Genomic DNA, 72,089 nt, shown 5'->3' with positions numbered 1-72,089 from the left:
TTTTATAGCTTTTCCAATGCTATTTAAAAAAATGTATTGAAATCATATTCTGGCATATTTATTCATTTATTTCAGCTCACCTAAGAGATTTCAATTCTTAACACACCTCTACATTAAATTTGAATAAGACATTTCCCATTTCTTTTTACATTTCATTTTCTAACTTATTTAATCGAGTACTTCTAACGATCCTTTCTCATCCGTTATATTTTAAGCTGTTTGTTTTTTGCTAACAATTTTATTTAAAATTCATTATTAATTGATAATTTAAGCTGCAGATAGCTAACCATTTGGCAGCATTCGATGATGACTACTTTCATTTTAAACAATCAATATACATTTTTACTTCATGCTTTGATTTTTTTTATCTGTTATGTTACATATTTATGTACATCTCCCTGCTTTTGTCTCAGTACAAAATATTAAGCGGAAAGCAAATTTGTTATATACTTAATAAATTTGTACTTAAATAAAATGAGATATTATTTATCAATTATGTAGCAGTTCCTGCATAGCCAAGGCTTCTTCCTCACTTCATGAACTTACGTAAGACGAAAATAACAATCGTTGGGAACAAAATAAAATATTTAATTTGGCTATTTATTCAGTTCTTGTTGAACTATATCAATATAAAAACTTACCTTAGATCACTTTCATTGTATTTTACGTACTGAAATTCCAAAATGTTAAGCTCCCTTAATGCAGCATCCGAGATTTGAACACCTTGAAAGATTTACCATGCGTTTGACCTGAATCCATAAATAAATATGTTTTCCACCTGAGACTATCTTCATTCTTTAACACAACACGTGGTGCACGACTGAGATTTGAAGAAGAAGAAAAAAAGAAAACTCTTTCTTTTAAAGCCTTTTGGAAACGCGATTCGAACTGTCAGTAATTCAAAGATTTATACAAGTACAAAGTTGGGGAGAAAAACCTCTTCAAACTATAAAAGTGTTCACTATTGCTTTCTACCTGGATTTAAAAGAACAATCTAAGGTGCTTTACTTTCTTTGAATATCTTTTGCATTTCTATGAAATTTCAATTTCTCGGTTTTTTGCTGGATAGATTTATTTTAATTGTAAATATGAAAACAAATTTAACAGTAAAAATTTCTTACAGAGCCTTATATTTCACAAAATACTATTTAAAAAATAATAATTTTTTGAGCTAAAAGATCCATAAAATATAGTCATTTGTAAATAAAGCAGCACACTTTGATACATGGTTTGAAAAAAATAAAAATGAAAATTCTTTTTTATCAATCAGAATTGAAACGTTTTTACCGAATTATTTAAATTATTTACTATATTTTTAACCATTATGTTAGCTGTCTTTACTTAAGAAATTACATTTGAGACGCAGTTATTACAATGGCTATAGTCGCCAGTTTCATTGATTTGAAATGTCGTTGCCTGATAGGTACTCTTGTCTTCGTTGCACTTCATTCAATGTTTTCAAAACTGACATCAGTCGAAGTGTACACTCTTTATTATTAAATAGCAAAAGTCAAGGAAGGTAGATTTTCAATATCATATTATGTTAAGAGTAAGGAGACTGAATAAATAGCTTAAATTATACAGATGTCTCAAAAAGAATATTAATGGTACCGTGTATTGACTATTAATATAGAGTACAAGATATGATCTGCAATTGAGACAACATATACTTAATTTTGAGCAAAATGCATTGTTCCAAAGTGAGATGAAGGAAGAGAGAGATGCTTGCTGGCTGACATCAAGATTCGAACCAAGCACCCCTGGGTTCTTAGTTGGAAGCCCTAACCCCCATAATTGCACATACACGTCCAGGGAGTGTTAGTTAGCTATATTTAGTGGCCGCCATGATATATCATGAAATACATTCCATTCGTTTAAAAACTATGCAGCGAAATAAGCAACCCTTTCCACAATATAAAATGGAAATTAGTATGTCATATTGCTTCATTTGAGAGGACATTAAACAAAGTTTTCCTTCTCACTTCGAATTTGCTAAAACTAATTAAAATTTTTAAAATTAGAAAGGATATTAATAATAAAAAACAGATATTAATCATAAATTCTTTTTTAAGTTCGCATGTCACCACTTTTGATACTAATAACATTATTGTATTTCCTATCAAATATCTAATAATAATTACACTGGGGAACATTTCTTTCTTTTCTTTCCTTTTCTTTCATGAATATTTTTTTACAGATCTTAGATACTTTTGTATCCTTGATTTCAAACCTACAATCGAATCCTCTATCATATCTATATTTTTTTGATAGTTTGGTTGACATTTTTAATCCATTATTTTTTGAAATATACAAGTTGAAAACGTTATAAGTAGCAGGGAGTCTCATAAATGTTGTGACAAATTTCTATAAGAGTTAGGGCACGTCATCAGAATTATAACTGTATAGGAACCCATGACCAGGAATTCGCATTATGAACGTGGGTGCATAGGAAGTCATAAACAAGTCATAATAGGAAAGCGCATGATTTTATTCCCAGGTATGGATTCTTATGCAGTGGCCTAACTCCCTTGAAAGTTAGTCGCGACATTTATGAGACTCCTTGTTATATATAACGTTTTTAAACTTGTACATTACGTTAAAAACAGGCTAAAATTGTCATTTAAAGAAAAATCTGAAGCTTAAGGAGGAAAACTAACTTCTGATTTGAAATCCCCACACCCAAATCAGGCAAGATCAAGCATTTGTATAAATGCATCAGAAATTTGTTCTCTAGTGTTAGTTTCATATAGAATCAGTGAGGCAAAACAAATTTATTTATTTTTTTAAAATAAATAAATAAATAAATGAAATATAATAAATAAATAAGAAAGTGAAAAAAAATCTTTTTTTTTAAATATTTGGCAATTTTTACGTCACAGCAAATGTTTAAGCATGTACTAATAAATAATTTTGAATAAAATGACTTATTTAAATCATGCATACTATAATATATTTTTGTATGAGGAACATTCAAATTTCCAGTTTTGACTCCATTAAATTAATTAAGTTTTATTATTTAATAAACAATATGTTTTCATGCATAAATTGAAATGAAAACACTGTATAAAAATGACTTGTTAAAATTACTTCATGATCTCGTTCGTTTCTTCAATTTGAAATTTTACCATTCGTAAATACGCCGTCTCAAAATCTCATAAAATATGCAACTGTTTAATTTAATTTTTACCAAAGGAAGAATCTTTTCATGGCACACTGTATCGCTTATTTTAACAAAATAGGCGTGAAGTAATAGTTTACTACAAACAGATAGCAATGGTAATAAAAAATTTAAAGTCTTTGAGAAACAGCCAAAATTAAAATAATTATATTTTACTTCACTGCGGAACGCATTAAACAAAGCCTATTAGTTTTCATTCCAGTCCAAAAATATTTTATTTTCAGTTTAGCTGATTTTGGTTTCAAAACTTATCTCTTTTGTGTTAATAATCTATGCTGTTTATTTCATTTTCGACACTAGATTCACGTGACGCTGTTGCAGTGTTATTTCAAAACTCGTAATTAAAATTCTGCATTTAATATTTATCTCTTTCTTATCATAAACCTTTTCTAAATTGCAAACGAATTTTGAGGCAAGGTATATTAATATGCATAATAATTCAGAACAAATAAACATTTTGCAGTTTGAAATTAGAATTAAGTGATTCAAAATTTGTTCATGCATTACACTTTTGATGTTACATACACTTTTGATGTTTTAAAAATTTTGTATTTAACTGAAATTTGGGTTAAAGATATTATTCATTTTAAATCACTGTATATCGTTCTGAGATTATGAAATGTAAGCCAAAGATTCGTTATTAAATTGCTGTGCAAACAATACATAAACAATAAAATACGCTAGCGAAATATGAACACCAAAATATGTTAATTTTTAGAATAGGGGCATTTTATTTTCGCTTATATCAAGAACTTTGGTCTTGCATAATTAATTTAAAAATAATTAAAGCATAATTGTATTTTGATATTTAGCAAGAAAATTTTAATTGTATTTGCGGATGTCAAATTTAAGTAATTGTGTACCAGAACATATATAAAAGTCTTTGGTTTGCATAATTATTGTAAAATAAATTAAAACTTAATTTTGTTTTGATGTTTAGAAAGCAAAGATTATATTTATACACAGATGTCCAATTTCAATAATTTTGTAGAAACACTTGTTTAAAAGAAACTTTTTTGAACCTAAATAAATATACAGTTCAGTCACATTAATGTGACGGAAACGGCTAATTTTGTGAACTTTTATATGAACTAAATTTATGAACTTTTACCACGGCGGCATGCGAACAGCATGCCGCCGTGGTAAAAGTATACCATGCATAGCAAAATGGCACTATCCAAAATCAATGGCATGGCACATGTGGTGCACCACGGGCTATAGATAACAGAGGTGAACGAAGGCTAAGGAGATGCGCTCGGGAAAATAGACGTGCAACTGACCGCCCAGATGAACCAAGGGGCTTGTTGAGTACGGCAAGAAATATACCCTATTTCTTCCACTCCTATATTTTATTAAAACAAAAATTCTTAAAAGAAAATACAAAATTGCAACATATTTCTAAAACATAAACTCGAGTTCCAATGTATGAGTCAAAAGTTATTGGAGACAAAATAAAACGCTTTCACCTAACTCTCCATTATACAAAATCTATCCAATTCTTATTTCAAAACGTAACAATCCTCCCACCGTTTTGATTGGAGGTTTACTTTACTAATCAAAACTAATTATATTTCTATGAGTAAAATGAATGAAAATTATAATGTTAAAAATACTGTTCCGAAAGTCCAAGTCTTTCAGCTCAAAAATTTAATTGGCACTTTAATAAGTCTTCCACTTCTCGTTCTTACTGTTTTTCCAACTACCTGCAAGTCCTTCTCTGGTTTATTCTTGCATGCTTCATTATTTATTAGATTAGGTTCAGTGGGTGAGGAAATTTCGAGTGGGAAAATCTTCTGCGCAGGCCTGACGAGTTCACAGGATGAAGTTTTAAGGCGAACCACTCGTACTTGTCCATCTTTACCAGGAAAAACATCTATTATTCTAGCCATTGGCCATAAAGTTCTTTTTTTACCGTCAGTTTCGATTAATACAATGTCTCCTACTTTCAAAGGTTCAATCGGTTTACTCTTTGATGGTCGTTGTAATAATTGCCCAAGGTACTCACTTCTAAATCTTTCTCTTAAAGCATTGCGCAAATTTTGCTGGTACCTTAATCTTTTATTCAAATTTACTTGATCAAGTTGATCTAAATCTGGCACTCCGACATCATCTATTTCTTTCAAGAACATAGCTGGCGTCAATGGAATGAGTTCATCCCCTTGTTCTGAGACATAAGTGAGAGGTCTAGAATTTATTGTTGTCTCACAATCACAAAGGACGCTCGTCATTTCTTCATAATTTAAAGCTGATTGACCTAAAACCCTACGAAGAAGTTTTTTAACCATCTGCACCATTCTTTCCCAAAATCCTCCCCACCATGGGGAGGCAGGAGGATTAAAGTTCCATTGAATCCTATTCACAGATGCTTCAATTTCGATCATTTTCCAATCTAACGATTTAAATAGGTTGTTAGCTCCTGTAAAATTGGTGCCATTATCGCTATAAATAACTTTCGGTCTTCCTCGTCTGGCTATAAATCGTCGTAAACCAAGCAAAAAACTTTGTGTTGATTGAGAAGTTATCAATTCCAAATGGATGGCTCTGTAGACAGCACATGTAAATATAATTATCCATGCTTTACATTTTTCTCTAAGCATCAAAGGTCCCGCCAAATCTATTCCTGTTATTTCAAACACCAATGCATCTTTGACTCTGTTTTCAGGTAACACTCCTGGATTGCATTCGATCCTCGTAGTTTGGTGTCTTTTACATCTCACGCAACGAGCTAAAACTTTGCGAATAGTCTTACGAGATCTTATAATCCAGAATCGTTCTCTTAATTTAGACATCAATATCTGAATCCCCGCATGGCACATACTTTTGTGCATGTAAAAAATCATTAATTCCACAAGTTTATGTGTGCTTGGCAGCAGTATAGGACTGATAAAGCTTTCAAGATCTTTTCTTTCAGTTAACTTGGTGCTTACTCTTAAGATACCTTCTTCGTCTTTAAAGACGCATAAAGATTTTAACCTGGCGATATCTTCGTCATTAAATGACTTTTGCTGAATCTGCTTCATTAATACTTTTTCAGCCTCATTCAATTCGTACAATTTCAGCTCGCCAATCTCTCGTTCAGTTCTTGTTTTCTGAACATTTTTGAGGAATCTTAGAATCCATGCCGTCATTCTTAAGATTTTTAAGTAACTCGAAAAATATGCTAGCATCCATGAATTTTCAGTGTTTTCGCAGGTAAGAGTTGCCACAACGGCTTTTCTCTGCTCTAAGTATATTTCCTCTTCATTTTCTATTGGGGTTGAATTAGGCCACTCTTCTTTAGACTTGGACAACCAAAGTGGGCCCTCCCACCATTTAGTTTCCAGAAGCTTTGAAGCAGTGCATCCCCTAGATGGCAAGTCAGCAGGATTACTAATACCAGGAACATGTCTCCAATCCTTGGGATCACTACATTCACGTATTTTCTTCACTCTGTTACAAACGAATGTTCCCCAGGGTAGGTCATTCTTCTTAATCCAGAACAAGGCAGTTGTTGAATCCGTCCAATAATATGTTTCATTTATTTCCAGAGTTAAACTTTTCGTGACGAATTCAGATAACTTAGCGCCAATATAACAAGCTAATAATTCAAGTCTTGGAATCGTAATTTTTCGCAGTGGAGAAACTCTTGACTTCGCCTGTAAAAGTTGCACTTTTATTTCATCTTGCGATTCATTTCTAAGAAAAATGGCAGTTGCGTACGAATATTTTGAAGCGTCAGCAAAAACATGCAAACTACTGGAAATTCTATTAACTGCTGTTGCTTGGCGAGGAATTCTCACTGATGATAATAAAAGTAAATCCTCAAGCCAAACTAAGAATTCCTTTTTCAAATCTTCTGTTAATTCGGTATCCCAAATTAGTTTTTCTTGCCAACTTTTTTGCAGAATCAATTTTGGTATCAATGTGACTGGACAACTAAATCCAATTGGATCAAATATTCTTTGAGCCACAGATAACACTGTACGCCGTGTGATTGTCATATCTTTCATCTTCATTTTTGGTACATCACAAAACAAGGAATCTTCTCGTTTGTTCCACAGTAATCCAAGTACTTTAGTTACTTCCTCTTTTTCTTCATCTTCATCATTATGTATTTTCGTATGCTCCCAGCATCTTAAGTCAAATTTTCCTTTGCCCATTATTTCGGTCGATTTATTGATGAAGTTCCGCAATTCCTCTATAGTATTCACAGAAGTGACACAATTATCCACATAAAAAGAATATAATAACTTCTCGGCAATTTTAGAGTCAAACTGTCTCAAATGAAATTTGATAACTGCTCCAAGCAGAAACGGACTGCAGTTTACCCCGAACACTACACGACAATGTCTGAAAAGTTTTATTTCTGTTTTATTATCATCCTTCCACCACAAGAAACGTAAGTAGTCACGATCTTTATCATTTACTGAAATTTGAAGAAAGGCACCTTTTATATCGGAAATTACTCCGATGCTGTTTTCTCTAAATTTTAGAATTATCACGGGTATCAGTTCCAGCAAATTTGGCCCCTTGGCTAAGCAATCATTTAATGAAAAAGATCCTTTCTGTTTGGCAGATGCATCAAAAACGGGTCTCACCGGAGTTGTTAAGCTGTTTTTAAAAACTGCTCGGTGAGGAAGGTAATGTGCACTATTGCCTAAGTTGTTCAGGGACTTCTTCTATAACACCTTCCTTACACCAATTTTCAAAAATTGCATTGTAGTCGAAAAATTTATTAGCTTCGTTAAGTTTTGTTGTAGCAGATAGTAATCTTTTTTCGGCTACTTTTCTATTGTCAGGCAAGATGTTGGCTTCTTTGATCCATGGCAAATGAATTTCATACCGTCCTTCAGAATTCAATTTAACTGTTCTTTCGAAGTGCACTTGGACTGCGTCCTCTATTTCCTTTTGATCTTTTATTTCACATGCATCTGTTATACCTATTGCTTCAAGCTTCCAAAGGTTTTCTATGTCAGTGGTCTGAGTTAATAGAGAAATCAAAACATTCGAAAGATTGGCGTCAATTACTGAGGGTTTCATTTTTCCCATAATGACCCATCCTAAATAAGTCTCTACTGCAGTTAAACCACACGCCAAATTGCACACTTTTCCAGTGTAAAGTTTTCCTGCTTCATCGGCTCCAATTAATAACTCAATAGGCTGTCGATGATTCCCAATATCACTAAGTGAGATGCCCTTCAGTACCATTTCCTGCATCCAAGGTCCATCATGAAGTCGTGGAACAAAACTGCAAATTTTATGTTGATCCAAAACATGCATATTACAACTATAACTATTTTTCAAATCGGTAACTTTAATAGAAAAAAGATTATGAATTTCGCTGCTTGATTTTGACCCTCCAAATAAGCTATGAATCAATGTTTGAGTATCAATTTGGCGAAATTTCAGTTCCTCAACAGTGCTCTTCAGAATATATGAGCGTTGAGAGCCAGTGTCAATTAATGCTCTTATAGCACGTTTTCCTTCTTTACTCTCAATATTTACCATTAAAGTTTGAAGGAATATCTCTCCAGAACAGCAAGAATTCGCAAGTATTACATTTTGGCATTCACTCGAATCAATTACTTTTTCATCTTTTACTTCGTGCTTGTTTGGCGATAATTCTGCACACATGATCGACCAATGTCTCTTAGCACAAATTAGACATTTAACACTTGATTTGCAATATTTTGCTTTATGTCCAAACTTAAGACATATAAAGCAAGCTTTCTTATTCTTAATTAGTTCTTGCTTCTGATGGTAAGCCAATTTGGCTGCCGTAAAACAATCTTTACTCTCATGGTTTTTGTCGCAAAATACACACCTTTTATCTACCGCAGTCCTCGAGCTTTTACTTCCAGAAAATAACTCATTTGCTGTTGGTATAAATATATCAGCTTCAGTCTTCTTTTCTTTCTTAGTACCAGCAGCAATAAATTTGAACCCAGTTCTCACTAAAGAAATTCGTTGTTCTCCTTCCCCTTCGTTTCTCAGAAACAATAGCAGTTGCTTCAATTTTTCACAATACGTATTTTCTTGAACCTTTGTTGTTGAATAACTCCTTAACCAAACTCTTAAAATCTCTTCAGGAATGCACGATTCAACCAAAGGGAATAACATTGCTGCGTATTTGTCACTGGTCATACCTATTGACTCTAAAGAACGAAGGTAGGATTCCAATTTATCGTATAAATGAGTTACATTTATTATTCTCGGTTGTTCTGTGGCATTTTTAATAACTAGACTCAATAATTCTCTGACATAAAATTCAATTAATAATTCTTCACCACCAAATCTATTTTTTAAGCATTCAATAACCTTATCATAATTGACAGCAGTGGCGGGGAAACTCTCCACGATTTCTCTAGCTCTGGAACCAACTACGGTTGCTTGATATAAATAATGGAATTTATCTTCTTTTTCCATTTCTAGGTCATCGTGGATACGCTTAAACTGATTCCAGAATGTAAGCCAATCCTTAATGTCACCTCCGAATTGTTTCAATTCAATCTTGGGTAACTTTAATTTTCGTCTGCTTAGCTTTGGCGACGAACTAAAGGAAGCCAAGGAAGGTTCAACTTTTTTATTGAAATAGTCTGCAATTTTTACGCGAGCGAGATCCATTTTTTCATTATACTCTTCTGTACTTGTATGTTCCATTTCAAATTCTTCATCAGTTTCAAACTTTTTTTCTAGTACTTTTGAATCGAAATCATTTAATATTCCATAGAGTCGTTCTAACGTGGCACTTTTAAATTTTAATACTTCATCATCTGGTAACTCTTTACTTAATTCTTCAAATAAAGTATTAAACGTTTTGGTAAAGGAAGCTCTAGTAGCTCTGCGTTTTCTTAATATTGCATCCATTCCTTTATCACTACTCCGGGTCACCACAAATGTTGAGTACGGCAAGAAATATACCCTATTTCTTCCACTCCTATATTTTATTAAAACAAAAATTCTTAAAAGAAAATACAAAATTGCAACATATTTCTAAAACATAAACTCGAGTTCCAATGTATGAGTCAAAAGTTATTGGAGACAAAATAAAACGCTTTCACCTAACTCTCCATTATACAAAATCTATCCAATTCTTATTTCAAAACGTAACAGGGCTACCAAGAGTGCATTCTCAACAGCGGTTCAGCGAAAGGTGCTGTCCAAAAGTCTCCGTAACAGACGCCTTGTTAATGCTTTTGATATGCGGTCACATTAATGTGACTGGACAGTGTATGTTTAGACAAGTTAAAATTGCATTTTTATGAGTGTAGACAAATCTTAATTTGTTATTAATAATAATGGAATTACTTTAATGAGCTAGTGACAAGAGTCGACAGAACTTGATAAGATATATATTTAATATGAGAAAAATGGACTAAGTCTCCAAAAAAGGCAAAGTGGCTGTTTGGGATTTTTTCTCCTTTAATGCTGACACTTGTTGTAGCTTGAGAAAACTGTCTACACGATATTCGCTTCTACTTCTTGCAATTTTGATTAATTTTTGTTCGTATTTTTAAATTCGATTTATTGTTTCTTATGAAATAGTAATTAGATAAGAGACAAAAACTGTTTTCTCGCCTGTTTTGCTTCAAGAACATCTGTGAGATATTTAATGCCCCTGTTGTTGTACAGTTTTACTTTACCGGGATTATCTATCACCATAAAAGTGTGTTGATTGTTGACGAAATCTCATTCTTTTTTTAACTTCTATGAGCAACAGTCAGACATTGAACTGATCGTAATTCACGGGTTCCAATTGATCATTGAAGTCAAACATTACTGGCCGTGTTCAGTGAGTGCTCATGTATAATCACTTCGATTCCAAGAAGTGATCCCAAGGAACACTTTTTGTGAGCTTTGTAATCACCCCTCAAAGGAACTAAGTGTGCATGTTATTGAACCTCACAAAACTCTTCGATAAAAAAATCACCGGTAGAGGGGCTGCCAAAGTGGTTGATTAGAGGATCAAAGTTATTATGCCATGTCTTCGGATCATCCTCAGGGACGTTTGTAATTGACCATTGTTCAGCACATGTTTTAGAAAAACAAAAAAAGTACTACTATTCTATAAGCGACGGTTTCTGTTTTTAACAGTATAAAACAACAGTTTAGCAGTTTTTTATAGCAAAAAAACTACATAATAGTTTTGCTAAAATATCCAATGTGTATTATATGATCGTGTACTATATTTACATTCTGATTTTTAACAGTTTTGTACTAAAAGTAGTATATTTCTTCAGTATACCCGATGTCTAAGGGCAACAGGTCTGGGGCTCCCTAACTGGGCAAAGAGGACTCACCTTTTCATCCTTTCAGTCCCCTCTGCAGAGGATCAAAATTGTAATTGAATGCCTCCGGATCATCTTTAGGGATGCTTCCCAGACAGTCGCCAATAGCCCATTGTGCAGCTCTAGTGTGACGTAAATGAACTACAACTACAACATCCTTTCAGTGAGTTGATGAAATTACCAAGCAATTAAAAGGAATAAACCCAGAGGGTTCCACGTTCGGGAGATAAACCAAACAGAATATCTACTCCTGCACCTAAGAGATTAATGTCAAGAAAATTGGTTTAGACATATCATGTTCCTGTCCTCTATATTCTAGTGCACCACAGACTATTTTTTATTTATTTTTCAGTATGCATTTTCATATATATTCCAATAATTTGGTAAAATGCTAGAAATACAAACATGAACAGCACTTCAATTTAATCGCAAGCTAAAGTTCCTGTTTTTGAATAATAATAGTAAACGAGATAAAATTATTTTTCATACATATATGATGCTAATTTAATGAAAACAAAGTTATCCTATAACCTTACAGTTCAGTACCTTTTCACATTAAAAAAAATGTGAAAGTCTTTAGTTTCTTTATTGCTATAAAAATACAGAACATTGCTTTTTTAAGCGAAAGATTTCCTTTCTTATGTTTATTTGCTCTCTTGACTTTAATTAATTCCTTTGTTTTTGTTCTGTGGAAAATATTAATTAAACTTAAAAGACTTTTGTGCTTAATTATAACCAAAACAAAAGGAGAAACAACAAGAATTAAAATTAAAAAATCTCTGATATTATAATCCTAAACAACTTCCTGAAAGACATTTCTCTTTACTTTTGCTTAAAGGAAACTCTCCAAACACTAAAAAATTCTAGAAAAGATATTGTTGAACTCTAATAAAGAAGCACTGTTAGACAACTTTTTTAAAAAGAATCGTGAAAATAAATATCATTTTTCAGTTTACTTTGTTGTTCACTTATTTAATGTATACAGATTTTAAACTTTATTAAAAAAATAAGAACAAAAATGTTTTTATTCCTTAGCTGCCTTCATCCTGTTTCCATTAAGAAGTTTGTCTTCTACATGTCAATGCGAATTTTACGATCCTGAAACCTCAAACCAATCATTTATTCGCTATTTTACTATAACACCTCATAACATCGTTTATTGGTTTTCAGCCAAAAAAAAAAAGCTAAAACTCAAAAGAAAAAGAAAGCTAAACCATGCCAAGCACTTATTTGATAGATATGATTTATATTGGACCTATCTAACACGTGGCTCTCCTACCACATAAAGTCAGGCACTTTGATAAGTTGGACTTAGAATCTGAATTTATTTATATTTCTCTTTACTTTTTGTCGTCATACAGAAAGTATTAAATACATAAGAGTTTAGAATAACGATTAAAAGTTCAATTTAATTTAGTAATACAAAAACCACATTAAAAATGCAATATTAATTGTGCCATGTAAAAAATATTTACATTACATCCAAAAAATATTCCTACTTAAAGTATTTTTTCATACTAATTTCAAACGTTTTCATATTAAATATGTGTGTGAAGCATTGTAAATTTACTAAGATGAAATTCACTAAGTATTTCATTAACTAATTGAAAATTAGAAACAATGGTTAATTATTAATGGTCAATTATTTTATTAATTAAAATTTATTGTATTAGAAACATAGTAAAATGACAAAATTGTCTTTTTATCATAAAATTTAATAGCATACATTGTTTTTTTTAAAAAAACACGCCTGCCAAAAATGAGGTTCACTCAGGCTTCAAAATAAGCAGGCATTAGTCGTTATTTGCACCTAAAAATTTAAATTTGAAACCTAGAAAATTACACCAAGTCGTCACTTTTGACTCTCAACTTTTAAAATATATTTGCTTCCACGATTCCACTCCTGGCCAAGGTATACAACAGACGGAAATTTACGAGTATGACGTCGTTATACGCTACGAGTACTGCTGCCCAGATTGGAAGTTACGACATTCAAATTTGAGTTATCTCTTTTTTGAAGTGTTCTATCCGTGACCATTCCTTTGTAATTTAACGCCACTTGATAAAAGTTTTTTCTGAAGTTATTTATCATTTTTTGCCTCTTTCCCATGATTTATAAAAATTTTACTTTTTTTTAATTCGATATTATTACGACGTTTGAATTTAAGCTTTAACGCGTCACGTTTTGACAAGTTCAATTCGAGACGATTGTATCATACCGTTGAAAGACAGCTTCTTTCGGTTTTTATTTATCCTTTTACAGCCCTTTTAGCATGGACTTTTAAAATCCAATTTATTTAATTCCTTATTACAACACACGAGTTTTGAATTTGATATATGACTTTTAATCGCGTTTGACCCGCAAGGACTCCGTCATAAATCCGAATTGTTTTTCGACCATTGTTTCGACCATTTACATTCGGTTTTTATTATTCTTATCGAATGCTATTACGACAAGCTTGCTTGTCGAATTTAAAGAGTCACACTTTTGCATTAGCAAATCGTTAATCCAAGTCGCTTATGAATCGTTTTTTCGGCAGCTGTCTGTCGTTTCTCGGAGATCCCAGGGTGTTTTTCTTATTTCTATTCCGATATTTTTAATACGATGTTATAGCCAGCTATGATGCTATTCGATTTGTATATGCCAATATCTTAGTTATCTTTTAATTACGTGCTCAATTCACGACCATTCAATCATAAATCTACTTTAATTTCCAATTACTTTTTCAACGGCTATTACAGTCACTTTTCATTTTTCAGCTATTTCGATAGTGTTTTTGAAATTCCGATATTTTAAATGCATCATAACCATTAGCAACATTTTAAAATTCGAGAATTACCCTCATTTTGAAGCCGACTGTGTGAATTTAACTGAAGAATTGCTTTTAGAATAAATATTTCTCATTGAATACCTATTTTTTTAATGATAATATTAAGAATTTTGTATATCTTGAATTTCTTAAAACAATGCATATCGTTGTGAATTGCAATTCCTTTTTTTGGGATGACTGTCTTTTTTGAGGGGGATTTAGTACCCTTTTATTTTTTATCACCCTTTTAAGATCTGGATCGAATCCGCAAAATCAAATTTTAAACGTTTTTCCTCCTGAAATTTTCTATTTTGCCATGCAAAATTACGAATTTCAAAATGATGTAAAAATTGTATACCCCACAATTAAAAAAATTTTCGATCATTTCTAAATTAAATACTAATATATATTTACTGAAAAATATGAAAGAACACCGAATCCGTTGAAAAAAAGATAGGTTCACTCATAGAAAATTCGTTTTTGTCCCTGATTTCTTGAATTGAAATATCGCCTGTACTAATTAACAACCATATTTGATGTTAACCCCTCAAAACATTAAGACTAAGTCCTACAACGAAATCATCCGATCAATAGATCAAAAACTATTTAGGGTGATAGGCCGTAATTTTTTTTACGCATTATTCATCTCAATAATGAATTTGACTTCACACAAAGAGAAAAAATTTGTTTTATGAACACTTAAATTCCTTCATTAACTCTTTTAAAAATTGATTATTTTGTCAAATCATAAAAATATAACAATTGGCTAAAAATTTTAATTTATTTTAAAAAATAACTTTAAATTATTTAATTGTATCTATCAATTAGGAAGTTGCAAACATTTCTCACATGACAATGCAAGGTGCTAATAGCTCTGAAATACTCTTACTTCGATTTTAATTTTTCAGACTTAATTAATCTTTTGCAATCATTCAATTCCTGTAAATATTACATTTAAAAGTACATGTACTCAGGGTGTTAGTACATGTACTTAGTTGATTGTAAAAAATACGGGCACGCAAAATACCGGTACTTTTTACAGTAAAATAAATTTTACCGGAACATGTTACGGGGCCAAAAATTTGATATACCGTCACTTGTACAATAATAATTATATTGAAATCACTTAATCTCTTTAATTAAATATTACTGTAAAAATAACTGTGTAATATTTTATAGTAAATTGAATTTTACGGATGATGCCAACAAATTGCCGATGCTTTATACCGTAATTCTATCTGTAATTGTTCGCAGTGTGTTTACTGAATCGATGAAATTCCGTAAATATTACTGTAAAAATCATGTAATAAAATTTTGAGCGAATTCACCCTAAGGGTCCTGAGTGTCGAGTGATTCACCCTGAGTGTTCGTAATTATTCAGGAATTAATTGCAATGCACTTTCTGTAATTATTATTTATTTACCATTAAATACTTTTTATCCTTAAACTATACTAACTGTTTTAAGAATTGAATATAATTTAAAAGAAAAGTTGACAATATATCTTTGATGATCCCCAAAGGAAAAAAAATAATCCTTGAGATATTTCCAAATCTAAAAGTTCTTAAAGTGTTCCTTGCGATATTTCCTTTTTAATAATGTCTTTGAAGTTCGCAGTCTCTTTGAGAAAAATTTTGGGTCAATTGATTTTATCGAGAACCAAAAAATATACTGACTTATCAAGTTCTGTCAAAGAAAAGAAAAAGTGCTTATTTGTCAGATAAAATCATTTGACTTTCTCTCTTTCCCGAAGAATTGTAGAGCAAATACTTCCAACTAAATTAAAGGATATATTCTCAGAGTTCTTTAAAGTTCTTTTTTCACAATAGATCTTGTTCTAAAATGACTTGACTAGTTTTGAACTATGTCATTATATTTAAAATTTAACTGCATATCATTATTTTTTAATCATTATTAAAATATACTAAAGTTAACGTTAACCTTTGACACAGAATTTTGTATAACATATTTTTCATACTTTTTTCATTTCTTTTTTTGTATTAGTTTGAGTCAAAATAAGTGAAAAATAGTATAATGAGGGTTTCAGTAACTTAAGCGTACAAAACACAGCATCAAACATTAAATCTTACGAACGCTGCTCGCTTCCAATAAATAATGTTTTTTGCACTTTTTTTCGGCTATGTAGAGCAAAGCAAAACATTTACTTATCCTTGAAATTTTTTTAATTTACGATATCAGTTATTACATATGAATGGAAAATATTCAAAAAATTTTTCTTCTGAGTTTTGGACTTTTTTAAATTGCGATAATCTAACAAATCTTTTTAGTCATTGGATTATTTTTAATAATTGAAATATAGCAAAATAGATTTTTGCTTGTAAGTAGAGAGAAAGAAAAAAACATTTATAAACGAGACACTGGGGTCCCATCTGGGTAAAAAGGTTAATTATAAATATTTTTGCCTTATTACCCTGGTGAAAGTTATGTTAAATTTGGTTTTTTTTTCTTCTAAATTTTATAACTAGTGCTGCTAAGCACGAAAATATAACACCAAAATATATATTGGTGTAAAGTTATTTTTTTAAATATTGATCTCTAATGAAAAAATCTGGAAAATATTTGGAAAATGACATTGTTTTAAAACCTTCAATATTAGATTTTATTGGTATTCTTCGAAAAATGTCTCTGGTGTAAAACATAACCTTCAATACAGTTCCTAAAATTTTTGCGGCGTTAATTCAAAATTTCTAGAGCTGAAATAATTTCCAAAAACCATTATATAAAAAGTTTCTGGAATATATAGTTGAATTCTTCAACTTAAATAATCCTGGGTTTCTTAGTCGAAATAAAAAATTATTTTTCTCTTAAAAAATTAATCTTTACACTGCTTAAAAATTATAAGATTAAATTTCATAACTATCAGAATATTAAAATACATAATCGTTTAATTTTAATTTATATTCTAGATTTATTTTTAGAAATATTTTCGAGAGATTTTTATCTTCCCTATGAGACAGTTTATCTTTTTAAATAATCTAAAATAAATGCAATTGTCCAAACAAAGCTTGCTTCTATATAGCGAATTAATTTTACAGACTTTGTCGTAAACTTGCAAGGTTCAAAGTAGCATGTAAAGTAAATTACAGAGAAATAATTCAATTTACATTATACCAAATGCATATGGTTATTGCCTAACAATAACTTCAGAATTAAATTAAACCGTAAAGCTGTAAAGCCTTTCTGTTAAACCATGCAAATCATTTACCTTTACCAGATGAAAATTGGGCTCTTCAACTAATAGTTGTGTGTTCGCGTTTGTCTAGTTTGCGCAAAATGTGAAACAAATCCTAGGTTTAGATGCTCCAAGACATTGCCTAAATTAGGAATTGTTCTAGAAATTCTGTTTGTTCCGTAAATTACGTGAAAACTGTTTATTTAAGACATCTAAATGAGACGGTCTTGAATTCATTAAATTAATTTCAGAAATTTTGCAAGTAGAGTGTTTTCATTAAATACTAAGTTATTTGATTAACACGTTCTTAATTCAGTGTTATCTGAATGATATACCATGACATTTTAGTATAATATATTTTATGTAGAAAAATTTACTTAAAAAAATTATGTAATCGTTACTTATTAATTATGTAATGTAATTATGTAATCGTTTTTCCAAATAATTTCAGCCATAAAAATGCTGTATTCATTATCTTTTTCAGGAGAAGGATTTTTAGCTCTCAGATAAGACTCAAACATTTAAATTCTTTGTAGGCAATGCAATCCAGACAATATGCGTTACCGAAAAACATTTTAACTAAAAGAATCTTTCATTAAATTTGTGCCATTTTTTATTTCCATCGTTTTTTAAGCTCAAGAATCGATGTAGAAATATTTAAGCAGAAATGTTAGCATTTTTCTCAATGCCTGAATTGCATTTTAGTCAATTTGATATGATCTGTTAGTGAGAAAAGGACAGTGTAAGATCGATCATTTTAGTTACCCTGGAATAATGATGCCCAATTAAAGAAAATAAAATTATTTATAAACTTTTCTTAAAAGAATTTTTCTAATCGTCATTATAGATAATATTAATATAAATAAAAGAAAAATTACGAGGTACTGACATTTGCAACAATCATGCCAAGAGCAATATTTTTGCAACAATTTTACGTAGAGAAAAAAAATTCTGGTACGATTACCGTATGTATCGTAATGGTATTTCTGATAGAAAAATATCAAATTTTGATTAATAAAAACAAAAGTTATGCTATATTTATCAATTATTTGGTACTTTTACTGTTCATATGGTAACTCTTTCCGATAAATTCAGATCTTCAAAATTATACTTCTTATTACCATACATTTAGCAGAAAATAAAAACTGAAAAGTATATTTAACCAAACAAATGGTTTTATTCCATGCTCTAAAGTATCCTGATGAAAGTATCAAATTTTACGTTTACCAATATTTTTCACGTCTTATAAAACCATAATTTTAAAAAGAAACAAGGTAGTTTGGAAAAACTTAAGGAACATTTTGGTGTAACTGTGGATCTAGAAACATGGTAAATTTTACCTTATTCTGTTGGTGTTGAACATACTTTTTTCTTATTGTACTGACATTACAATTGACACCTTTGATACTCAAAGAGCTCCAAAATGCAACTAGAAAACTGCATCTTTCCGCTCAAAAGTTTACACTACTAGTAACTCCAGTACAAATTTGTAGCATTACTAAATGTATATAGCATTTCCTAATTGCTTTAACTACTTCTTAAGTTTAATTTCCCGTAGATATCGAATAAAAAATATTACTTAAAAATAAATTAATTTATTAGACAGCACAAAAATATCACTTAACATTTTTATGCAACGATCTTTTAAGGCTTTGAGATATGCATGAATGTTTTAAGAAGAGAGCAACTCATAAAAATGTTAATAATGTAATTAAACTTTTAGTATCTCGGGTCTTTGAACTTAATAAAGAGAACAAACATAAATAAGTTTTTTAACTATATTTAAAGTTTGAGTCCTTCGCCTTAAAGCTAGAATGGGTTTAAGAATTTTTAAAAGTGGAAATGTTTACCCAGAAAATCTCATAAATTTGAATCGTAATTTCAAAAGGGTAGGTTTTTTTACTGAGTGACTGGAAATTTAATAAAGCCATTTTGATAGGTACGTAGTACTCAGAAATGAGATATTGAAAAAATATAGGACAGATTCCCAAAAAGGGTTAAAAAGAATGAAGTTCAATAATAATAACTATTCAGAGACATTAAACTGGAAGGTGCTTACATCAAAGCATTAGCATATAGTTATAACCATCATTATTCAACTTAGAAAAATTTATGTTTAACACTAATATTATGGTTATTTAATACCTAATAGAGTAAGCTAATCCTTTTATGAACCATCATCGTTTAATAAAATTTTCAATAAAATATAAGTGACGAATAAAAGAAAATAACTTCGAAAAAATCTGCTAAGATATCGTGTTTTAGGATTCGAGGTGAGCAATTGCAGTTCCTTATTTACCTTCTCAATAAAGTTTGCATCTGTAATCACATTTTCACTTACAGTTGCATTTTACCCCTTTACAATTTAGATGCATACGCGCATATACCATATACGTATATACGAACTCTTTATTACACACGGTAAATGTATATGCTACGGATGAAGCAAACTCAACTAGTTAAAGCATGCATTTCCAATCTTTGTCTACTAAAGGTAGAAAATTCTTAGTCGTATTCAACTTTAATTGGTTTAAATAAAGTTTTAGCCAATTCTTCTCAGTTAACGCTTGGACCGTTATTGTATATGTTGAAACAGCAACATATTATTAGATAGTGTATTAATCCCGCTTTCATGATATAGTGCAGTTGGTTCTTGTATTTAGAATTCACAGATATTGACCTAGAAATGCAGGTTATTTCAATAAATTGAAACTTCGATCCAAGAAAAGTTTTTAACACATACTTGCCACCTAATTGGAGATGTATGTGCGATGACTTATTTTCTGTTTTTCATGAGAAAACTACACTCTTTTGGGAGACCTTAATGCCAAAATTACTTATTGGGAATACTCTACTAATATTCAGAAGAAGCATGGTACAAGATAGTGTTTCCGGGTGTCATTTGACTGGAAAAATATTCATTCCTTCGGACAGCTGAAGTGCAATTAAATATCGGCAAAATTGGAGACTTATTGGAGACAAAAACGGAATTAGAATTGCAGAAGACCTGTCTGGTTCTTCAATGCTTCGTCTGCAATGCGTTACATTCTATGTGAATATAAACTTTATTGCTGATGCTCTAACTAAAGGAGACACTTCCATGAATCAGGCAAAAGTGCAATCTCTGCACTATCTTCTTAAGCTATATTTGTGAAGAAATAGAATTTCTTGGGAACAACCACTACCACATATGTGGCATCTTAGTGGAGTTCATGGGGCATCATTAACTTTTAAAGGTGACAGGAGAGATCAAACTACTTTATCTCGGAAGTCGGACATTTAAAAACCCTCAGATGTTTAAATTGTGCCAGGAAATTTCTAGTTCGCACCAAGCGGAAGTCAGTTTGCACCATCTGATTAACTGCGCTAACTTGGAACAGGGGGACCTTCAGAAGGGGCCGAAGTATGTCTTAGAAGTATTTTAGGTGAATGCCTGCATAGATCTTACTTGAATTAGATCAAGAGGATAAGTATTACCATCATCAGAATTCTCAACGTTCTTAACTTCAAAGTAAAAACCCATTTCTTCATATTTCACCAATCATGTTTATTTAAGTTCAGGGTTTTTATCGACTAATAATGCTTGGTTTTGATCATTAACCGACTGAGATTAATTCTACCAGGTTACAGTTGATTATGGTTGGACACATTACAACTTCTTTGGTTTTTTATGGACTACAGATTTAGTGTTTTATTGACTTCGATTTTAACTGGTTGAATCTGGATATATATTTTATTTTACTTTATTAATAACAATATGCTGTTTTGAAATTTTGATAATTTTCATGCTTTTAAAGTTATTTAATGACCATTAGAAGTTCTGCATTTTTTAAACCAAAGATAATAATTACATTTCTATCTTAAAATAAAAGTATGTAACAAATCATAAATGATAAAATGCAATTCGGAAAGCCATTTGTTGTAAAATATCTAAGCAATATTGAGTGGGACGAGTGAAATAAAACATACTACTTCTCTATCAGCGTTTTTGACATGAAATATAAGAGCAATATTTCTTTCACTGATATTTGGGTCAAAATCCAAGAGGAAAAGGACAATAACCATGGATGAGCATCGGAACATTTTAAATTTGAAAGGAGATATACTTGTATTATTTCTTTTATTTCCGTCATTTTTCTTTTTCAAACCAAGATATAGATGTCACCTAAAGAAAAATCTACTTTAGATTTTGGGAATACTTTTTGAACAAAATTTCTTGTCATATTCGATATGTTGCAAATAATAATAGTAGTTTATATTTATATCAATAGGTTTTGCTCTACAAGAAAGTATTATTATTTTTAAAACCTTTTGTTATCATGTAATTACTCAGAAATCATACACTGAAGAACTGTTAATTTTCTGTTTTTGAAAAGTAAGACTTTTAAATCCAAATATATTGTGGAAATAATTCCAAAACGATACGTTGAAAAAAATATTTTTTTAAACTGATTTTCGCTAGCAAAACAGAAATGCAGAGTAGCAATAAAATATTGTATATTGAGTGCTTTAAAAATTATCAGAATCTTTAAACGGAGATTCCAAAATATACTTTGATTTCAATATTTTCCAACTAGTGCAAAAACATGACATAATGTAAAATTTTCGAAAATGAGTTTATTATAACAACAATTTCATTATTATAATTCCCTTCCTCTCAGCTTTCTAAAAATACTTTACTTTTGTTGCAATACAATAATTTACAAAGTTATAGCAGTTTTTCTGTAACGTGATAACAGTGAGCAGACTTGAATGGGTTTAGCTCTAAATCGTATCACCTCCATTCTACACCCCCTTAAACACGATACCTCATGCTGTTTATAAAATAATTGTACACAATTTTTCATAAATGTTTATGATTATAGAAAGCATATTTTGAACTACAGACAAAGAGAAAAATGTAGAATTTCAATTTTAATGCATGTTTATCGCTAAGACGAGTTGCTTTTTTGATCTCTAATTCTGCAGTGTATAGTTTAAGGAAAAACATAATTGATAGTCTTCTAAATAAAATACTCAAAGGATTTTTTGTTTCAGGAGATAAAAATTTTTTTTACTGCTTTTAGCGTATATGCAAAAAATACCTTATTCTTACATAAAAATAGCTATTTAAAACAATACTATTACTAATTTTTTTGCTAATTTTATAACATTTTGCACGTCATAAAACAAATAATCTAATTTTTTTTTTTAAAAAAAAGTTCATTAATATTTAAAAAAAGTTGAAGAAACTAGTCAAATACCTTGAGCGAATTAGACATTAATGACGTTGCTCGAAAGTAGAGAAGGGCGGAATGTTTCCATTTATAGAGTATTCATTTTCCATTGGAACGCCTAATAATCAAATTCCGGCCATTACTGATTAATATACTTGAACTCGTTTTGTTTCGACCTAAGCAATAACCTTGTTAAATATATATATTACCTTGTGGTATATATATACCGAGGAGCCGTGGCATTGATTCCACAAGATGCTGATAGGTAGTCTGAGGTATCTGGTACCAAGCGCTCACCAACTGGTCCTGCAATTCCCTCACATTGCGAGGGGGTAGCGTGGCAGCACGAATTTGGTTTTCCAAGCAGAACCACAAATGCTCTATTGGATTAAGGTCGGGTGAATTTGGGGGCCTAGACATGACTTGAAAGTCACTGGAATGTTCCTCGAACCAATTCATGATGATTCGACCCTTATAACATGGTTCATTATCCTGTTGGTAAATACCATCCCCCGCATTAAAAACTGTTGCGATGAATGGGTGAACCTGGTTTGCAACTACGTTCAAGTAGCTTACAGACATCAGGGACTGTTCTATCAGGATTATGGGACCTAATGTGCCCCATGAAAACATTGTTGCTGGGCGAGAAACCATGAAAACCTGGGCCTGGAACATGGGAAATCTGAAAAAAAAAATATATATATATATATATATATATATATATATATATATATATATATATATATATATATATATATATATATATATATATATATATATATATATATATATATATATATATATATATTACAAGAAAATTGTTTATTGATTATTGTATTTAAATCTAGATATCTAGATTATATTAAATTAGCTGACTTTAAACTAAATGACATAAATTTCATTTTAAATAAAATTTTCATGCTCTTGATTTTAATTTTTCTTGATTACTATTAAGAAACTTTTAGCTTGAATACAGCTATTGCTAATATAGATGCTTAAGATCTTAAACAAAGTGGATTTTTGCTCGGTTTCAAACAAATACATGTTCAGTTTTGTATTAAAATGACATCATATGCTCATTTGTAGCTTATTGTTAGAAGTGCATAATATTCACGCATTTGAGACAAACCAACTCTGTTTGTATTGACAACCGCGTGAATTGTTAAACGGATTAAATACCGCGAACATCAAAGATTCCACTGCAAATCCTACTCATTGTTAAAATGTATTTAATTAGTTGGATTCGAAAGTCTTAGAATTTGGAATTGTAACATGTATCAAAGTGAGTGTAGGAAATGAATTATTGATTTTGAATTTGGCAAACATTTGTGTTAAAAGATTATTTCAAAAACATCTAAGGGTTTTTGAGTTCTTAGATTCAAACTAATTTCCGTTTTGAATTGTGGTCTTTGCAGTTTGTACCTGAATACTTACTTTAGCATTTCAACTGTACAAAAAAAGACTTCTGTAATAATAACAAGCAAGAAGCACAATTTTTGAAATGAAATGTCCTATTTTCTTCACTTTAACTGTTAAGTTTTCCTCCTTCCTCTATTATTAAAATTCAATTTTAATATTTCCCCTTAATTAAGTAGGCTGTTTCATACAATTTGCTTTATCTCGGAATTTTTTATTAAGCTTATATTTTGCTATCACCAAAATTCTTAAGATGATTTTTTATTTTTATTTTTCTGTACCCTAATTCTAAATGTTTTTGTTTTTTTATATTTAACTTCTCCTAATCTAAAAGGATGATCTTTTTGGCTTAATTTTAATATTATTTTAATTCCCAAATTTCGAAAAAAACTTAGCATTTTGATTAAACACTGTATGTTGAAATAATCACTCTCGATTTGTGAAAATGTATTTTTTTGAATTACATAAAAAAAAATTATCACAGAATTTTATGAAAATTATTTGAACATATCTCTAAAGCAGCATGGTTGAAAAAGTTACACACTGTTATGTGTGATGAATTGAAATTGATTCTTAATAACAGAATTGAGGACGCAAATATTTGCTCACTTATGTAATGGCTATAAAATATCGGTTGAATCGAACAATTCTATATAGTGCCAATATTGGCTGAATAATGGATTATCGCTTGAATCTGACAATTCAATATTAGAGCTTATAGTGGCTGAATACTGGCTAAAAATATCAGTTGAATTTCACTATTCTATGTAGGACTGATATTGGTCAAAAATTGATTTAAAATATTGGGTGAATCTGACAATTTGCTTCGTTGAATAGGAGCTAAAAATGTAGTTTGAATCTGACAATTTTATGTAGTGCTGATATTGGCTGAGTTTCAATAAAATATCGGCTGGATCAGGATTTTCTATATCGGAACAATTTTGGTTGAAAAATGGCTATAACATATCGGCTGAATCGAACAACTTTATATAAGGCTGATATAGATTGAATAAGGGCTATTGAACATCAGATGAATCGGACCCGTATATACCCTACAGGCAATTGGCTGAATAGTGGCTATCAAATATCGGTCAAATCGAACAATTCCATATGGGGAAATATTGGTTGAATAATGTCTATAAAATATCGGATGAATCAGGCAATTCTATATAGAACCTATATAAGGAGAATAGCCGTCCTTTGAACCTTTATTGAGCCAAGATTTTATAACCATTAAAGAATCATTTGGGCAGCAAATTAAAAACTAATAGGAATGCCATAGCACTAAAAGTTCAAATGAATGTTTAACGTTTAATCATTTCTTCAATTGAGAGGTTGCAAAAAATATATATAAACATAACTAAGACATACAGTTTATTTTCGATTACCGATCTCTTAATTTTAGGGCAAATTTATTCAAATCCTCTGTAATAACACTAATAATTTTCCTTTACTCAGTTTTTCAGGAGAATTCAGAAAAATATATTCATTCAGAAAAATATATATTATAATAGACATTCTTATGTTTTTGAGAGAATTTCTCACAACTATTTAAGAAAAATTTAAGTTGTTAAAATTACTAATATTTAAACCTTTGCCACATATGGGACACCAGTACTCCCTTCTATATTTTTTCTGACTCTCCAAATACAAGCCAAATATATTTTATACATAAATAAAACAGTCTAATAGTTGTTAAAAATCTATTATTCTTGGAATTATATTTGTTATAACATATAAAATTCAATAAAAAAAGTAACTTGATTTTTTTTTTCATTCCTATTGCAAAGTTTATCAGTAACTAATTTTTTAAATTAGGGAAATTTCAAAGTTGAATAACTGTTTCTTTTAAATCTGAATATCTGCAAATTTGAAAAGTTATTGTTTGGAAATGTGCCATGTTTTGAAACTTTTACCTTTAACGCAAAAATGGACACTGATTTCCTATGTGTATTTAATAACCAAAGATTATTAAAATATTATATAATATTTTTCATTTATTTTGACTAAAATTAATATAAAATGATGAGTCAAGTATTAACAATATGTTTAATAAAAATACTGTGTGAAAGGGATAAGAAATTTTTATAGCATTAAACTTAATATAAGACTAGTTTTTTTCTTTTGTAAAATTAGAAAAAAAATGGATCAAATGAAGTTCGAAAACTAGAAGCCGTATATTTTTTATTAAAATGCAGTCTGCAAAAAGATAATTTGTACAATCAACTTAAGAAAATCAGTTTCATAAAAAATAAAGTATTAATCACATTAAAATTATATTTACGTCGGAAGTTCAAATTTCCTAATTGCATCTAATTTTATTAGGAAGTATCTACGAAAAATTTACCAAAATTTTTAAAAATACTTGTTTTTTTAGGTTTCTTTTGCAAACTTCTACAAAAGGAAAGCTAAACATAAAACTGAACACACACATTCTTGATTTAATACTTATCTTGTCAGAGTTATACTTGAATCAAATTAAGAGAACAAAACTTCAATATTACAATGCATAATTCACTGCGTATGGAGAATTTTATTCAATTTTGAATGTGTCAAGAAGAGCATGAAATTGAATTAAATGAGCCGAGTGACATAATGCAAAGCAGGATTTCACATTTACCATATACATCACCGAAATCGTAGTGACGCGATAACAATCACTCAGGAAACAACACAGGGAAATGATTTCGGCAGCGTGTATCCCGAATTAAGGTAGATTCGCAAGGAATATTCAAATGATTTTAGTAATTCTGCCCTTTCAAATATTAGCATTTCGAATACTGGACATTCTATCGCTTGAAATAGTGCAAAATTTACCATTGTTCTAGATAAATATATAGAATTTACGATTGCACTTGAAGAGTATAAGTTTCTTAAACTGATTTAAGAGAAAAAAGCTAGTACTTCATAGATGCGAGTACATGTTTTAAAAATATTATTGTACTACTGTAGCATAGCTTTACATGTAAATATGCTCTTAAATATGCTATAAATATGCTATACTCAATTAAAAGCTTCGTCGGCTGCAAAAAGCATAAAGATGGTAATAAAAGTCATAGTCTTTCAAGCGCTCAAAATTAGGCGTTTATTCTCAAGACTTGTCATACTTGAAGATTTACCAGACTGCATTGGACAAACCAGACGTGCTTTAAAATTAAGACTAAATGAACACGATATGTCCGCAATCAAGACAACGATAAATCCTCAGTTGCCGGTTATTGTTGGAATCTTGAGCATAAATTCAGTATCGACAATGTTGAAATTATTTCCACTCCTGTCACATCAGTTCACCTAGGAGCCCTAGAATCTTGTTGCATTCATATGAAAGCAGATTCTCTTGTTAGAGACATGAGTTTATTTCTATTATCATAGTACGCAGAACGGCAATTTGCTTTTATTTGTCGCTTTTGACTACAGGTTTCTTATTTGCTTTTTTTTCCTTATTTATTTTAGTTTCACTCTCAGCCAGCATGATTTTCTTAATTCGTTTTTAACTTTTTCTTTGGTTAATTTGTGATTTATGATTCAAACCGCCTTGGTATTATTTATTCACGTCTGGCAAGTCTTAAGAATGGTTGCCTATTTTTCAGCACTTGAAACATGTCAAATTTTATTGCCATATTTCTATTTTTGAGTGCCAATAAAATTTTTAATCAAGTATATCTTTATTACATATGCTTCTTGTGATTATTTATTTAGTGCTGGATATTAATATAAGTGCTCTAAGGTCTCAAATACTTGAAAACTTTACAATTCTGTTGTTGTTGTTGCTTATCCTCATCTGGCCTGACGAAGTCAGATCAGTTCTATGAACCCATTGATCTGAATGAAATCGGAGACCTAAAGATGAGTAGAGAAGACCATGACAGTACAGGATATGATCGGCTGAAGCCCGGTGTAGATGGCATTTAGGGCAGAGGAGGTAGGTCTTAGTTCCTTCAGAAAATATTAAACCTTTCAGATGACCGGTAGCTAGGCGGGAGAGGGTGGTGCAGACTCTCTCTCAATGGCAAGAGTCAAAGAAACTCCAGACATATTTCTTTTGTGCCAATGGTGGATAGGGGGGATGAGCCAGTCCCTGAGTAGCTGCTTCTTTAGGGAGTAAAATAAAGTTCAAGATAGGTGAGACCAGAAGAGGTAGGGTGCGGTTGGCTGATGCTACCCTCTTTAGCCAGGCTATCCGCTAAGTCGTTGCTATAGACACCGACGCTAGAAGGAATCCACTGCAGGTGAATATTATGCTGAAGGGACAAGAGTTTTAATTTGTTTAGGATAGAAATACTGGTTTTGTCGCTAATATGGGTCCAGTTTTTGAGATATTGCAGGGAGCTGCGGCTATCAGTGAGTATCCAAAGGTCTTCAAAATAATGGTCATTGTGCATAACAAATTCTAGACCCCTGTTGGTTGCAGGAAGTTCACTTCTGAAAACAGATCAGAAGTCTGGGTTAAGAAGACAGAGAGAAAATTTATCATCAGGAGTCTCGTGTACACTCCGCTACCAGCATGACTATCGATTTTGCTGCCTTCAGTGAAATTTTTAGTGTCTTGTTTTGAAATAACGTTAATAATTTCTAGAGCCAGTTGCTTTAGATGGTCGTTTACAGTTTCGAAACCTAAAAAGTTTTGCTTTTAATAACTTTATTTCCTACTTTATATTAATTACTTATATTTTACTTATATTATCCTTCATAGTTCTGAGGCACCAGAATTGGTTGCTGCAGTTAGCCGCTTCTTTAATATCATCTAGCTTACAACCTTCATCCACGGACACGACAACAACAACAACATTAGCTATTATAATATATTACTATACAATAAACTACTTACTACTTACACTTTATATTAAGTACTTAAAATGTAAATCATAAACCACATAAAAAATCTCTTTTTTTTATTTTAAGTTTGATAAATTATTATCAATGTCAATAACAAAGAAGATGATAATAAAATAATTAACAATAAGTTTATTTATCGGGTGTGAAGACAGTTATTCTCTAATTTTAGTCTTTAAAATCCTAAATAATTTCTTTAACTACTAAGAAAGAGAAAATTTTAATTTTTTTTAAAAAAAAGCCAAGATAAAAATTTCATGTATTTTCTTATAGTTCATTAGACAAAATAGAGAAATTCAGCTACGAGAATCTACCAAAAAAAGAGAAATGTACAAGAAATTCTGTAGTATGTTAACAAAAAAATTTCATCCCTATCCACGTACTCAAGATGTATAAAAAAGGAAGTTTAAGAAGCGTAATCAATCTTTTCGACCCTAGTTATAAGAAAAGTTATAAAAAAGTTTGTGTAGAAAAGAAAAGAAAATATTGATAGGAAACATCATTACATAAGCTTCATAGCAGTGAAGTAGTCACGTTCCTTTCACAAAAAGATAATCAACGGAATCAGGATATCCAACAAAAACTTCAAAAAGTTGCATCGATTGCATTTACTCACTTTAATACATAACACTTCAAAATAAAAATAAAAAATAATAATCTAATAATATTAATATTTTTCTTTTCATCTCACTGGATAGATACAAAAGAAGCCGATATTTTTTTGGAAAATATTTAATTTTTTCAGGGTTTCAAAAAATAGTTTCGTTTAGTAAGAAAACTATTATTCAAAGATATAAAAGTAAAATTTGTGAATTTTATTTAGTTACAAAAGCTTAAAAAATATATATTTTTATAATGTTGAGTTTTACTTTGTCCACGAATAGAAACAAAAGATGCTAATAAACATATCACAGTATTGTTAATTAATCTCCTTTACACATCATCATTTATAATAGAAGTAAATATTGCATATAAAAAACGTTAAAAAATATTTGGTTGTATTTATATCACGTGAAACTGCAGAAACACTAATAATAAACTATTACTAGGGGGCTCCGCCCCCTGCTCGCTACGCTCGCCAAACCCCAGAACTGCTTCGCAGTTCCATTGCATATTGCTTCGCAATCTTATAAAAACATTTTAACAAATTTAAATTTTAAAATAAAAATGCCAGATATTGAAATCAATTACTTAATGAAATTTATACACTTCTCTGCCCCCTTCACAATTTGATTATCTTTTCTTCATGTAGCTGAGAAATTTGGAGCTGTAGCAGAGAATATATCTCAATAAGAAATGCTTTCCCGTTTAGAATTCCACCATTCATTTCTCTGACGTCTGCCAGAGATATTTCGACGCCTGATAGCAGGCATTTTATTTAGGCAGCAGGCACTAAATAAATAAAAATAGAACTAAATAACTAAGATATCGTTTTAAATCTCAAATCAAAATAATTGTTTGTAGAAAGTTTGTTTTGGTTTGAATATTCGTACGTTTGTTTTGGTTTGAATATTCGCACGATGCCATTGCCATTCTATTGTAACGAAACAAAAAAATTATCGTGAAACTAAAAATTTATCAAAGGAACTAAAGATATTGAATTCTTTTTTTAAGAAATTCAGTTCCGTTTTTTTTATTCACTCTTATTTTTGTTTATCAATCTATTAATTCAGAAATGCTTTAAATCAAACGATGCTTACGGAAACAATGCTTATGCGAACCACCCGAAAAATGATTTGCTGAATTCTCATTGGTTGAAACTAAATTATTAATTTTATTAATTAATTAAAGGACATTTTCATAATTTAAGAACTTATTGCACATCTACATAACAATACCTTTAAAACGACACCTTATTTGTTTAATTCTGTTGCGTAGTTTGGGAGTTTTTAGCGAGACAAAATATTGCTAGCCTATTAATATATAGATTATTGTTAAAACTTCATCTTTTATTTCAAAATTTGAAGTTTAACTTGATATAGGTTTGTTAGTATAAATATAAAATATTTAATTTTTGTTTAATTCTGAAAATTAATGCACAAAAATTTATTACTAATTAAAAAAATTAGGGAAATTTAAAAATTACGTTATATTATATATATTTATAATGATAAATTCAAAAAAAATCCATTAAAGATATTTACCTTTACATTGGTACCTTGAATCGTAACTCCTTGAAAATTTTCTCTAACCTAGACATTGCTCTACTTTGAACTTTATACTTTCAAAACAAACTATAGGCTTTTGTCATCATATCCCAGATTTATAATGACAAAATAATGCCATTGATCTAGTCAAATCTACGTTACACGACGCAAAAAATTGCCGAAAATCATTGTAGGTCAGTCAGTTGAAAATCAGTCAAAAAAGTTTTCAAGTCCATCTAAAGAAACTGGGATACGTAAGAATGCTCAAACTTTGGGTTTCCCATGAATTCGAAGAATTCATTTGACGGCACGAATAAATATCTGCGATATTCTCATGAAACGTGAAGAAAGCAATCCTTTTTTGAAACGAATGAAAACTAGTAATGAGAAGTGGATTGCTTAAAACAATGTTGTACGCAAACAATTTTAGTACTGAGGTGAAGATTCCCCATATTCCATATTTCAAAACCAAAACTTCATCAGAGGAAGGTTATGCTTTCAATGTCATAGGATTTGTAGGGTGTGGAGTTTTTTGAACTCCAACCAATGGGCGGAACAATCAATTCAGATGTGCACTGTAGGCAATTGGGCAGTTTGGGCAAATCTATTGTCTAGAAACGTCCTGAGAGCGTCAATCGTAAAGGTGTAGTGTTCCATCATGACTAAGCGAAAACCCATACATCTTTGGCGACCAATCAAAAGTTATTGGAGCTTAGACCAGATATATCCCCCCCACACCATACTCCGGTGACCTTGCATCGCTGTCGTTGCCCGTTGTAAGACTCATTCAGTGGAATAGCGTTAAATTCAGATGAGGCTATAAATCAGCAACTTGTTCAGTTTCTTCTCAAATAAAAAATAAGGTAGTAAGGTTTTTACGAACGAGGAATTACGAATCTCACAAAAGAATGGTAAAAGGTCATTGAACAAAAGGTAACATATATCAGTTATTAACCTTTAAATACATGACTTTGAAAAATGTACAAAAAAATAAATGACCTTTTACTCAACCTAATATATATAGAGAGAGAGGAAACATGGAAATAACATGGAATTTATATTTAATATGCTCTATTTTCGTTTCAATTTTTTGGGTGCTCCTCACACTATTGAATTGATATATTTTGCTTTCGCTATAATAGTACAATATTAGAAAATACTCTTTTTTGCGGATATAATCGTGCGAGCTGATGACAAGATTATATCTTTCCATTATTTAATTTTTCGGCTTGAATTTTTTTAATACAATTTTCTTAAATATTTTTAAAATATTTTATTTTAATATTTTTTTTTCCTCTTTCTTCATTCATTTTTATTATATTTTTATGAGTTCTATGTATTTGTAGCGTATGAATAGGTAATAAAATTTAGTTGTTATATTCACGAAATACCAATTAAGAAATAAGACACACACAATAAAGAAGAAGAAGAAAAATTCAGAAAATAAGTATTTTTCCGACTTCGTGAATCTAACATGTCAATACTCATTACCAAAATATAGTTTATTTTTCAATTCTGTAATGTTATTTTGTGAAACTTTCACTACACTAAATCACAGGTAAAATACGATCAAAAGATTATTCATTTTAAAATCCCGCTGTAAAGTAAACAAAAAAGAAGAAAACTGAGCGAAATCATTAGTTTCAACGTCTAGAATAAAGTGTGTGCTTTATTTTGGACTCTCTAACTAATTGAGAGAAATGCTTATTTTTCTTCCTCGGAGAAGTAACTTTAAAAACAAAATTTAGTTGCTTTTAGCTATTACTTCGATGAAAAGCCAATTAAGCCTACGCACAAGTGGTTAAGACAGACAAATCAAATGAAATATAAATTCAGACGGTAATGAGTATTTGAGCACCCTCGAGAGTGCTTAAGCTAATCTGCTTCTTTTGCTTGATATTTTGTTCTCAGATTCTTCATTAAAAGGAATTTTTCCTGAAAGAATTAATGCCCTTCATTAAAAGATTAAATTCTTGTACCACACTAAAAAAATAGTCGAGTGCTAAAATTTTTTATATTATTTATGCCGTTTTCTTAAAAATATCTAAAATTTGTAATTTAAAAAAAAAATTTATTTACTTTTAAAATCCTCAAGTACTAAGATTATTTTAAAATCGTAGTTTTCTGATTATACACCCATTACCATTCTTTGCTCTTTTGTCATCTTTTAGATATTTAAAATTCTTCATGCAGTTATGCAATTTTATTCTTTCTTGATTTAACCCAGTGAAAGCCAGGAATAAAAAGTTATATATATATGTCACGGCGAAAGACCGAAATCGGTGGTTGTTGACTTTCACCGGTCTATGTCGACAATCACAGATATGCTTTGGTGAATGTCCGAAATATTTATTACATTCGATTTGATATGAATTTATTCGTGGATATAATTACATTTATTCGATATTTTAACCCTACGCTGATGTTTTTTTAAGGCTAAGTGCCACTACCCGGTATACATTTGCCCGGTATATCCTACTCTGATGTTTCTTTAAGGTTAAGTGCCACTGCCCGGTATACCTTACACCGATGTTTTTTTAAGGTTAAGTGCCACTGCCCGGTGCACCCTACACTGATGTTTTTTTAAGGTTAAGTGCCACTGCCCGGTATACCCTATACTGATGTTTTTTTAAGGTTAAGTGCCACTGCCCGGTGTACATTTGCCCGGTATAGCCTAGATTGATGTTTTTTTAAAGTTAAGTGCCACTGCCCGGTGTACCCTACACTGATGTTTCTTCTAATCTATAGTCAATAAGTATTAAAATATAGAATAAATATAAATATATCAAATAAATATAATATTATTAACGAATAAATTAAAATAAAATTGGATATAACAAATATTTCGAACATTCATCAAAGCGACTATGTGATTGTTGACATTCACCAGTGAGAGTCAGAAATATGGGTATTTAGCAAATATTTCGGACATGCACCAAGCGACTACGTGAATGTCGACATTCTCCAGATTTCGGTGTTTCACCGTAACATATATATATATATATATATATATATATATATATATATATATATATATATATATATATATATATATATATATATATATATATATATATATATATATATATATACTTGATATTCCGTAAAGGCCACCCTCAGCATGGATTTTTAAAATTGTTATCAGAAAGGAAAACATTAAGCATACACATTGGAGGTTATAAATTAATCTTTTACCAAGGGGAAGCATAATTTCGATCAGAATCTGAGAAGTCAAATAACAAGAAGACAAATGCAGCACGTAACAAAATGCAGGTTCTATTTGCGGGAGGAAACACTTAGGAGTTGAAATACGAATCTCAATAACACCTGGTTGTGACCTCAAATTAAATTTGTCAGATATTAATAGCGCTTTAATTTCCCTACGTTAAAATATTAATTTCAACCTCCTAATATCTAGACTTTTTCGTTTTCCCTGAAGAAATGGTTTTTAAAAGTGCATATTTAGAGAGGTATCAACTTACCACCTTGTATGAAAGACACGTATACTATGTAAACGGTAGTAAATATTTTTTTTATATCAATTGGACAATTATTTCTGTTAATGATCATTTTAACTTTTAATATGTTCTATGTTTTGATTTCAAATTAAAAAATGAGTCTTTATGCAATTAATTTAGTATGATCTATAAAACTATCTTGTGTATGAAAAATAAATTCTATTGGAATGACAACTTGTGATTACTCTTTTTCTTCGTTTTTGAAAAAGATTAATTTTTTATAAGAACACGAGATAAAACTCTTATTAACGAAAGCTTAGTTAGCTGTTATTAACGAAATATTAGTAAATGTTTATAATTTTTGGGAATATGTTAAAGATAGATACAATTTAATACGATTATGGAAACTTCATATTAAGAAGTAAAATACATTTTGAATAAAAATAAAAATTTTCATTGAGTCATAAGTTTACTTACTTAAAAAATGATACAAATTTATTTGATTGAAGGCTTTATGCTCATAATTACAATAAGTTAAATGATCTACACATATTAAGAGGTCATCACGACAAAACATTGTAATGGAGTGTTAACGAAGTGAGAAAATTTTAAGAACCCTTTTAATTTTTGCAATTAAACTTGTGGATAAAGAAATAAATACATAGGCATCACCTACTATAAATAGAGAACATAAAACCGTGGAAATTTCTGTTTCCTTCCATTTTAACGAATTTTTTTTCAGATAAAAAAATAATTCTATAATTCTATAATGCCAATATTCAACAGTCTTCTGGAAAGCAATTTGCAATTATATATATTTTTATTTTATTTTTTCCATTTATTTTTATTTATTATTTTTTGGTTTATTTACATTAAAGTTAAAGTCAATTTTCAGCAACATTCAATTTAGTTTCTCTATTCTTAATCAAATACTGAAAGTGAATTTCTAAATTTAGAAATAAATCCTATCACAAAAATTTGCACAATATAAAATTACAAATGCAAAATACCAACCTATCATATATATATATATATATATATATATATATATATATATATATATATATATATATATATACTAGCTGTACCCTGCGTGCGTTGCAACGCTTTCAATTTGAATTTGAATTTTGTATTTAAGTGTGTAAATGACATTTGCGATTATGATTTGAAATGCAAATTTTATTTAATGGTGAAAAAAAGCAGTTAATTCTCTAGGATATCATTAGTGCATTTTCAAACAGACATGTATGGTGATGCACACGGAGCATGAAACATATTTTGGACAATGATCTGAAATAAGACTGGATCTATGGTGACATCAAGAATTTCTGCTGATATCTGATCAGTTTTAGAAGGTGGTTTTTTTTCAATAAGCCAAATTAGAATGTGTGCCTGAGGCAATCCTCGTTTTTGCCATTCAATAGAGTACACCCAACACCGTGTCTCTCTAAAAACATGACGCTTCACAATGAAATCAAGTAAAGATTATCATTTTTGTTTGAACACACGTGCTGTAATATCATGACGATCCGATGATGATTGTCCTGGTAACAAAATATCTCTAATTTCAACCCAAGCAGAATTGCACGTAAATGTAATAAATAAATCTAGGAGCCCATATGCGAGAACATCTGTCATTGCATCCTGTGAGTATTCATACATGTGCCTTGGAGTCCAAGGCACATGTATGAATACTCAGACATGTATGAATACTACATTTGCAGGGAGTCCAAGTTTTTCTCCCTGCAAATGTATTCGGCAATATAATCATTTTCCCCACATCATTAGGATTAACGTTACCATCATTAATTATTGCATCCCGTAAATGAATGCATTCTTCTGAACGTAATTTGGTTTGATTTAATTTAATATACAGTAGGCGTTCAGTTTCAATTTTCGCATACATATCGACAATGTATTGATGAACTAATTGTCGACATTTTAAAGTATGATTATCAGCGTTTTGGCAATCATTAATCTATATGCATAAAAACTTATTGCACTTGCTTTCTTATTGGTTTTCTCGCCTGTTTGCGGACTTCTTAATTTTATGTTAAAATAATATCCCTCCTCTCCTCACCAAAATAAAATAGGATATTGCAATGCATCATATGATCGATACGTTTCTGAGAACTCTTTGAACGTCACGATTTCTGCGATGAAGAACTGTATCGCGGGAGGTAAATTCTTCGCCAACTATAACAATAGCCACTTCATCCAATGTTGGCGCATTGTATTTTTCTTTGTGGTGGCCTACAGGTGTTTTTTCAGCTCTAATAACAACTTTGTAAATATCGGATGACATTTAGTCTAGGGCAATTGTGAACAGCCTAATTAACTGATTATGTTGATCGAAAAATTTTTGTAATACGGTAACAATTTTTCGTTTAGTGCCATTGTTTACCTGACAACGTTGATTGACTTGATCATTTGTGTTATCCATGAAATAAATTTGTAGAAATTTATGATCTGCGTTAGGCATTGAAAGAAGTGATCCTTGCACGATGATAAATTTGGCCTTGCACTTTGAATGTTGGGATGTAATTCTCGTTCAGGATACGTGTAGCACCGAATAAAGTCATTTAGAAACACGAATTGTACCGGCGTATATGCGCCAAAAAATGTTTCGATTGGTTTGTTTGACCTGATACGAAGGTTGATAATGTCTCGGCAGGCGACGTAAAATCTTGTAGTTTCTGTATGCTTCTAGAACAGTAAATTTCAGCTGTTTCATTTTTAAATTTGAGAGCATTACAAAACATACATAATTGATATATTTCTCCGATGATGACACTTGGGGGAAGACTATAGTTTGTTGTCGGATCATAGTGAAATGCACTGAAATTCAAATCAGAGTATTGGCAGCGTCTGAATAGCGAAATGCGTTCTCGGTCGGTTTTCATTCTTGCTTCCCGTTGCTCTGATGTTTCCGACGAACGGGCTTGTGTAGTTCGTAGTTGATTTGTTGACAGTCTTCTTTCCTGTTGCTCAGACGTTTCTAAGGAACGGGCAAAAGCATTCTGTTCTCGATTAGTTTCAAGTCTTTTTCCCGTTGCTCCGATGTTTCTGAAACACGGGTAGTTCTCTTTTTGCGCGCTTGAGATGTCGACCGACTAAGAGCGATTTGCTTAGGCGGCATATTTTTGCAAATATTCTTTCTGACAACGAAAAAGAAATGTAAAAGTTGGCAGTGGTCGCAAATTTGCTAAATCGAAATATCACATACATATTTTAAATAATAAAAAGAGCAATAAAAATGAGATGAATAAGAAATATGAAAATTATAAGATTTAAAACAAAAATCAATTTTATAAATGAAAGAAATAAAATGGATGAATTCGAAAACTTTGCATAAATAAACAAACAAACTAATAGTTTTCAAATGACAACTGTCACAGCACTGAAATCTTCGAAAAGTATATTTAATTTTGCTAACCTAAAATTACGTACTAAATATAAATATTTCTGAAAACGTGCAATTTGAATGAAATTTGCTTTTGTCTTTATATTTATTAAACAGTTTTCACAGTACTGAATCCGTGATACGACCAACAATTAAGAAATCTATTCTCGTTGATTTTACTTGCTTGTGCTCACCTGACATAAAGAAAAGCGCGAATTAAAAATTAAAGTATATGCAATTTACTTTAATTTACTTTTCTAAATGAATAGAGTTATAAGATAGAAAATATCACTGTTGTTATCTTCAAGATATTTGAAAATTGAATCGTTTATAGCAAAATTTAAAACAATGGCTAGCTTTTAACCAATCAGAAAATTCCATTTCGACTTTCACTGATATCGCTGGAACGGTTTATCGCACGGGATAAAAAGTATCCTATGTCCTTCTCCTGGCTCTAAACTACCTCCCTGCCAATTTTCAGCTAAATCGGTTCAGCCGTTCTTGAGTTATAAGTGAAGTAACTAACACGACTTTCTTTTATATATATAGATATATAGATATATATATATATATATATATATATATATATATATTTGCTTTAAAATGTAGAGAAAAAATTCAGAGGATTTTAAATGTTACCAAACGCAATTTTCTACAGAAGAAAAAAAACTTTAATCCTTATTATTTTTTATATATATTGATCTTTAAACTGCTATTTTATCATCAAAAATTTATTAAGGACAAAACTACACTGTGGAATAAGGAGAGTTTTTCCTAACACACAAGATGAGGTGAGAAAAAGATTGTGAGGTGCACAGCAGTGTTTTAGTAGTATTATTATTGTGTTTAAGTAAACAAATTTTGCATCAGAACGTAAAATATATATAGTTATTATGCATGCTTATTAATGTTGCAAAATATTTTAGCTCAAGCGGAATTTTTTTTTAAATTCCGCCGTTGGCCACTAGTTCACTTTGAGATGGGGGCATTTTCACGACATAAATGAGATAATGTTGAGATTTCATCAAACTGAAAAGAAACAGTATTATTGAATCTAAATTAATGACATGGAGAAAGTTGTGACCAGTAAACAGTTAAAAAAGCACCCCAAAAACACAAATAAAAATGTGGTGCCCTATCTGGAAAATATATTGAATAATAATGGAAAGAAAATATTACAATATTTTCGGCCATTTATTATAAAATACTATTTTGCAATTAAAACGTAAAAATCAAACTTCTTGACAGTATATTAAAAAAAGCTTTAAAGTAAAGATCTGAGATTCAAACTAAAATGGTTTGTTTGTTTTAAGTAAAGAAAATACTTTACAAAATAAAAGCTATATAAATGCAAGAGCTTCTTATAAAAAATGTATTGGGTTTTATAAGTTATCCTTTGAGAAGAAAAAAAATCATGAAAAAGTTTCACGGAACTCTATAAACAAATTTTTCAGATTCAATCAAAAACGAAAAATTAACTTTTACAATATTTGTATAACGTTATTTTACAGGAATCTAATCTTATACATTTATTTTACATTTGCTTATGCAAACACTTTTTGACAAGCAATTTTTTTCATTATTTTTTTTATCTCGTGATAAATTTCATGTGTGTAGGCTATTATATACTGCTGCTCCTATTCTCGACATAAATATATATATATATATATATATATATATATATATATATATATATATATATATATATATATATATATATATATATATATATATATATATATATATATATATATATACTAGGAGGCTTCGCCCCCTGCTCACTGGCGCTCGCCAACCCCCGGAACTGCTTTCGCAGTTCATTTCGGATTGCTTCGCAATCCAATGCTCGCTTTGCTCGCTCATTGGATACATTCTTAACGTCTAGCTTTTGTATACTTTTTTGAATACTGAAGTTCCGAAAACTTTTCACTGTAGAAAATTCTAAACCTGTACATTTCAATATTAATTTGAAATTACAAACAGTTCACATATTTTTCTTAATCACGCAATTCAAAATTTCAGTTGTTGAGAAAAGTAACTGTTGTAAAATTTGTTTTAAAGTCTTTCCCACCAGAGTGTTAAAGCCATGTGTTGTAAAACAATATGAAATAGTAGTCTGAATAGTAGTGAGAGAGGGAGAATTTCTTTAAAAACATATTTGTTAATTTAGGCATTTGGCCATACAACACTTATAGAATTGAAGGATTTGTTACTTCAAGCGCTCAGGTATCTTAATTTTGATCTAGTTGCGCTTCTATGTCATTTTGATTTATGTTGCTAAGTTAACATTAAAAAAATTCTATGGCTGGCAACAGCATTTTTATTTTTTAAGTTGTTTATTTTTATTTCTTTTAGAATTTGTTCTTTTTTTAGCGAAATGTTTTTTAACCTAACAGAATTCTTTGCCGACTGTTTTCTCTATAAATGAAGAAAATAAAGTAAATATTTAAGTGTTGTGAAAAGAATCTTATTTAGTTGTACAAAGTACTTCAGCCAAAATTTGGGAGCCACGTAAAAGAATTATATATATTAGATCAGAAACACATCATTAAAAGGCAGAATGCTTTGGTGTTTTCAAAACAAAGCAAACGTTGCCACCGGCGGAAAAGAAATACAGCCAAAATTTGGGAGCCACGTAAGAGAATTATATATATTAGATATCTATTATATATAATTCTCTTACGTGGCTCCCAAATTTTGGCTGCATTTCTTTTCCGCCGGTGGCAACGTTTGCTTTGTTTTGAAAACACCAAAGCATTCTGCCTTTTAATGATGTGTTTCTGATCTAATATATATAATTCTTTTACGTGGCTCCCAAATTTTGGCTGAAGTACTTTGTACAACTAAATAAGATTCTTTTCACATCACTTAAATATTTACTTTATTTTCTTCATTCATAGAGAAAACAGTCGGCAAAGAATTCTGTTAGGTTAAAAAACATTTCGCTAAAAAAATTACGAATTCTAAAAGAAATAAAATAAACAACTTAAAAAATAAAAATGCTGTTGCCAGCCATAGAATTTTTTGAAAGTTAACTTAGCTACATAAATCAAAATGACATAGAAGCGCAACTAGATCAAAATTATGATACCTGAGCGCTTGACGTAACAAATCCTTCAATTCTATAAGTGTTGTATCGCCAAATGCCCAAATTAACAATTGTGTTTTTAAAGAAATTCTATAAAAAGTTTTAAATAAACAACCTACTTCTACAATTGCTTCTTGAAGAACTTGGCTCATTGATTAAAAATATTGTTTTAATTTTGCAGTACTAATTTTACTTCTACTTTCATTATTTCTATGACCCTCTTTCATTACATTTTGCAACTTCATGCTAAATTTGATGACTTTAAGTTGTTTTGTGGTTGAATAAATCCGGCGTTCAGTGGCAGACTACTATTTCATATTGTTTTACAACACATGGCTTTAGCCCTCTGGTGGGAAAGACTTTAAAACAAAACTTACAACAGTTACTTTTCTCAACAACTGAAATTTAGAATAGTATGATTAAGAAAAATATGTGAACTGCTTGCATTTTCAAATTAATATTGAAATGTACAGGTTTAGAATTTTCTACAGTGAAAAGTTTTCGGAACTTCAGTATTCAAAAAAGTATGCAAAAGCTAGACGTTAAGAACGTATCCAATGAGCGAGCAAAGCGAGCATTGGATTGCGAAGCAATCCGAAATGAACTGCGAAACAGTTTCTGGGGTTGGCGAGCCCAGCGAGCAGGGGGCGAAGCCTCCTAGTATATATATATTTATATATATCGACAAAAAAAGTCCTTTATGCATACTTTTTTAAAAATAAAAAAAAGGATAAGCAAACTATAAAAACGGGAATTATTTGAGTTACAACTAAAAAGGAAAACTGAACACTGATTTAACATTTTAATATTTGCTTAACATTCATTCCTATGATGTGATTCTTATACATTTTTCCTTTTATTAATATATTTATCTAGGTTTGAAAAAGAAATACTGTTTAGCATTCATCGATATTAAAAAGCTTTCAATTTGAGATTGGATTTTATTAGAAATTCAAACAAACCAGAATATTTTTTTTCTCTTTTTAGCACAAAGGTAGAAAACTTATTCACATTTATTTAAATTAGCTATTGATTTTTAAGTGTCTAAAATAGTTTTGAAGTTCACCGACTGTTTCTTTTCTAAGAAAAATCGATAGTTAGTGATATTTGAAAAAGTGAATATTTTAAGATAACATCTTTTTCTGGATATATCCAGATTCAAAAATAGAGTTCATATTGAATTTTGGAAAGACTTTCAGCTTAAGCATCGTGATGTGTAATGCTGAAGGGTTTCATTTTCTTTAATGTTAATCTAAAAACCACCTAGCATATTCTGTTTTTGATAGATTGTTATTGTGCATTTGCTGATAAATTGTTTGCGTTTTGAATTATTGCGTTAGAGATGTTAGGAACATACAGTGGAAGAATCTATTATATATAATTCTCTTACGTGGCTCCCAAATTTTGGCTGAATTTCTTTTCCGCCGGTGGCAACGTTTGCTTTGTTTTGAAAACACCAAAGCATTCTGCCTTTTAATGATGTGTTTCTGATCTAATATATATAATTCTTTTACGTGGCTCCCAAATTTTGGCTGAAGTACTTTGTACAACTAAATAAGATTCTTTTCACAACAGTTAAATATTTACTTTATTTTCTTCATTCATAGAGAAAACAGTTGGCAAAGAATTCTGTTAGGTTAAAAAACATTTCGCTAAAAAAATAACGAATTCTAAAAGAAATAAAAATAAACAACTTAGAAAATAAAAATGCTGTTGCCAGCCATAGAATTTTTTGAAAGTTAACTTAGCAACATAAATCAAAATGACATAGAAGCGCAACTAGATCAAAATTATGATATCTGAGCTCTTGACGTAACAAATCCTTCAATTCTAAAAAAGTTTTATCGCCAAATGCCCAAATTAACAATTGTGTTCTTAAAGAAATTCTATAAAAAGTTCAACCTACTTCTAAAACTGCTTCTTGAAGAACTTTACTGCTTGCAATCAATTTGCTAAGTTAGAAGAATCCGAAAATATTGAAAGTAAGGAAATATTTACTATTTATAATAAGATAGTTGATAAATCGACTAGGTTGTTTGATTTGGATTCTCAAATAAGTTTGTTAAGTAATATTTCTGACGAAGAATTTGATTTAGCTGAATCTTATAGAGAGAAATTTATTGAAGTGAAAGTATTTTACGATTCTTATGTTCAGAAAAATTTTGATGCCAAGTCGTGCGATGTACAGTCAATAGTTGGCGCAAATTTAAAGCTGCCAAAAATAGTTTTGAAAGAATATGAAGTTGGTCCAAAAACTTGGGTAGCATTTTGGGGACAGTTTTCTCGCATTCACAATGATAATAATTTAAAAGAAGAAGATAAATTCCAATATCTATTGGCGTCTATTAAGTCAAATACGAAAGCAAGAGATATCGTTGACAGCTATCCACCATCCAAAGAAAATTATTTGAAAGTAATAGAATACTTAAAGTCTCGTTTTGGAAGGACAGATTTATTGATAGAAGTTTACATTAGAGATATTTTAGCTTTAGTGCTAAATCGCCAAAATGTACGGCTTGCTGAGCTTTATGATAAATTAGGTTCAAATTTGAGATCACTGGAAACATTGGGGGTGACCACAAAAAATTACGCAGCAATGTTGTACCCGGTTGTAGAATCATGTTTACCCGTTGAAGTTTTAAAGGCGTGGGATAGATACAGATTAAATGCCAAAATTGGCGAAGAAGAGATGATAAATCTAACTAAAGAAAATTTGTTGGAAGCGTTAATGTCCTTTCTCTCTCATGAAGTAGAAGGTGAAGAGCATAGGGTTTTAGCGGAAAATGGTTTTGGGAGACAAAAATACAAGCGAGAAGTAAATAAACCATTTCAACAGGATGATCCAACAGCCGCTGCTTTAATATCATCACTTCCTGATAAATTGTTTGGAAAAACTGATTGCATATTTTGTCATAAACCTCACAATACCAAAGATTGTCGAAAAGCTTCTGATTTGAGTTTGGAAGAAAGGAAAAAAGCAGTTAAGCAAGCAAAATGTTGCTTATTATGTTTAAAAAAGGGAAATTTTTTCCGAGATTGTAGAAGTAAAGTAAGGTGTTTATTGTGCAATCAACGACATTATGTGATATTGTGCCCTAATTTTAACAAAGGATCCATGAATTCCCCTGAGAAGGAACAAGGGCATGAAGAAGAAAATGCCACAGCACTGCTTTCTTCTCAAACGTCACCAAGAGAAATTTATCTTAAGACTGTTATGTTAAGACTTCGTAATGATGGTAAAGAGGTTTGTGTTCGATCTTTATTAGATGATGGATCACACCGTTCATACATCGAAACTAGTTTAGTTAAAGAATTACATATTCAATCTTCAGGTACCGAAATACTTTCGCAAGGTTTGTTTGGTGGAGGAACAACACCTGCTGCTAAGCATAAAAAATATAAATTGATTATAGAAGGTTTAGACGGAAAATGTTATATACCAGTTACATTCCTTGATCAGTCAAAAATTTGTACGGCATTGCCTAGAATTCAAGATGATAAACTTATTTCCGAATTATTTTCCCGTGGGATAATTCTACATGATGTAGGTAGAAATGCGTTGCCTATAAGTATCCTACTGGGAGCAGATGTCCTTGGCAGTATTTTAGCAGGTAGAGTAGAGGTTTTCAAAACAGGGATAACAGCCATAGAAACTACAGTTGGTTGGACCATCATGGGTCTTGGAAAGAAAAAGGAAGTTTTTAATATGGTATCGTTGGCACTGAATAACTTTGAGTTGCATAACATTTGGGATTTGGAAGTTTTAGGAATAGCAGATCCAACAGAAGCGCACGAGAAAAGAATGTTACTTTCAGTAGTAAACAGCATATACGACCCAATAGGATTTTCATGTCCTGCAATGCTCGTACCAAAATTGATACTACAAGAGGCTTGGAGAATGAAATTACATTGGGACGAAGAGCTTCCCGAGGATCTTAAAGTGAGGTTTCTTAGGTGGGCAAAACATCTTGGTCTGATTGAACAATGCACTCTTCCAAGAAGAATGTTTAGAGGCAATGTCGATGATGCAACTTTACACATTTTTTCAGATGCATCAGAGAAAGCTTATGCTTGTTGTGCATTCTTGAGATGTAAAGAGCAAGGAGAAGTTTTTGTAAATTTGGTAACTGCAAAATCTAGAGTGATGCCAATGAACCGTCCAACGATTCCAAGAGCAGAATTATTGGGAGCTGTCATCGCTGCTCGGTTACATAAATCTATTACAGAATCCCTGAAGTTGCCTCTTAAGACATTTTTTTGGAGTGACTCTATGGTTGTGTTAGCGTGGATAAGGAAGCAAGAACCTTGGAATACATTTATCGGAAATAGAGTAAAAGAAATAAGAAAGCTGATGGATATCAACGCATGGAGACACATACCAGGAGAGTTAAACCCTGCCGATTTACCATCACGTTCTTGTAATTGGTATGATCTTTTCCACCAGAAATGGTGGGAGGGTCCTCAGTGGCTACGACAAGATGAAGAGTCATGGCCGGTTACAAATTTGTCTTGTCCGGAGGAAGCGCTGAAAGAATGTCGAAAGATAGTAACGAGTGCAGCAAATATTCAAAGGTAAGTGGTCAGTGACAGATTTCTATATTTTTCGAAATATTCTATGATAGTGCGGATGGTTGCATGGATGCTCCGTTTTTGTGTCAACTGTAGTAAAGTTCGAGAAAATATTAAAGGAGCAATTGCCAGTGAAGAATTTCAAATTGCTGAATTATGCCTGATAAAGATGATTCAAAACGAGTGGACGGATGTGAATAGGAAGAAGTATGAAACTTCTATGAAATTTTATGAAGAACAAGGTATATTGAGGGTCAAAACCCGTCTTATACTTGGAGAAGACGATGAGAACTTTCAATGCCCTATTGTTCTTCCTGATCATGAAATAACTCGGCGTTTGATTGAATATACACATAAGATCCTAAAACATGCTGGAGTTCAGACCCTTTTAGGATATTTAAGAAGCAGGTTTTGGATCCCCAGAGGACGAAGGATTATCAGGGAAATTATTTCAAAGTGTATTCCCTGTAAAAGACATTCCTCGAAACATTCGACTACGGAGAGTGTGCCATTACCAGTCGATCGTATCCAAAGAATTGCTGCGTTTCAAGTCGTCGGGGCAGATTTAGCTGGCCCTGTCTTTCTGCGAGGACGTATTAAGGCTTGGATTATTTTATTTACTTGCGCGGTGTACCGTGCCGTGCACCTTGAGTTAGTAACATCTTTGTCAACCGATACCTTTATTCAAGCATTAAGAAGATTCATCGCTCGTAGAGGGAGATGCAGTGTAATATATACGGATCACGGAACAAATTTTATTGGCACGGCAAGAGCACTTCAAAACTTGGACTGGGACGTTATTCAAGCAGATTCTACAGCATCTCAAATAAAGTGGAATTTCAATCCCCCAAGTGCACCGTGGTACGGTGGATGGTAGGAACGTCTCATTAGCGTTCTCAATGATCTTCTAAAGAGAAACCTTGGCAAAGCAAGTCTTAACTATGAAGAGATGCTTACTATGTTAGCTGAGTGCGAGAGTACCATCAACCAAAGACCTCTAACCTATACATCTGAGGACCCTGAAGAGCCAAAGTCTTTGACTCCTTCCCATTTCTTGCGTGAAGTTACCACACCATTACATTGTGACACAGTCGATCTAGATCTGATTGAGGGCAACCATTTGCGTAAAAGGCTGCGCTACCTGCAAAAGGTACGCGATGGTTTTCGCAAGAGATTCCAAAAAGAATACTTAGCCGCTTTAGTGAAAAATCCTGAGGAAAGACAACGCTACAAACTAAAGGAGGGTGATATTGTACTAGTGGGTTCTAGTAATTCCAAAAGAATTGACTGGCCCCTAGCACGAGTTGAGGAGTTAATCTCAGGCAAAGATGGAAAACACAGAGTCGCTCGGTTAAAACTGGCTCATACTACCATTATTCGGCCAATACAACGACTTTATCCCTTGGAAATACGTTTCGAGGACTTATCAGTTCCCCCAAATAATGAAACGAAAATAAGTAATGAAGGTATCTTTGATATCTCTGAAGATCCTCCTGAAATAAAAAGTACACGAAGTGGTCGTCAAGTAAAGATGCCCAAGAGACTAGATCTTTGACTGAAAAGAAACTTTTTCTTTTTTTTTCTTTTCTTTAGAGAGTTTATGTCATAAAGTAAATTTTAAACTAATTTATAGATTTCAGTTAAAGTACTTTACTTCAGCAACATTTATTTTTCTCAGTAGTTTGTTTATTTTTCTCACTAACGTTTTCCCCTTTTTGGTTAACTTTATATGTTTATTAAGTTTTGTCTTGATTGAAATCAATACAAAAGGTGGGAGTGTTGAGAATCGATTTAGTAGTTTTAATCGTAATCGTAATGTATTTGTTTTATAAAAATAATAACCTGAATCTGGGTATTATGACTGATGTAAGAAGTAATAAAGAAAGGTTGTTTTGTTTTTATTGAGAACTCAGCGTTTCTTTGCGTTGATTTAATTATTAATTTGTGGCGTAACTACCACTACAAATATTAAATACCAAATCAATAGTATATAAGAGATGTTAACTTGATTCTCTCATGAGGTACCTTTTCATAGATGAAAGTTGATATAGTCGATAATTAAATCCCCACATTGGTGACCCGGACGTGATAAGAAATTGTCAATATTGATGGATGAATCCACATTAAACAGTTGATTTGCTTAAAAAAATATACTGCTCAAAAAAAAAAAAAAACATGAAATCCGGTGAAGTAAATAAAGTCTCCCGGTTAATAAATAATATTGAGCGAAATGCTAGAAAAAAAATAATAATGGCGAAAAGCTATAAAAAAATAATGTGAAAAAATAGCGAAAAGCTATTAAAAAAAAAAGTAACGAGCGAAATGCTTGGAAGAAGAAAAAATATATATATATATAATGTGCAAAAATTGAAGTTAATAAATAAACAGCATTAATCAACTAGTGGTAATTGTTCATCGAATTCTATCACAGATACAATTCTGGAAGGGGAGTAATGTGGCGTAACTACCACTACAAATATTAAATACCAAATCAATAGTTATATAAGAGATGTTAACTTGATTCTATCATGCGTGTATAATAATTAAATCCCCACAAATTTCGCCTTCATTGCTGATAATTTAGGCCTCGTTCGTGAAACGAAACAGTACTAACTTTACTTCTACTTTCATTATTGCTATGACCCTCTTTCATTCATTTTACAACTTCATGCTAAATTTGAGTACTTTAAGTTGTTTGGTGGTTGAATACTGACATTTAGAATTGTGTACATCTCGAAGCCTCCTAGTAAGTACAAATTGAAATAAAATTAAATCTATGTACTTAAAAGAAAATATAAAACGGAGGAATGCACTAATTTGTTTGAGAGGAACATAAAAAATCTAATTATTATACACGCCAATGTTGCTTAATAAATTTTGTTAAAGTACTATTTGAAATGAAAAAAATATGTTATGTACTATAAAGCAAAATTAATAGAGTAATAATACTAAATAGTTTAGGAAAAATGTAAAAAATTACCATATTATTATTGGCAAAATTGATGCTTAATTAATTTTGGTAATAATTGCTAATTGAAATTTAAAATAAGCTATGTTTAAAGCAATATTAATAGAGAAATGGTACTAATCCGCTTAGGAGAAGCGTAAAAAATCGCCATACTATTATTGTCGCCAATGATGCTTAATTAATTTTGGCAATAGGCACTACTGGTGTCGGGCTCTGTATTATGGTAATTGGTGCAAATTTCATAGATACCAAGTGTACGATTGTAGGTACAATGCATTGTATTAGTACATTTGATACCTATTAAAACTGCATATATTAAAACTGCATCTTCATTTCGATATGATGAACGACTAAAAACGAGTTTTTTTAAATCTATTAGCGCAAAGCCACTAGGAAGGAAAAAATCTATATATATATTTCTCTTACACGGCACCAAAAAAAAGCCTCATTAAAACTCCCCGAATGGCAACGTTAGAAAATCGACCAATGATTGCTGCTAAAAATGTCACATGGCAAATGTCACATGAGGTGGCTCAACATATAGCGCTTTTAAAAACGGAAACAATAACCAGAGTGAGCATTATCAGGTTGTTCAATTCAGATTCATGCCCTAAGAACATGATAATATTTAATTTAAACTGGCTCAACATATAGCGCTTTTAAAAACGGAAACAATAACCAGAGTGAGCATTATCTGGTTGTTCAATTCAGATTCATGCCCTAAAAATATGATAATATTTAATTTAAACTAAATTAGGAATTAATTAGGCTGGCCTTCTCCATGACTATAAATAAGTCAAAAGGTCAGACTTTTGAGAAAATCAGTTTAGTATTGACTAAACAAGTTTTTAGTCATGGACAACTTTATGTTGGCCTGTCAAGAGTTAAGTCATTTGACAGCCTTTCAGTAATTGCTCCAAGATGCCAAATCTATAATTGTGTTTTCAAAGAAATTCTAAATGCTTGGTGTTAATTTCTTAGAGCTTTGCAGAAAAAAATGTTTTTGGGAAAAAATTTAATTGAAACTTCTATTGGCAGTAGGCAAGGGGAACTGCCAAAATCAAAACTCCCCGATTAGAAATGCAGCATGGCGACCTCCACGTGGTATTTCTCCAAAAACTATTTCATTTGGCGATAAAACAAATTTTTGTGTTCTTGAAAATGAAAGACTTTTTGAGAGTTATTATCTCACAAGGAAAAGTTAGGGTTTAAAGTTTATATTTTTAAATAATAAAATTCTTTTCTAAAACTTTCAGAATTTCTAGCATTAACTAATTTATTATACACATTTAGTTGAATTTAGGTGAGTAACTGCAATATTTGATAATTTATTTTGCTAATATGTTTCTCATTTAGCTAATATTTTGATTTTTTCACCATGTACAATCTAAATAGCTATAAAAGCCAATAAGAACGTTGATAGAATTCTTCTACATAAGTACAATACTATGTCTTTGATAAAATACTATGTCTTCGATGATAATATACTATGTCTTTGTGCTAGAACATTGTGTTCATTGGCGAGCGAGCGCAGCGAGTCATGGTTCACGGCGTGAACCACATAGGATTGCGTAGCAATTCTCGGTGGTTGGCGAGCGTTAGCGAGCAGGGGGCGGAGCCTCCTAGTATATTTTAATTGTTTAGCAGATCATGTACCATATAATAAATGTTCCTTATAATATGTAACATATAATATATATAAAACTTCATTCGCTTCAAAAATGAACTGCACAAACTGAAAATATTAGTCGACATATTTCAAGAGCTAAAAACATACTCCCAATTTCAAGACAAAGCAAACGTGGATGAGAAAAAAACGAAAATTATTTGAAACATAAAGCATTTTATATTTGTTTTTCTTTTGTTTCTTCTCATTTACGTCTGACAAGTCTTGAAAATTGTCGCTTGTTTCTGAGCGCTTAAAATGTGGGGATGTTTTTCTAATGTGCATATTTTGATTTAGTGAAAACTCACCACTTCATTTTCTTGGGATTATTATTTTATACACACAGTCCAGTCACATTAATGTGATCACCTGTCAAAAGCATTAACCAGGCGACTACTGCGGAGGCCCATGCGTAGCAACGTTCGCTGAACCGTTATTGAGGATATACTCCTAGTAGCCCCTTGGTTCATCTGGGCTGTCAGTTGCTCAATAGTTGCGCGTCTATTTGCCCAAACGCATCTCCGTAGTCTTCGTTTGCATCTGTCATCCATAGCCCGAGGTGCACCATATGTGCCACGGCACTGATTTTGGATAGTGTCATTTTGACTTGCACGGTATGCTTTTAACACGGTGACACGCGAACAGTGTACAAAATTAGCCGTTTCCGAACATTTCCACTCTTGGCCCGAAAGCCAATAATCATGCCCTTTTGGACGTCGGATAAATCGCTACGTTTCTGTATTACGCCAATGATTGAAATGCTTTCCGATGCCCTAGGATATTCTTTATATACACTCCACTGTAATGTGCTGCCACCTGCCTTCTGCTATTGGTTATTTCACGGTGACGACAAGAGTAGGTGGTGGTCACATTAATGGGACTGGACTGTGTAATATAAAAGTAATATAAAAATTTGCAATACAAGCGCAAAATAATTTAGAAAAAAATAATAAACCACACTGGATTGTAATAACATCTTCTTTATGAATTAAATAAATAAAACTATAAAAATTCGGTCGAGGGCGATTCCACGAAAAGTGGTCCTGAGTGACTAAATTTTCAAAATTATCGTAAAATCAAAAATGACACAATTTCGGAATCTAGAAGATAATCATTATAACATTTCTAGAAGATAATCAGAATAACATTTTTTAATAGTTAAGATAGTTTTTTGAATTACAAAAAATATTTATGTGAATTCTAACAAAAGGTGGAACACTATGAATTTTAGCAGGAGTTCTCTTCTTTGTTATGTTATATTCCAATGGAGTTCTTAAAATATTAAAGAGCAATAAAATAGTTTTTAGTAATAAATATAACTATTTTACTCTTTTATCATTGTTTAATGTATTTTTTTAATTTGGCCTAAATTTTTTCGCTTGTTTGAAAGTCGATTAATCAAGATAGTCTAATTTCCCAGTAACACACGTAACATAATTTTGCATTTTTTTCTGTAAAAACTTTAATAAAAAAGAAAATTTAAAAATTTTTTGTTTTATAAATTAAGAAGGCAAGATATGCAACGGAAAAAATTCTCGAATTAAAACTGCCAATAGTTAAAATTTTATAATTAATTTTATTCAAGGTAACACACGTAACGAAAAGTTACGCGCGTTACTGTTATGTGTGTTAGAGGTACTTATACACTTTAATTATTTATTTATTTTCAATAAAAGATTTAAATCATGTTCGGACATTTTTTATAACCGCTGCGCAACTTCAATGCCACAAATACGGAATTGTAAGATTGTGGTTTTTTGTAAAATCAGGTCGGTATAAGCATTAATAAAAAAACAGCATAATAAGACGATAATTTTGAAACTTTTGGAAATTGTTTTCCCAAACTTCTATTTGTTATACGCTTATGTTTAAGTAGAATATTTAGACTGCATTTGCTAGATTATTATAAAATGGATAAGCTTAAAATAGTGTCCTTATCTGGATTTAAAAGAATAAGAAGATGAAGAAAAAAAGAAAAGAGCATAAGATTCTGCACTTCAAAGGAAAGAAAATAAGGAAATAATGAAAGTTAGACTTGAACTTTCAAAACAGATTGATAATGATGTATAAGGTTCACCACTAAGTATTTCAGATGAACTTAATTATTAATAAATGGATTTTCTTCAAAAGTTAGATTGTTTATACTATGCTTGTATTGAAACAAGAGCTGGTTCTCTGGATTATTACGGGGAAAAACGGGCAATAAAACGAAAGAACTATCTAACAATGTTTCTAAGAGAGGCTTATACTGATTTTTGTCAGTTGCATGCTAAACATTGTTTAATTTTCCATATTTAGTGCTTTATGACTAAAAAATTTATTGCTACTGTAAAACTTAGAATCAAAACAAATATCATGAAATTTTTATTTTTTAACTGGAAGGCTAAAATTAAGTTTATGACAATACATGGTGATGGTAGAAGTATTTATTTATATAAAGTAAAAGAAATTTTGTATCTAATTGTTGGAAGGGTGCTTCTGATACTTACAAAACTTTCTCATTGCTTGTTATAGGTTTCTAACCATTATTTATTGTAGTTTGGTAACGATGAGAAAAAAATGACAATAGCTCACAATAAAAAATATATAATGGCAAATGTGCAAGAAGAATGTTTTGAAATAACACTTGAAAATTGGACTAACTTTCAATAATACGTAAGAGTTAAAGGAATCCGAGGTGATACTTTCCAAACAAACATATCTAGCATTAAAACCAGGGAAATTCAAGTTGACTTTGCAATGGCATATTCTTTTGAATATCAAAACGAATTTCAATCAGCATTATGCTATCCAGCCACTGTTCCGTTATTCACAGCAGCTGTTGTCTTAGACGATACTCTCCTAAGGAGTTTAAAATAGAGTCCTTTACAATATTTTCCTAAGGCAAAGACAAAGGTGAAACAATGTCTACACTTTTATTTTAAGACTGTTTAAAAACGATGCTACTTCAGAAGATGAGCTAACAGAAACCTTCTATAGTAATAAGTCAAGTTAAGAATTTAAAAATAAATATATGGTTGAATTATTTCATATTTTGTCAATCAAAATATAAAAAAAAGAAATTAATTTGGAAATATTTTACGATTTCACATGCAGAAGTCCCTTCTATGGGATAGGTGTGTAGTACAAAATCTTGAAAGCGAAGCAAAAAGCAAAGTTATTTATATCATTGTGTTGTTATACAAAAAAAATTATTTGCTATCTAGTGTTGTTTGCAAAGCTAACCAATCAACTCATGCCTAATACAACAGTATTATATATTAGCCAAAAGGAAATAAAGATATTAATTGAAAAGATCAATACATGGCAACGGTAATACAAAGCATAAAATTTATGCATAAGTATCGTTAGATACTTGAATAAGATGCATAGATGCACATTGTGGCACACAAATAGTCAGTAAGTCAATTTCTGTTCCCTCCTGATCAGAAGTGCGCCTATAACTGAAATTAAAACGACATATGCTCTATCTCGGGAATATTATTGACGCAAATGCACATGCTTGTAAACTTAAAATGCAATATTTGCGTAAAATAATTGGAAAATATGCATATTTTTGTTTCCAAACAGAAATGATTTTGAAGGAATAGATGTGCCTAAGATTTTCTATGTTTTACTCTCTAAACCAGTATAAAGAAGGGCTACAACCATCTTTCCAGACCATTAACTATTTTATTTGCCAAAATAAATTGTTTTTCTTCTGCTAAATTAAAATAAATAAATGTTTTAGTGCAACATTTATGACTTCTCAGTTGAAATATTCACAAAGGGTAACACACGTAACGTTCAGTTAACACACGTAACGTACCAATTTCACCAAAATAAAGACGTTTTTACAGTTGCAAGAAATTTTTAAAAATCACTAAACACAGCTTCGATATTGTATCTCTCTATAAAGGAAAATATCTTAATTTTTTGCCTTTATACTTCACAGAATTAAATGAATATATTCAAAGTTTCAAATATCTAGCATTATAAAGGGTAACACACGTAACAAAATTTTAGATTTTTTTTTTTCAACATCAAATTAATTTGCGCTTTCAATCTTCGTTTTGAAAACTTACAACACATATAGATTTAACAACAAATTAAGAAAAACATAAAAAATATCTAACAAGTTTATTATAATAAGTGTTAAAGTTGAAATATGTCGTGTAAAAGTAACACACGTAACGAAAGAATCGCCCTCGATCGTAACTCTGATGCTCTTTTCTCTATATTTAATTATAAATACAATGCGAATGGTTAATATCTCGTACATGATCAAATAACGGGTCACTAAACTTAATATATATATTTTAATTTAATAACAAGAGAGAATCATAAATGAATAATCATGTTCGATATATTTGTTGTAGTTGCATCAGTATATGGTTCAATTCATAGGGAATATTTATCATATATCAGATTGAGAAACTCCATAAATTATGACAATAAGTGAACAGTTTAAATTTAAAGTGACTGTTAGATTTGTATATTTATGTTACATATTTTTTAGAATTAATTCCATAATATTTAATCATATTAAATGAGATCTCCTTTTCATAGAACGTATGAGACATAACAGTGAACAGTATTGATGTTTTAATAATACAATACATAAGTATTTAAATGTAAACGTTTTTGAATGTACATAGCGTTTTTCTTTAACTCTTAAGCTATCTTAACTAACCATTATTTTCCTTCTTTTTCATATTTTGTTTCAAAGCAAAAGAAAGAGTGACTTGTTTTTCACATGTAATTGATATTTTTATGCTGTTTTATTTCATGGTATAATTATTCATTAAACAATATAACTCGAAGTGCTTATACCCTTTCCTAAATATCAATAGCGCGAAGCGTAAACCATATTCGAAAAGCGCAAAGTTGCACATTGCCTCATAAGCCTTTTATCAGTTCTGAGCAATGTTGGGCTTCCTGGATGTTAGGTTAATCAAGGAAGGTATTGAGTACTGAAGGAAACCCGTGACCGTGATAATTGCACATAGAAACGAACCAACGTTCCGAAAGTATCAGGAATCAGGGCGTGGAGTTTATTGAATGGGTTCTTTTGTACAAACATACATAAATCACAATAGCATTAAATAGAAGTTTGAAGAATGATGGTTGAGCTTTAGTGGTAAATAGTATTTTCCTAAGCATAATTTTTTATAGAGATTTTTTTATAGAGATTGCATTTGTCTTACATTTTGCATATTAAAACACATAAAAGAAATAAAGCTACTTTCACGCGTTTTTTTTGTTTGCTTTGTATATAAGTAGATATTCTGCATTTTTATTACTATTTTTTTTTACTTTCAGCAGTATGGTAAAACGAAAATTTATGTTGATTATAGAATTATTAATTATAATATATAAATTATTATGAATTAAGTATGATATATAAATTTTGATAGAGAAATTAAAACAAATAAAAACAACATTGTTTATTTCAAAAATTATATTTCATGTGTTATTGATTTCAAATCAAATATACTTTAATTATAAATACTGATTTTTTTTTTCAAATTGATTCATATGTTTTCAGTTACATAAAAATCTAAATTTTTTTTTATCATGATAAATCAAAATAAATTATGCTTCAGAAATTAATACATTTGAATTCATCTTTATGTGCTTTGTTACTGTTTCAAAAAATCCATATTTGGAGTGGTTTACAATCTGTTGAAGCATTGGTTATTATATTTATGCGTTTCTGGTGTTCCTCGTGCAGCACCTGCATACTCCCTGTTGACTGCCATGCGTCTGTTTCGCCATATCCAAATCCAACATGGCTTCAAGTACGCATTATTGCTGGTTATCTCGCGTTGACAGTTTTTGTTGTGGTCGTTACTCAACAACTGAATTAGCAAACAACTGAATTAACAAATCACAGTAAGAAAAAGTTGCTTCATCTTTTACATAAATTTCAAATGCTTTGAAGTTTATTTAAAATCTTAAGTTTGTTTCCAGGCTTATTTGAAGTTGACATCAAAAACAACATGAAAAAACCTTACTCCCAAGACTGATAATCAAGGTGTAGGAATTTGTTATATTCAATCTTAAGTTTGTTTTGGGGTTGATAGAAATCTACCTGATAGTTACCAGCTTAGAGAAGTTGTTTTTGAAGTGCCAGTGTTATTTATCTACACTTCAAGCAAATAAGTATAGTGAGGTGTGAATAATTTCTCCCTACTTCAACAAAAAGTAATGCTGAGTTAATTATTTTATGAGTTCTAAATAATGGTACAATTGAGGTTCAGTGATGAGGTTACTTTTTATGCAAAACATAACTTCTTTTTCAGCACCAAATATATTTTTTTTAATTGTCAACAGAACAATCTCAAAAACAACTTGTTTTTTGTAAGGGATTACATTTGATTGAATTAAGTCTACTTGCACATGTGCTGTTAATATGAAGCTAGACGTTTTTTAAATTATAATTTATATCACTTAACTAAACTAGAGATAACGTGAAGTTCAAACTATATTGCTAAAAGAATTGATTAGCTAAGAAGTTCATTGCCTTCTTAAACAATCAATAACGTGTAACACACAGTCTTTAAGGATATCCGAAAAGAAACAAACGGTGTACTAATTGATAGAGAATTATCACTCTTGGCAAGCTCCCAAAAAATCAAGTTATCTTAACTTATTCTTTCAAACGTAACGGAGACTGTCAAGAAACCATGTTCTTCGGCTTGTTGAGTAAATTTAAATTGTTATCTTAAAAAAGATAATCCTAAAAAAGATAGAATATTAAAATTCTAAAGTATGATTCCTCAAATTCTTCCCTAACAGCTCATTCTTCCCTAATAGCTGAATTTTATGCTTGCACAGTTCAGAAAATGTTCTATATTTTGTTTTATTTTAACTTTTTACCCCGTTATGACGGAATAAGTAAGCTTGCGTGCACATAGAGTTATTTTTTTTAACAAACAAATATAACTTTATTGAGAACAAAAACACATAAATACAAAGAATATATATTCGTCGTCAAGAGGAAAATCCTGTCCAGGCGACAAAGAAAAGTAATACAATAAATTTAAAATAGAAATTTAAAAAAAAAAAGAAAAAAAAAAAGAAAAAAAAGGGGGTATTACAATCATAAATTATTTTGCTCATCATAAGACGTCATATATTGTTGAACACTGTAATAATAGAAAAAAAAATGCATGAAACTATATATAAAATAAATAAATAAAAAAATAAAAAAATAACAAAGGTAACATAAGAAATTCATTTGGATTGGCACAAGACTGGTATAAAAAATCAAATGCTTCCTTTAAAGTGAAAAATAGAGATCTAAATCGTCAATGTTCATCAAAAATTGAAATAAAGCACGCTTAAAAGAAGAATATATTTTGATGTTTTGCAACTGAAATGGTAATTTATTATATAATTTAGGTGCTAAGTAAAAAAACTGTTTTCGTGAAATTTCTTTTGTAAAGAGGGGAATCTCATACATTTCAGTTGGTCTCCTTTCAGACACATTAGTTTTTAATTTGCATATTAATTTATTGTTGTGTAAATAGAGTAAAATACGAAAAAATACATTATGGCGAAATGGTAATAGGTTAATTCTTGTATATATATATTGGTAGTAGTTACACTTGAATTATTTATATTTAGAGAATTAATAATCTTGAAGCATTTATTCTGAACTGAGATTAAGGGAAGTAAATTAGTTTTATATTCACCGCCATATATTATCGCACCGTAATTAATTAAAGAATAAAACCAGGAGTAATAGAGTGCTTTCACAAAATTAAAATGAATTTTATTCGTAAGGTGATAAAATTTAACTAAAACGAAACGCAATGTTTTAACTAAATTGTTAATATGTGTTTTCCATTTTAAATTAGAATCGATATATAGTCCTAAATATTTGATATTATTTACAGATTGTAGAATATAGCATTGACAATTTTCATTAGTACTTTTGCAGGAGAGAGAGTGAAATTTTAAATTTAAGTTAAATTCTGATTTTCTTAAACTGAAATATATATATATTTAGTTTTATTTAGATTTAAATTTAAGTCATTTATTGTAAACCATTTTGAAATTATGCGTAAATCAGATTCAATTTGAAAAATTAATTGATTTAAATCTGTGCAAGAATACAAAATTACGGAATCATCAGCATACGTTATTATCTTACCAAAAAGTTTGAGTTAACAAAAGTCATTGATGAATGTAATAAACAATAAGGGTCCTAGAAAAGATCCTTGAGGAACACCACGGTTTGAAAAAATATAATTACTAAAATTACTTCGGATTTTAACTCTATGTTCTCTGTTTGAAAGATATGAAACAAACCAATTTAACATAATTCCTCTGAAACCAGCAAATTCTAATTTTTTAATTAAAAGATTGTGATTGACATTATCGAAAGCTTTTGATATATCAAGAAATATAGCTACTGTTATCTTATTTTCAGCAATACTATTATGAATAAATTTTGAAAATTCCAAAAGAGCTTTTTCTGTACTTTTGCCTTTAATAAATCCATGTTGATTAACAGAGAAAAAATTTGTATGTTTTAAATAATTGTACATTTTATCAGCTAGAGCTTTTTCAATGATTTTGGAAAAAACAGGTAATATTGAAATTGGTCTATAGTTTGATAGGCAATTTTTATCGCCGGTTTTAAAAATAGGAGTTATGGTTGCTCTTTTTAAAGAAGTGGGAAATATGGATGACTTGATTGAGGTATTGATGAAATTAGTTATAAAATTTATATTATTGAGAGCAAATAGTTTAATTAATTTTACATTAATACCGTCATAGTCAAAGGAGTTTTTATTAGAAAGAGAATTTATTAAGTGAAGTACTTCACAATCATTCAATTCTAGGAAAACAAACGAGGTTAAACTTGGTGAAATATATATTTGCAAACTGTTTAAACTTGGGTTTGAGGTATTGTAGGCATTTGCAAATGATTTATTGAATTGATCAGAAGATTCATAGTCGTTTAAAATATCAGGTAAAGTAAGTGATTTGCTCTGATTACCAATAATACCATTTACAAGATCCCCTTTTTGTTTATTTGAATCACAATTTAAAAATTTGAATTTGAAATATTCTGATTTTGCTGTTTTAATTAAATACTTAAGCTCAGAAACTATAGTGTTGTATGCTGTTTTGTAAATAATATCCCATGGATATTTTCTAGTTTTTTTGAATAGTTTTTCCTTTCTTCGAATTAAAATCAAGATATTATTAGTCATCCAGTTATTTTTGGCTTTTTTGTTTGATTTATGCTTATATTTAAAATTATTTTTTAAATTATTGAGTTTGAAAACAAAACTTCGATATTGTTGATCAAGAGAATCTTGAGGATTGTAATTAAATTTGTAATTTGACAGATAATTATTGAGCTTATTATAGTTGATTGAAATTTTATTTTCAGCTTCCTTAATTTTATTTACCTCATTGTAATGAACACTGCAAAAGGTTGGATAGTGATCGCCTATGTCATTTATGAATATTCCGGATTTGATTGAAAATTTATTTGTTTTTACGAAGACATGATCAATGCAAGTTGATGAGGAATTTACTCTAGTTGGTTTGTCTATGTAATTTTGAAATCCAAATTGGCATAATAAATTAATATATTCATGAGTAATAAAATCATCACTTAGAATATCAATATTTATATCACCCATCAGTATTATATTAGGATATTTAAGCTTAGAGATTATTACTTTAAGTTCAGTATTAAAAAAATCAACAGTAAAATCATGAGATCTATATAAAGATAGAAATAATAAATCTAAAGATTTGCAATAAAGTAATATAGATTCTGCGGAAACAAAATGTACAGCTAACTCTGAAATATCAAGACATTTTTTAATAAAAACACAAACACCTCCAGAGCGATTATTTGTTTTAGTGATTTTTCATTAGAAATAAAATTAACTTTGCTGTCAATGGTTTTTTACAGTTATGGATAAACATGCTATACTTTATTTATATTCTTTGAAAATTATTTTGAAATTTTTTGAAGAAACAAATTTAAGAAATTTAAAATTTTAAAACGAAACTTTATTTTATTAGTGGTTTGATTTATAAGTATCTTATATAATCAGGCAATTGCATTGGATTGAATGGAAATGTAGTAGCACATGAAAATATCTTACGCCTTTAAATATTCTTCCTTATTTAGCTAAGTGAGATAAATTTACAATAAACATAGCATTTTAAGGGCGTTATTGCATAGAGACATCAAACATTCTATTTAAAAAGCCATGAAGTGAAACTAAATACAAACAAACGTTAAAACTCTCAAAATATTCATTTCAGTTTTGAATAACAAATTTTCGTTGCTGTAAACGAGCACTCATGTTGTAATAAAACTTACATATGTGCTGAAAATAAGTTATTATCTATTTCTTCTCCTTCGTAATTTCACACCAGAGTAGTTCTATTAATATAATATAGCATTATTTTCTTTTACAATTTCGAAAGTTTAGTTAGATGAACTCATTAGAAGTACTTTATTGCTACCACTGCAATCTTATAATCGTATTATTTTTATTCAATAATTTTTAAACAAAAAACATTTATTATCCCAGGAGTACGTGAAGTTCATTTCTTACTAAAACATGTTAAAAGTTGATAGTCAATATCAATTACATTAAATTGGGAATTTCAATAAAATACATAATTTAGTTTGGAGGAAATTATGAAGCCATAAGATGATGACGAAACCTTTTTTTTAAAGTTATTAAATCCAATACTAAATCTTACTGTAATGAAAATTATTTCAAATAGAAAAGTTCAATGATTTAGTGCAGATATTCTAAAAATAGCTTATGAATGAAAATTAAATATCCCCTTAAGGAAATCATCAAGTATGCAATAATGAATTATTTTAAGTGAAATATTTTTCAAGAATATTTAATACTTAATTTAATATGTTAAGAATTATATACGAGCAAGCATATAATATTTTACAAATTGAAAAAAGTAAATATCAGAGAGAGATGTAGTTTTACCTACCCGAAGCATTTCCTGGTAAATTAGTAATGAACTTGAAGAAAAATTTATATTACACAAGTTTGTCATGCGGAGTGTTTTATTAATTGCAATTTATTAATTCATATTTTATTTTCCATTAATTATGATTTGATCCCTAATCTAGAAATGTTGTTCCTTTCACTAAAAATAATTTTATAATATTCCAACAAGTTCCAGTTTCTCCAGTAGTATTTACATTTATTACAATCGACTACAGTTATCGACATAGGTAACACTGGCAAGTCACTACAATTTGAACTTTAAAACAATGCAGTATTATATTTCGTTCTAACTGGGGAATTTCAATTCATTATTTTAATTGAATTTTTAATACAGTGCGTTTCCTGATGTTTCGAATTGTAAAAGTAATTCTGAAAAAGGTTTTCATTATTTGCTTGATCTGATTTTCTTCCTTCGATTTAAAATTATTCGCGATCGTTCATTTAAACACACGTTCTACTTTTAATTTGAAGGAATTTTCCACTTTTTATTATACCTACACTATTTTGGGTTTGAATAGTTTTTTTTTCTTTTATTTTATTTACTTTTGATTTTTACAAAATGGATCGACATATTTTATTCCTTCCCGAAGCACCTCAAGCACCCTACCAAACAGATTCCCCAACAGATTCGGAATTACATAATTATATGTTACACTGTGAAAAATTGAAGTAATTTAAAATATATGAATAAATACGTAATTTTTTATTTTCATTTTATTTTTAATTTAAATCAAATTATATAATAATGAAGTTAAAAAATATAGTCTCTATAAACGAAATTAATAAATATGAACTTCTTGAGAAAGGGTATTTTTAATTGTTTTTCTTAGCTTTAGTAACCTCTTGCCATGAAATTAACTCGATTTGTTTGGCTTTTTCTTGATGTAAGTTCTTCTAGAGCTACGTTCCTAACGGTCAAACCTCAAGATTCTGTAGTCTCGCAGTCGAGTGAACGTAACGACACTGTACTCAGTAGAACACCGAGGTCAAACATCACTGGCTCCGCTCAGTGACAACTTTGATCAGCCTACGTAAGAACCGAGGGTGCACGGTATCGGTCTTCGTTAAACTGTTCTACCGTAAAGTGCTCAACTTCGCGATCAGGTCATCGAACTATCAAAACAGAGGAGCCATCCCTTCAGCAAAGGATCAAAATTGCGTTGGCATGTCTACGGATCATCCTCAGGGATGTTTCCCAAATTGTCTCCAATAGCCCATTGTGCATCTCTAGTGCGGCGAAAATAAAATTCCTACATACCTGAAAGCAATAGAGTGTAATAAAGGGTAATAAAAGTTCTGGCGTAGATAAACTTCCTACCAAGACTCTGTCTATGAGCGCTAGTGGACACTTCCTTAACCTACGATAACGAGGATGGAGTTTACCACGCCCTACCCTTACATAAAAGTTGGATATTCCTAATTTGTGAAGACAAAAATCCTTAATGCTTTTAGTATCTGACTTTCTAATTGATTGTGACCTTCTGATCAAGTTTCAACTTCATAAAATGTTTTAGAAAATATTTATCAATATATTTTATAGACATTGGGATATGACACATTCCACGCACATGCTCTTGTGAGTCTTATTTTTTCTTTTCCTTTTTGACAAAATGTGTACATGGAAAATTCAAATCTTGCTTGCATTGTGAAAAAAATCACATTCAAATCTAAAATCTTCCAGAATATGGTTAAATTAACCGTATTTCTAATTCTATGACTACATCAAAAAGTTCTGTTGTTTTCACCGAATCGCATCTGCAATGATTTTAATTTAATTAACAACAAAATACGATTTTATAATGTGTGATAATATTAGAGTTTTTTTCTTCGTGATACATTAGAGCAAAGCCTAGAAACCATTTATTCCGAAACCAAGATTTCCGTTAAGCCGTTATCATGAGAACAGCAAAATTACCAAATGAATTGCTAGTTAAATTACCAAAATTATATTTATTTCTCTTCAAAGATGTCAATATAGTGTGGTAGTTATAAATGATTTATTTTCTCGTGTAAAAAGAGTTAATTTTTAAGCTTTACTTGATGTTAAATGACTTTTAGAAATTTTTTCAATTGCCAGACTAACTGATATGTGCCAATGTCATTTTTTTCTATAGTGAATACCGCAGTAACAGATGCTCGAATCTTGTAACTTTCAAATGTTTATTTCCCTTCAGATCAAGAAGCTGGCATCTGTTTTTGCAAGATTCAGTATTAAAGCTAATAAAAAAAAGTAGTGCGTGGAGTCCCTCCGTGCGGAAGAAGTTAAACTTCGCAACCTGCGACGTTAATTGTAGAAGAATCAGCAGTCGTAGAAGGATCACTAGTTCTATTCAACGACTCTTTCTCCTGCTCCGCTCGCTTCTGTGCTCTGTAATCACGGTAATATTGTGAATTTTTCCCTCTTTAACCAGTGGAAGTGCTAGTGATTGCCTCGTCGTCCCACCCTGGAAAATGTATTTGTATTAATAATGTATGTGAATGCGTCATAATGTAATTTCAGAAGAGAAACAATCAATTGATATTCACAAGAGACGTACCTTGACATAACCTTAAATCCGTCGCATTGTCCGTGGGATTGTTTTCAGCCATTTTTTGCAATTGTTATCCACTAAATTTGAAAATAAAAAATACTACCATATTAAATTATATGTGTATCAATACAAACTAAAAAAATATTCATAGAAAAACAATACTTTTATGACTTTTATTATTTTTATGCTAGTGAGAACCAAAACAATATGGAACTAAATGAGGGAAAACTGGATCCTATCACGTCATTTCCCGGCCAATAAAAATGTAGCGTTAAACGTTTAACGTAACCTTGTTGGAAGTCGCATGAGAAGTATAACTTCAAAAATCGCAGTGAACGACAATCGGAGACTTAGACTTTACCAAGAATTTTAAGAACTGTATACAAAGGGAGAGCAGATGATTCAACCGAATCCGAGACATTTGATTACGAACAAATATGTACTTATAGGTCAAGGACAGTAAAAGTTCGAAAATTAAAAAAAAATGCATAACATAATCTTATGAACGTATTTCACTTAAAGTGCAAGTAGATAAAATAAGTGTTGTGTAATAGTAATGCAGTTAAAATTAGAGGTATGTTTATTTTATTAAGAGGTATGTTTATTTTAATTGTTTGTAAATTGCTTTTTAAAACACGTGTCCCATCACTGAAGATTTATTCACTCGTTATTAAAAAATACTAGTTGAACGAACTTTATTATTCGGAAAACGCTTATACCAACTATTAAAAAATATGGGAATCAGATATGCTTATCATAATATTCTTAAGAACCGTGTTCGAAGACATTTTACTTTGTTACCAATAGATTAATTCTGAAATGTAATATTGTAATGGAAATGTATTTTCTAAACTAAACAAGCAATATAATTAATACTTCTTTATCATTTTTTTTTACTTCGCTTTCTCGAAAGCATAGCGTTTTTATCCCTAATTATGTAATAAAGAAATATAAGAGAAAGATTTTTGAAACAAAATTATGCCTTAAGTATTTTTTTTTCTTTTTTTAAAGTAATAATTGCTAAGATTTGTAATTTTATTATTTTAAAATATCATACATTTCAATTTTCAAGGATCATTGTTCTTATGCTAAGACTTAACTTATTAAATTTAAGAATATTAGAAGTTAGAATTGTTTCTAATTTTCAATGTCATTTATATCCCGTTATTGAATTAAATTATAAATGCAGATTAATTAAAAATATGAATTTTTTTTTAAATATTATGCTTAAGTTATTTAAGCGAAAAATCTAAGGATTAAAATAAAAAATAATTAGTTTCGAAGGATTAAATATATGTACGCAAATATATGCTGGACCGAAAAAAATATCTTATTAAAAATCCCTTTTTTACAATTTTATATTTTTTTCTTCTAGAAAACAATATTTTTCAGTAGTAGAGCTCACTCAGCCTTAACACAAGAGTTTCATTGAAGTGGAAAATTTCGAATAATAATGGGTAGAATTTAGACTGAAAATAAGAGAGTACTTAAGCGAAGAAATAATCCCTGTAAGAATTGGAATAGAGGAAAATAAATTTTTAATTATTGGTATTAAGACAATAAAACCTTTAAAAAAATCGGTTATATTAAGTCAGTTTAAATTTTTTTTACTATCTAATATTAGACAATTGTAGTATATATATATATATATATATATATATATATATATATATATATATATATATATATATATATATATATATATATATATATATATATATATATATATATATATATATATATATATATATATATATATATATATATATATATATATATATATATATATATATATATATATATATATATATATATATATATATGAACGAATAAAAGAACAAAATTATTAAAAAATAGCCTACTTGAGGTACAAGGAAATGCTTAGATAAAGATTGTTAAGCTAACTTCGATCGAATTAGCTGACCAGTTTATAATATGACAATCATAAAAAAATAATGAATTGCTTTTCATTTTGATATGAAAGCCTATAATTAGCTAAATCCGCAAATCCCCAATATTCATTTAAATTGATAGCGTCATGGCGTTTTTAATTTTGATGGTTTAATTTTTTAATGACGTGTTTTAAAAAAGTTTCACCAATTGCTCATTGCCAAACTTATTTTAAACTTTATTTCCCTCTAAAAAAACTCAACAACTATAATTTTATCCTTGCGTCCATTCAGATTTAAAAAATTTAAAGACCTGACAGCGCAAAATAATCTTTCATTTTCAAACTAGACTAAATTAAGTTATTTCTCCGAGAGATAACATTTTTTAAAACAAATTTCATTGTAATCTTTATTCACTAATCTTACCATGCATCTTAGTGTTTATACATTATTTATCCTACAACACCGTCAGTCTAACAATTATAATTTTTCAATGAACGATTCTTTTTAGGTATCTCCACGGGATTTTTTTCCCTTGTACAGTAATAGTTTGAAATGTATCATGCATTTACGCACGAAGAAATTTCCATGAAACTTGAAGGGTATGCCATTATTTTATATGATCAGTGCCAGTATTTGTAACGAACTTCAGCAAAGTTAAAAGTGTTAACCGTGAATTGAACGGGCGTCTCAATAAAGCTTCCAAACTGAATTCGAGGGCCAGTTACATTTCCCTGCTAGTTGCACAGAGTTACCGGATTCGATCCGAGGTGTTTCAAGGATATCTCTTTCAAACATCCTTCAGATTGGTTACAATGGAAAACAAATTCATAACTCTCTCACCTCTTGACAAAAAGAAAGCAATTTTATCTCGTTCCACGACCGATTTTGATTCAACAAATAGACAATGGAAGGGCCAATTTGCAAATAACTTCTAAGAGTAAATTTTTATTCTCCGGTTAGCAACCATACATTTTAGGTGAAAGCATTTAGTTGAAAACCTTTATTTTTACGGTCATTATAGCTTTAGGGGCTCATTTTTACAGCCATTGAGTATACATGCTTTGTCGGTCACTGATCTTCAACTGGAGGTTAAAATATTTACAGTACTGTACTGTCAGGGCGCTTTTTCATTACACGACACGATAACCACAAAACGGATCCGATTGTCGGCGAACGACATAGAGTCAAGTAAAATACATGGTCAGCAACGGAGTGCTTTTTCACTCACCGATACGATAACGATTATGTCGTATCCGACAAGGCGATACCGTTTGTCGGAATCAAATGTCGGGTAGGCAAGCAAGTTTCTCCTCAAATCGTGGCGATTTTATTTGTTGTTGTGTATCGTTTCTGTTTTATCTCCTCTTTTGATAACATTATTTTATTATTTTAATCAATTTTATTAGTTTATTTGATCATGTCAAATGTAAAATTTGAAACTTGTTTCATATAACTTATTCTCATGTCTGGTTATAAATTTTTAATTTTATGATGTAGCATTTTTTACATTATAATGAGGTTGAAAGACTTGAACAATCATAAAAGTTTTATTGAAAATTTTGATAAATTCATTATATGCTTTAATGAAGAGATAATATTTTTTATAATAGTAATGGTTTGATAAGAAGGCAAATAAGGACCCTTATGTATTTTATACAGAACTCGATCGAACTACTGGTTTCTGCTTGATTGAACAAAAAAAAAGTCTGCTCCTTGATTCAACTGAAACATTTTTTTGAAGCATGATAGAGCGGCTTCATAAGATAAATTTGATAAAACTCATTCAAAAAATCATCTAAAAAGATTATTCTAAACGAAAATTCATCTTTGGAATTTGCCAAAAACCGAACAAGATGCAATTTTATTTTTTCAGTAGCGAAATATTTTACCCCCCCCCCAAAAAAAACGAAAATTTTCCGATTCCCATGACATGAAACCTTATTTTGGTAAACGTGCGTTTTGGAAATGCAATTTAAGACAGTGTGATCAGCAAGTGGGGCATAGATGGTAGCACAATTTATTCTGACAGTTGGAAAGGTTATCAAACAAAGAGAATAAAAGGATTCATACTTGCTAAGGTTTATCATAAATACAAATACCTTAGCAAGTAGGTATTTGTATAAATTTTATTAATCCTGATACAGGAGTTCATAATACGCTAACAGTTGAGAGAATAAGTAGCAGTGCTAAATGGAGGGATAAAGGAAATAGGGGGACAGCGAGATATCATTTGGAATCTTACATATCAGAGTTCATATCGTCACTTTGAAACTAAACCGTGGTAACTAAAAAAGCAAGTTTCTCAGGAGAGCGATTTCTAACTTTTCAGGAACTTCCATCGCAGGTTGCTCAAAGCTATGGCGACTATTACAAATCGCTAAAAAAATCGCTCTCCTTAAAAACTTGCTTTTTTGAGTTGCCATGGTTTAGTTTCAAAGCGACGTCATCTCCTCCTAGGTTTTGTTGCAACTGGCACACTGCTACACTATTCCCTAAAACTAAGATGGCGAATCGCGTCAATGCGATGACGATTTATCTGCTCTCTAAATTAATTTTACGGAACTATGAAGATAACACGTTGCTTCTCTAAAAGGGTGATTTTTGTTTACCCAAAATGACCTAAATGTCTCATTTTTCGATTTGTTTTGAGTTACTACGGTTTAGTTTCAAAGCGACGATATGGCGACAGCATCTGATGAAAGAAAAGAGACTGTTTTGAATATATGCTAAACACTATATTGGCCCATTTTCCACCGAAATCCGATTGACTACTTTAATTTTAAACGTAAAAAGTTTAGATTTTAAAAGAAGTGTTTTATTTCATGATTTGTCGCAAAAATTTTAGTCGTAGATTGGTGGCACTTAAAAACAGCCAAATCTGTAGCTGCGGTGGCGTTAATACGTAAGTACCATTTCGTGCACCCAAAAAACGTTTCTGCACTGCTAGCTTTTTTCTTCTGAAATAAAATAAGAAGTTTGAGACGACGATTATCATTCCGCATATTTAAAGTTTGCAGAAAAAATCACAACAGAACACAAGCAACTGCTCACTCAAGCTCAAAACATTGAATGAACAAGAATTTCTATTTATCGGACGAACGATATCGGACAAGTGAAAAAAACAATTGCTTGAACGATCCGGCAACGACATTGTCGTTCACACATTTGTCGGTATCGTGTCGTGTAATGAAAAAGCGCCCTCAGGGAAGACATAATTTTGTTTTCCGATGATTTAAAGATATTCTGAAGTTTGTTTTGACAGCTCGTAAGAGTCTGGGATGACAAAAACTGGATAAATAAATAGCTCGTGCACCGAAAAAACACGATCGGAAGTCAATTCCTGGTACAAGTCCATTAGTTTAGATAGGGGTTATGTAGAAATGAGCTTAAAGAAGTTTTTGATTGGTCAGGAAAGAACTTTGTGCTAATATAAATATTTCAATGCAACGTCACCTTTACTTAGAAATGAATTCTGTGATTTACAATCATATTCTTATGATGGATGAACAATAGAGTTTTTTGAAGCTTTTACAGATATTCATGTAGTGTCGTCTTTTCCAGGTTGTGTTACGTCAGAAACATCAATCAATGCACATTCAAACGAGATTTAGTCATAAAGTTTTGCTCATTCAACTTACCAAAGATTGAGGAACAGTAGTCCTCTTAGCCATGCGTTGAAAGTTACATTACAGTCTTCTGTCAAATTGAATTTTTTTTTTAAATTTGTGATTTCTTCTATTGATACACTTCTTGTAGTGCCATTTTATACAGAGTTAACAGCTTGCGCTATGAAGTCCTCTCAGCATCTGTAACAATTAAGGTAGGCTGCCCTTGATGTGAGTAACAATGTACCTATTAAGCTACACTGATTTACACAGACAGCTACAAGAACGAATGTGGACACACTGGTAGTGGAGTTTAGGTAAGATGTGTAAAGTGCTGAATATTTCTCCGTTTTTCAATCAGTAGTGTTCGCAGTAGATATGGCTGTCATTTATGCCTTGGAACACGGCTTAACCGGGTAGATATGGATTCTCTCAAACAGCCGAAGTTTTGTTTAATATATTGATAATTAGAGAGATGTTAGTGACCGAAGGTGAACTCATGTTATAAGTAAGCTCCAAACCTTTTCCAAAGCTTGTGATGTTCATCTGCCGTGGGTAGGATATCATGTGAACCTACACCTAATGATATTGCATAGAAACTAGCTAAGGATGGCACTGTTATGCCTGAGATACAGGGGTCCTTTAATTACCTTTTATAAAACTAAACTCATTGGCGCGAAAGTCGACAGAGGACCGCGACCTACTGTGTCCATCTCACATTTCTTGACCTTGTGTTCTGGGGTGCCGGAGAAGATATTTAGATTAGGTGGTCAGCTGAACTCGAAACCCCCGTGTTTAGATCCCAAGCTTACTTGATACACGTTTTATTAATCCACTGATCGGAGGAAAGGCTGAATCAACCTTGAGCGGCACTAGGATTGAACCCAAGACCTGTGGCAGGAGAGCACGAAGTGCTACCACTTAACCACCAGACTTTACCTTAAATTAAACTCAGGAAGAAAGGTCTCTAATGGTATTTTTAGATGTAGCTACCAGTGCATATAAGGTATCGTAGTAAAGGTCCCGAAATTGCTATAAAATTTGAGGGAAACAAGAAAAGTCGAAATTTCTTTGGAACTTTTAACTTACGCCGCTTAAAGATCCGTAACTTCTCGCGAAGTTTTTAAGAAGTTGGAAGTAGTACAAAGTGCAATACCACTTCAAACCATCTACTCAACTCTGTTGCTTTAGCACAAGATGACTAATTTAAACATCCCGACACTGTGTTAGGGTGTCATGAAAGCGAAAAGTCTCATAGATATAATCATTAGAATCAAATTATAAGGCCTACGAAAGAATAAAAGAAGAATCATAAAATTTGACCTTTTAAAACCTAATATTTGAATATAAACATGTGACGTTTGGATTATTTAATTACCGATGGTGAATGCATAAATAGTACAATTAATTACAATTAACATTAATATATTATAATTACATTAAATATATTAATGTTATTCCCGCAAGCAGAACTTACGTATTAATCTTCCTAGAGCAAATCAAAGGAAAATACTTTCGACTCAGAATGCTTAAGAAACTGCTGTAAAAATGCAATTTTCTAGCATATTAATAATAGATTTTCTTTTTTCCCTGGTGTATTCATATAATCGAATATAAAAATTATTCATATTTATTTGTATATATTTCATTTTAATTTTAATTTGACATATATATATATATATATATATATATATATATATATATATATATATATATATATATATATATATATATATATATATATATATATATATATATGGAATTTTATTTAATCATTTTCCCAATGAGATAGATGTTTGCTCTTCTTGCAACTCAATTTTTACATACAGAGTCTTTAATAATGTATTTAAAGATATCCGCAAAGACAAATATTTCTTTGTTTATATTTTATAGTTATCATTGTATATAAACTTAAAAGAAAAGCTTTACTGGAGAAATATTTGCTACGCAATGATACCCTTAAAAGGAAATATGAATGAAAAACAATGATGGTGCTAGAAATAAGAAACATATAGTGCTAAAATAGTAAGAATCTATTATTAGTTTTTCTCGGGATGTTTGTAAATAAAAATGTAATCTAGAAGAAGTTGAGTTTGTTTAGTTAAAGATTATTTTTTTCGCTAAGGATTACATTATGTTTGATTAGAACAATCGGTATCCTGTAAACGTGCCATAAGTGTTATGCTTTATTATATATTATAAACAATGAAAAAAGGACATATTAATATTTTCCTCCTCACCGCTGTTTTAGAAAATATTTGCCAAATGCGCTTTATACACTCACAACTTAGAAACTATTTGATAAATTATTAGTAAAGAGTGAATAAATTAATGTGAGTTGTTAAAGAAATCTTCTGGTATCTTAATTTTATTGACGAGTTGTTAGTTGTCAAGTAATTTTATATCAAAACCGAAAATTTTGAAATGATTCTAATTTTTTGTTTGCGCAATGTAATTGTGCTAGAGAGAATCACCTTTTGCACCTTTTAATTATTCAGTTATATTGTTGTCAGCAATAATATGTTATAAATAATGTGTTGTTAAATAGAGTATATGTTATCAACAATTGAGAAGTAATTATGAGAACAATGATGTGTAGTAACAATCTTACTTTCAACTATATTTGAATTGTTACATTTCATGGGAAATCTTTTTGTTTTATCTAGTATATTAATATGGTTCATCTTAGCAATATTTTTTATTTCCACCCTTCGCACTATTTTCCATAGCAATAATTTCGATAAATAACCATCTGATGACAAAAATGTGCCAAATCCTTGGCAGTCCTCTATCTTATTTGTGATTATCTACACCATTATGCTCAAAAACTGTTAAAAATATACGAAC

The 72,089-nt window shown here is 30.5% G+C and overlaps 4 protein-coding genes across 4 annotated transcripts; 3 read left to right on the top strand and 1 right to left on the bottom strand.

The window, feature by feature from the left end:
- Positions 1 to 4,812: 4,812 nt before the first annotated feature.
- Positions 4,813 to 10,024, bottom strand: LOC147815849 (uncharacterized). The gene is made up of 3 exons (XM_087156623.1): positions 9,508 to 10,024; positions 7,815 to 9,396; positions 4,813 to 7,768 (listed from the first exon to the last, which is right to left on the bottom strand). The coding sequence occupies exons 1-3, from the start codon at positions 10,022 to 10,024 to the stop codon at positions 4,813 to 4,815; spliced, it is 5,055 nt and encodes a 1,684-aa protein (XP_087012749.1).
- Positions 10,025 to 27,925: 17,901 nt separating this feature from the next.
- On the top strand, positions 27,926 to 45,584 carry LOC147815848 (uncharacterized). The gene is made up of 2 exons (XM_087156622.1): positions 27,926 to 27,976; positions 42,936 to 45,584. Exons 1-2 carry the CDS (start codon positions 27,926 to 27,928, stop codon positions 45,582 to 45,584), a joined length of 2,700 nt encoding a protein of 899 aa, XP_087012748.1.
- Positions 45,585 to 45,635: 51 nt separating this feature from the next.
- Positions 45,636 to 46,454, top strand: LOC147815847 (uncharacterized). The gene has a single exon (XM_087156621.1). The coding sequence runs from the start codon at positions 45,636 to 45,638 to the stop codon at positions 46,452 to 46,454; it is 819 nt and encodes a 272-aa protein (XP_087012747.1).
- A 72-nt stretch (positions 46,455 to 46,526) lies between these two features.
- Positions 46,527 to 47,132, top strand: LOC147815846 (uncharacterized). Its single transcript, XM_087156620.1, has one exon. It carries the CDS (start codon positions 46,527 to 46,529, stop codon positions 47,130 to 47,132), a length of 606 nt encoding a protein of 201 aa, XP_087012746.1.
- The last annotated feature ends 24,957 nt before the right edge of the window (positions 47,133 to 72,089 follow it).

The sequence above is a fragment of the Parasteatoda tepidariorum genome, chromosome 2, assembly GCF_982258835.1.
Source record: "Parasteatoda tepidariorum strain Cologne lab strain chromosome 2, Ptep-v5.0, whole genome shotgun sequence".
NCBI classification, from domain to species: Eukaryota; Metazoa; Arthropoda; class Arachnida; order Araneae; family Theridiidae; genus Parasteatoda; species Parasteatoda tepidariorum.
Note: the sequence above shows the minus strand (reverse complement) of the source record. Positions and strands in the feature narration are given on the sequence as shown.

Bases quoted from the DNA above. Each gene is read 5' to 3' on its own strand.
- LOC147815846 (XM_087156620.1), top strand. From the start codon at position 46,527: ATGCTTACTATGTTAGCTGAGTGCGAGAGTACCATCAACCAAAGACCT.
- LOC147815849 (XM_087156623.1), bottom strand. From the start codon at position 10,024: ATGGATGCAATATTAAGAAAACGCAGAGCTACTAGAGCTTCCTTTACC. The intron at 9,397-9,507 runs GTTTCCCCGCCA...TATTGAGTCTAG, and splicing joins AGCTAGAGAAATCGTGGAGA to TTATTAAAAATGCCACAGAA. The intron at 7,769-7,814 runs GCAATAGTGCAC...TTTTAAAAACAG, and splicing joins GAAGTCCCTGAACAACTTAG to CTTAACAACTCCGGTGAGAC.
- LOC147815847 (XM_087156621.1), top strand. From the start codon at position 45,636: ATGGTTGCATGGATGCTCCGTTTTTGTGTCAACTGTAGTAAAGTTCGA.
- LOC147815848 (XM_087156622.1), top strand. From the start codon at position 27,926: ATGAGTAGAGAAGACCATGACAGTACAGGATATGATCGGCTGAAGCCC. The intron at 27,977-42,935 runs GTAGATGGCATT...TGCTTCTTGAAG, and splicing joins ATGATCGGCTGAAGCCCGGT to AACTTTACTGCTTGCAATCA.